This window comes from Ascaphus truei, chromosome 7 (assembly GCF_040206685.1).
Source record: "Ascaphus truei isolate aAscTru1 chromosome 7, aAscTru1.hap1, whole genome shotgun sequence".
Classification (NCBI taxonomy): domain Eukaryota; kingdom Metazoa; phylum Chordata; class Amphibia; order Anura; family Ascaphidae; genus Ascaphus; species Ascaphus truei.
In genome coordinates, this window is record NC_134489.1 from 19177315 (window position 1) to 19249403 (window position 72089).

At 43.7% G+C, this 72089-nt stretch overlaps 1 protein-coding gene across 2 annotated transcripts; it reads left to right on the plus strand.

Moving 5' to 3' along the window:
* Positions 1–2337: 2337 nt before the first annotated feature.
* Positions 2338–50874, plus strand: CPS1 (carbamoyl-phosphate synthase 1). Of its 2 annotated transcripts, none has more exons than XM_075607194.1 (38): positions 2338–2587; positions 4903–5012; positions 5827–5971; positions 6065–6154; positions 6914–6970; positions 7878–7970; positions 16118–16207; positions 18181–18309; positions 18780–18886; positions 19066–19207; positions 19329–19406; positions 19682–19780; positions 20088–20183; positions 20606–20795; positions 21279–21436; positions 22123–22251; positions 23857–24001; positions 24308–24518; positions 24709–24907; positions 25261–25437; positions 25919–26037; positions 29980–30121; positions 34337–34402; positions 34916–34979; positions 36974–37155; positions 37673–37867; positions 38020–38087; positions 39455–39530; positions 40494–40571; positions 40920–41027; positions 42576–42665; positions 44653–44823; positions 44907–44981; positions 47071–47169; positions 47953–48012; positions 48122–48231; positions 49011–49140; positions 49757–50874. In XM_075607194.1, exons 1-38 carry the CDS (start codon positions 2462–2464, stop codon positions 49853–49855), a joined length of 4503 nt encoding a protein of 1500 aa, XP_075463309.1. In that variant the 5' UTR covers positions 2338–2461; the 3' UTR covers positions 49856–50874. The 2 variants fall into 2 exon arrangements, with proteins under 2 accessions (XP_075463309.1, XP_075463310.1); XM_075607195.1 differs by having other exon boundaries at positions 4909–5012.
* The last annotated feature ends 21215 nt before the right edge of the window (positions 50875–72089 follow it).

Consider the following 72089-nt stretch of genomic DNA (forward strand, 5'->3'; position numbering starts at 1 on the left):
GACAGCGTTCCTAAAACAATCTACAGACGAATTTTATAAAACATGGGATCCTTGGCTGGGGCACTAAATGTAATACAAAATGTAATATAAAACAGTCAAACAGAAAATTGAAACGATCGTGGGGAGGAGGAGGCATCCTCGCCCCCCCCCTCCCGCCCTTCTCTCCCTCCACCACCTCCCCCCCACCCCCGTCCTTCTTGGTTGTCCTCTCTCCTCTTTCACTCGGTGTTCTTCCTCCTTGGTTTTATTACCCCGCACGTAGTATATAATTCACCCTGTTGGAACCGAGGCTACAACAGTAACTGGATTAAAGTGGTCTGAAGGCCTAATCACCTACAATCCAAGCATAACGAGCATATAAATTCATAGTTAAGAGTGTTTGTATGATTATCCTAGAGTATCTCATTGATATTATTCCTACTCAATGTATCAGAAAGTTCGCTTGGTTGTTTGTTGGAGCTCCGATGTCTGTGACTTGTACTATGCGGAAAACTAATAAAACTATTTGAAGTTTAAAAAAAAAATGCACCAAAAAACCCAGCTCAGGAGCAGCTAAAATGGCTGATCCAATGCTATCTGGTCTGGTAATGTTACCCAATATCAGGCATACTTACGATGTTTTTATTTTTTTTAAAACCTGCATAATTATGTCAATAGTTCCTGAAAATTGGGGTTTTAGTTACATATTTTTTGACCGCAGTATAGTATGATCAGCTTGCCTATCACACCAAAGTAGACCCAGTTCAGGCAAGTCCTACATTCTAATATAATGTGTTTCTTTTACCTTCTCCTGAAATCCTTCTGCTTCTCTAGCAGATCACCTAGAAGTACAGTTGATGAATATATTTATTTTATTTATAAAATGTTTTACCAGGAAGTAATACATTGAGAGTTACCTCTCGTTTTCAACTATGTCCCGGGCATAGAGTTAAGACAAATAATCCATGGTTACAAATACAGTTACATAAGTGAGCAGGGTTATACATTATATACAAGACATTGCATGCACAATTAGAGATAATATATGTTATAGGCGTATGTAACAGTTACAGACCAGATTAAAATGTGAGACGGCCTTAGTTTTGAAAGAACTTAGACTGGTGGTGGCTGTGAGAGTCTCCGGTAGGTTGTTCCAGTTTTGGGGTGCACGGTATGAGAAGGAGGAGCGGTCGGATACTTTGCTGAACCTTGGGACCATGAACAGTCTTTTGGAGTCAGATCTCAAATGATAAGTGCTGCGTGTGGTAGGGGTGAGGAGCTCGTTCAGATAGATGAGCAGCTGCCCCAGAAAGTATTTAAAGGCAAGACAGGAAAGGTGAACTTTGCGCCTAGACTCTAGTGATGACCAATCTAGTTCTTTGAGCATTTCGCAGTGATGTGTGTTATAGTTGCATTGGAGAACAAAGTGGCATATTGAATTGTAGAGGGTGTCAAGTTTGCGAAGGTGGGTTTGGGGTGCCGAGCCGTATACTATGTCTCCATAGTCGATAATTGGCATTAGCATCTGCTGTGCGATACGCTTCCTGACCAGCAGACTTAGGGAGGATTTTTTCCTGTAAATACACCTAGTTTGGCATAGGTTTTGGATGTCCGGGTATCAATGTGCATCCCGTATGTTAAGTGGGAGTCAAACCATAGGCCCAAGTATTTAAAACTAGTAACAGGAGTTAGGGTGGTGTTATCACTTCAAATTTATTCTCAATCAAACTGGTTTTAACTTGTGAACGTGCTCAAAGTTCTAGGGAGGACATAACAGAACATCGTCCTCCTCAACATGCTCCTAAGTCAGACACCAGTGCAAACGCTGTTTTTCTGTCTTCTCTTACTTGTTTCCTAGAATAACCTGGGCAAAGTACTCTATGGATGAAACAAACCCTCTATAAATGAATGAGTTCTTCCAAGGGCAACGTTCCGAATTAGATTGTGTAATTGTCAGTACTCTCCACTCAAAGGATCTCTCTGCCAGGGTCCTAGTAGATGGAGATATGTATGGTAGAGAGTAGGGCACAACAGCCATTGTTTAATAACGAGCTTTTATTCAGCCATATATTACCAATTTTTATCTGTAAGAACAGACTTTTTCAAGGACAAATGTGACTGAATAAAAGTGTTTAAAAAACCCAAAGTCTGTTGCCCTCCGCTCTTTACTGTACATAAAAGACGAACTCCACAGGTCTAATAAAATAATGTCTGTTTGAACATCTCTGCAGATAATGTTTAATCTGTGTTGCAACCAAGTCACACAGCAAACTACAAATCAGGCTATTACCTCATTACAAAAGGAGGAGGAGCTAAAGTGGAGGTGGAGTCAGACTACAAGATATTAAATGTCCCAATGAGGGCATTATACACTGCAGGTGAATCCGGCTGCAGCCTTCTTCTTGCATTGCAGCCTCACTGAGGGACACGCAGTTAACGCTGCTGAATTGGAAGAGCAGAACAGCTCAAGAAGGCCAAAAAGATGACCAGGATATTGTCAGTTTTTAAGGCTGTCAGGGCCTTGAAACAAGGGGCTGGTGTTTGCAATGCATCTGCCCATCACCAGTGGGGGTTTTCCAGTGCCGGGGTCCGGTTCATGAGTGTGAAGGTACTTTCCAATTGATCTTGCCTTGCTTTTTTATCCATCTATTCCTTCAATCCTTCTTTGTTCATCCTACATATGCCCCTTCTCTCTCTTTCTTTATCTCTTTCTTGCCCCATTGGTTTTTTCTTGCTTCATTGTACCCATATTTCGTGCATTGTCAGGATCCATCTATTCAGCCTAATAATTGAATTTGTTATATATTGCCGCCAGTTTATACAGTAGAGCATACTGTAGAACCACTGGTGGTCAATGCATCCCTTCCCCCATAACAGCTCGCTATATAAGTTTCAGCACCGTAGGTTCTGGTGCACAAGGGTAGTTTGCTCAAGTTGACACACTAATATAACAGGATGTCGAACAGGGGCACCCAAAAAGATTTTAGGTAAAGATTGATGATTGCCATACAATCCACTTGTCATCTTTGAATTGCCTATTGGGGTATGCAGAAGGAACCTTTATTTGGAGTAAGATGCATGATCAGCTGGACTATGTGTCTTAATTACACTGTAGTTGAAGCAAGTATGGTGGCAACATTGCTCTGGTTCTGATAAACAGCGGTGACTGCATGGGTGAAAAACATGTTTTACAAGGGGTTAATTTGTTATCAGATTATCGATGCCAAGATGTCCCCCTTTTTTTATTTGTTGGAAAGAATTTGGATGGACGTTGTGTATGGGTTGGAGCGAATGTCCTTACGGTTGTTATCTGTTGGCCGAGCTTCAGAACTTGCACAATGTGTTCTCCAAGCGATACACGGTTCTAGTAACCTCATAGGGGCTAAAGAAAAATGCATTGTTTCCAGAACGGAATATCTTCTTTTAGGTTCATGCCGAAAAGAGGACCTGCGTGGTCTCTAAAATTCACTTTTACACAGTACTGACCAATTTCACAGTAGTGCACAATATGATCACACAAGGAACATGGCAGAATACTTTTACAACACAGAGGTATAGTTCGCGCACAGCTGCATACAATTCATTTAACATTTTTTCGTGTAAATACTCGATGTATTAGGAGTTCCCATGTTATTGAAACTATTTGCTAGAAATTGATTTTATTTCCTTATTTCTTCATTACCCCTTATTAGTTTTGGTATTTTACGTTCACACAGTTTACAATCTTATTGGGCGATAAAACCTGCACTTCCATTAAGTGGCAACAAATCCAGACAAAGTTCCTTTTTTTTTTTGTATTTACTTTTTCCTGTTAATCCTGATCACATCCTACACTGTGGAATCTTCCATTACTTTTCTTCATAATAGAGCAGCTTTAAAAATAAAAATAAAAATTATGATGTTTTATTTGTTTAATACCAACGGTTATGGTGTCCTAATTGTCCCACACATTTTAACACAGCACAATATTCATCCATACAACATACAGATGTAGCAGACCTTATTGCGCCCATTATCCTGCAGTAAGGCACTACATTGCGTTGTTTGGCGCACAAATCACGCAATGTTGTAGCTCCATTTAATTGAATAGAGCCACGGCAAAGCACCTAATAAAACTCGCGGCAGCAGAAACACGTTATCATGCTATAATGGGTGCAATAACGTTTCCTACATTTGTACATTATCAAGTTGGACCCTAATTAAATAACAATCCAAGCAGTTCGGGTGGTACTGAATCTTACAAGGTATTTGTCTTATGCCCTTTGGAACTTAGCTTTGTTGCTAATCTAATTTATGAAACAACCTTTACAGTTAGTAGACAGGTTAATAAATAGGTCTTTCAATTAATTGCAGTTTAAACCTATGGGTTCCAACCTCATCAGTCGGATATGTCCATCAAGACAATGTTTGTTGTTATATTGTTGATGTACTGTAGAGCCCCAACTAACTAGCTGAAGCTGTCGGTGGAGATACTGCATATAGTAAAAGGCAAGAATCGGCTACTTTGACCTTTTATGTTAACCGTCTCGTATCAGAACCTTGTGAAAAGGGCCACAGGGTAACCCTACAGTAGTTGCTAAACAGAAGTGCACCTTTCAATCCAAGTTTTTCTAGTTGTTACAGCCACCATTTTTGAGCAGTTTCTTTTACAATTATCGTCAAAAATACTTTTGGTTGCTTGAAGAAATAAAAACCCACAAAGCATAAGAGGAAAAGAAAGCTTACGTGTGGCTTAGCTATGCTTAAAGCTTTGGATGACACTTACATTTTACAGTTTAGGTGAAAACTGTATAGGTTCTAAAAATATATATATGTTTAGTTTCTGTTTGTAAGATTGAATGCAAAAAAGTACAGCGACGGGCAGGTATGTAATAACTGACTCTGATAATGTCGTGACCATGTGACATTTTTTCTGTTATTCACGCGCAGACGGCAAATTTGGTGCTTGAGGATGGGACAAAGATCAAGGGATACTCGTTTGGACACCCAGCATCTGTGGCTGGAGAAGTTGTCTTTAACACTGGCCTGGCGGGGTGAGTCATTCATTTGCGGCGAATAAGAGAAAAAAAGCCATGCTTGCTTACATGACAATAGACTTTGAAAGCAGACAACCTCAAGATGCTACAAATAATCTGTACAGGGGCGTAGCCACATCCAGTATACAAGCGATGGGAATGAAATCCGAGACAACATAATTGATTCATTTTTGTTTTCATCAAAATGTGAAGTTATCTTTAATTTGTGATGTCATGTGTAGTCTAATTTGGAAACAGTAGACAGGTTAAAGTGCATTGATACAGTAGGTGTTACTAAGCTTTCTAGTTTCTCCTTCCTCGTGAAGAGCACACCCCATCACAAAATTTCTCCCCACCTAACACATTCCATTACTTCATACATTTTGGGTGTCTGACACAGGCATAGCAGCATTGAGTTGATACATTGACACATATAGTAACAAAGGAGGGAGAGGGAGTGATGGTATGATACCTTTTATTAGACCAGCAAGTAGTTGAGATGCTACAAACTTTCGAACCTCTCTGGGTCCTTCTCCGGGTGTACCATACCACCTATTCCCTCTCCCTCCTTTGATACTAGATGGAAGAAAGGACCAACACGGCTACTCACCCTTCTTTGCCTACATTGACACATACTCCAAGACAATATAACAAACAAATGACCAGGCTTGCAGCATGAGACAGGCCCCATGAAGAGCAAATCACACTGGAGTGTTAGTTGGCAAGACACAGACAGGTGTAAGACATTAGATAGACTGGTGGAGTGTTTTGGATGAGGAGAAGAGAAGCCTTACCTAAGAACTCACAACAACACTGACTGTTCTACCCTCAGGTACACGGAAGCTGTGACAGATCCAGGTTACCACGGGCAGATTCTCACACTCACTAACCCAATCATCGGAAATGGTGGGGCGCCAGATACTAAGGCGTTGGATGAATACGGGCTCATGAAGTTTCTGGAGTCTGAGCACATCCAGGTAACAGAAGAGTGATATTGTTGCAGTTTCAGTAACTATGAGATCTAGGAGATAGTTGAGCTCTGTGTTAACCCTCCTTTTGACTGTCTTTAGGTCTCTGGCTTGCTGGTTCTGGATTACACTAATGAGTACAGTCACTGGAGAGCTGAGAAGACTCTGTCCCAATGGCTGCATGACGAGAAGGTGAGACATTGTAACAATGGGTGTTTGCGTTGATGGCACCACTGGGGAGGTGATCAATTGAACATGTCCTGTCAACGAAAAAATGAAGAAACCCATTGAAACTCTCCAGCCACAAAAAAATGGCTTAAAATTATAATAATGGGGTTGCCTTGTATGGCACTGACAGTGTACACAGCATGGTACATGGAATTTTTGAAGGCGCAAGTCCCTGCCCTGTTGAGCTGACAGTCTATTTTTTTGTGCCTGAGGCACATGGAGATAAAGTGATTTGGCCAAGATCACAAGGAGCCAACACCGGGATTTGAACCAAGCTCCCCTGCTCAGTGCTATTGTTTGCAGTCAGTGTCTTTACTCACTGAGCCACACTTACGCACACATGCGCATGCGCACGCGCACATACACACGTGCGCATACACACACGCGCGCATACACACGCGCGCATACACACGCGCGCATACACACCTTGACTTTTTTTTTTTATAGAAAGTTCTACTAAAGACAAATATTTAAATCCTACCTGTGGTACACATAGACAGGCATCGCACGGGTTATCAGCGCTTACAGAGGAGATTTAAAAAAAAATCTATACAGTTTTAGAAAACTAGTACATAGATCATTCCTTCATGACATCATAAATTGGCCCTCACATAGGTGAAGTCTTGCATTGGTTCTTTTGGGGTCACTTCAGTGTGTAACACAGTAGCAGTCTCTTCAGTGATGCAAAGTGTTAGTTGCTGAGACATCTCTTCTATCTTTCAGGTTCCTGCACTTTGTGGAATTGACACCAGAATGTTGTCCAAAACAATCCGGGACAAGGTACGATCAGAGAGCCCTGTCACACTTTGTAACGGTGCTTCCCGTTCAAATTACTTTACAAGACCGATTCCTAACATTAATACACAAAGGTCAGAGTTGATACTAGTTACTCAGCTTCCACCACTACATTTAGGGCACGTACGCTATAACTATTGCATGGATCAGCTGTAGCTTGTATTGAAGTCACGTTTGCCACATTCTTATACATCACTAGATTACCAGATCTGAGTGGCCTAAGAAACGCATCAAATCAACCAAACGTTAACTAAGAGTGTTTTGGAGCTGATGTCAGGTACTATGGGACATAATAGTTTATCAATATCATCAGTGGTTGACAAATCACCAAAAAATCTACTCGCCACACAAAAAAATCTACTCGCCACCTAGTACCAAACGTGTGCTGCTTGGGCCAATATTTACTCGCCCGGGGGTTAAATCCACTCGCCCGGGGCGAGCAAATGTATAGGTTTGTCGAACAATGAATATCATACTGTCTGATAGAATATTTCTGAATTTTGTTGAGACAAAGGAGGCAGAGGGAGTAGGGGGTATGCTACCTTATATTTGGACCAACAAGTAGTTGATATGTTACAAGCTTTCGAACCTCTCAGGGTCCTTCATCAGGTAGGGCGCTGCCTGAGAGGTTCAAAGGCTTGTAACATATCAACTACTTATTGGTCCCAATAAAAGGTATCATACCCCCTACTCCCTCTGCCTCCTGTGTTACTACATGTAAGAAAGGACCAACACGGCGACCCAGCCTTCTTGGCTGAATTTTGTAGAGCACAACTTCTCTTTCTGGATGCTTCATTCCACCTTCTTTTCACAGTGGGGTCTATCATTTACCAATTATGCTGTATTGACTTTTCTTGCTGGCAAAATAGTCTGAACTGTTTTCTCCAACCAGGGCACTGTGTTGGGAAAGATTGAGTTTGAGGGGCTGCCTGTGGAGTTTTCAGATCCCAATAAGAGAAACCTGATTGCTGAAGTTTCAACCAAGGTAAGAAGAATTACTCAATAAACCCCAGATTATTTTAATGCCTGTCATCTACAGAATAGCCGTGTATTTTGTATATGGGAAGCCAGCTATTTTCCTCCAATTGTGGCTTACTGGAGGGCTAAATTAATATTACGTGTTTCGATAGGGATGGGGATATAAACTAAAATTGATATGCGTCTTTATATTTTAGTCCTTTGGCAGGAGGGATACCACTTTACTGAATTATTTATATCAGATCTCCTTAAACTTGTACATATCCCCACCAGGGTCTCTGTATTTGGACCGTGTTTTGGTCACTGTTATATTCCTTCCCCATGCAGCAGAAGCAGGGAGAATGTACTGTCCACACGTCTATCCTAGACACTGTACTTTATTCATGGAGTAGTGTACAAATGTGGCCAGACTTGCTGGACTGCACTGCAGCTGCATGCGACCGGCCCCCCGGAAAACCGTAAACTCTGTGTTTATCCTCCCGGGCCATCAGCCGGCAGAGGGACAGTCTGGAAGAGCTGCTCGAAGAGAGCAGAGAAGCGGTCTCTCTGTGTCTCCCCGAGAAGCTGTGAAGGAGTCTCCATCTCTGTCCTGCCCCTTGATGACGTAAATCAGGGGAGCGCAAATTTTTTCCCCTGCGCCCCCCTGCCGGCAGTTCCCCTCTCTCCGTGCCCCCCTCTTACCTCTGCTCCAGCGTCGGCGTCATGACGTCACGTTGCCATGGCAATGTGACTTCACATGACCTCGCTGCGTTATTTGATGCCGCGTTGCCATGGCGATGCGTCTAAGAAGCTGCCGTAGCCAAGGCAAGTGAGGTTTACAGAGACCTTTGCCGCTTCCCCGGCACTTAATTTAAGTGCCTTCGGGAAGCACGCGGGGCCTCTGTAAACCCCGCGCCCCCCGCAGACAAGGTGGCGCGCCCCCCAGTTTGTGCACAGCTGACGGTCATGATTGAATATGGTCCTCTAGTGTTCCCCTTCATGACGTAGAAACCCATATTCGAGCATCTACATCATCAAGGGGCAGTACAAACGGAGCTTCAGAGCTTCTCTCTGGGACATTCTGCACAGCTCTATCAGAATGGCTGACCCAGTAGGATTAACACTGCCGGGGTCCCGCTCTAGTCCTCCCGGGCTGCAAAACGTACTGTTTTCGAGAACAGTAAGTCCGGACACATCTGTAGTTTATATCAAACCTTTATCATCAACTATGATCTGCTGCACAATCTACAAAGGGCGGCTGACCACGAACTATGCAGGCGGTTCATTTCCTAAGGTCACGTTCATGCAAACCCCAATGCGACAGAATCTGGACCCCCAACACTGCTAATGAGAACATCCAAGCAGGAAAGGTGGACAATTCCTGGGGAAGTCCCATTGTTTGGGCTGTGTGCAGGAGAGAGGTTGGATGAACAACGTTTGGGGCTAATCTATTCGTTTAAAGATCCGTTATTGTAGTCTGTATTTCCCTTGTAGCTGCATCTTTGAAGATTGTAAATAGCTGGACATGCAGAAAACATCACGTTGTTTGATGCTCAGGAACAATGTAACCTCCAAAATAACATCATTTGAATAAAATAATATAGAATATTTTATGGATATAGTAGAAAAAGTCCCAGGTTTCACAAACGCTTACACAGTAGAAAACCAGACTGTGTGGTGCTCTTAAAACGTAGACTCAGCAACTTCAATTATAATATATAACATAGTGTTTGTCCTCGAAGTATCCCACATATAAATGGTGACCACCTATAGCATAAACACCTATTTCCACCAGGTATCAATAAACCGGAAGAGTATAACCCCAATTGGTAAATACTCACACTAGCTAGTGTCCAGCCAAATCATTGAATAGGAAAAACGGTGTATATAGAGTAAATAAACTCACTTAAAGCAGGTGGTCCTCCCGGGATTAACCTTCCTAGGTGCGTGCATCCGGTACTCCACAGCAAGGGCAGATATCCAGAAAGGAGAATTGGAGCACAGCTACATGAAAAATATGCTAGAGAGTGTTTCCCAAAATAAGAGGTTTATTATGGTCAGAGCATGGTAACAGAAAAAATAGTGTACACCTTGATAAAGAGCGCACGCTCGAAACATGTCGGTGGGGGCCTGAGGGCTCTATTTTTTCTGTTACCATGCTCTGACCATAATAAACCTCTTATTTTGGGAAACACTCTAGCATATTTTTCATGTAGCTGTGCTCCAATTCTCCTTCTGGATATCTGCACAAACGCGTACATATCACTTCTTGTCAGCTAGTTTTGCTGCTTTAGCCTAAGGACCCGCTGCGGTCGGCGGCGCGCGCGGCCACGGGCCACCAGCCCTTTCCCTTCAGTCTGGAGGTCCCCGCTGGCTCCTTCCGACGTGGCTGACTGCGTGCTGTGACGCGTCAGCCGGCCGATGCTGCAGGCTTCTGGTGATCAGAAGCGCTGACGCGTCACGTGGTGCGGCAGTCAGCCAATGAGGAGGGGAGGGAGGCGGCTATTGGTGGGAGGCGGCTACAGGAGGGAGGGAGGCGGCTACCTTCTCCCCGTGTTTGCTGAGGGGGTGACGGGGCACAGATCCGCTCACTGTCTCTCCCCGGCTATGGTTTGTGGGGAGCTGCAGAGACGGAGGAGGGGGGGTGGGGGATGTGACAAACACGGGACAGCACAGCCTGGAGAGGGACATTACCCCCTGTCATGGCCACGCCCCCCGACCCATCTTGGCCACGCCCCCCGCTCTGAAAAAAGTCAGCTGCAGATCGCGGTGCAGTGACTTGCACGCGCCTCCGGCAAGCAAGGCGGCCGTGCGGACGCGTGCAGCGGGGCCTCAGCCTTACAGTGTTATCAGATCCAGGAGACAAAACGGGGAATGTTTTATAACTTCTTCTTAAAGGCTTAAAAAGCCATCTAGTAAAATAAAGCTGACAATAATGAAATTCACCAATGGCAGTAATTAACAAGCGTAGTAATCTGTCTGCTCCACTGACAAACAGCCACTTAATATAAAACAGCGTGAGGTACCTCCAGTTACAGCGAGAGCCAAAAATTGATTTCTTAACATCTGCTTCTGTTTCCTTCATTCAAACCCTGTTCACACCAGTAAAATAGTCTGAAAATGTTTTAGCAGATGAGTTATGGAGAATTAGCTTGTTAGCGGCTTTCAATGCACGTTGTAGGTTTAGATGCTAAGGAGAAATGACTTCTGCCAAACCTTTGGGTCAGATACATATCTTTGTACAGTGAGAGAGTTAAGCATCTCTGAAAATGGTAACCACGACTCCATTTGTATCCCCATTTTGCAGCAAAGGGCTGCATACTGTGGTGTGTACATTTTAATGTTTAAATCACCCCGAGCAACAAACCCCTCTATTTTCAGTGAGCAATTGTACAGCCCAGCTGAAAGAGGATTTTATAATACTAACTTTTAATTCATATTGAGCTTTTCTCTCAATAGGACTCAAAGCCCGTCACAATGACAGTGTAGTGCGTAGTAATCAGCATTGTACATAGGAATGTTACAGACACAGTGCCTGCCCCGTCTATGGTTACAACCTATGTTTTTGGTGCCTGAGGCACAAGGAGATAAAGGGACTTGCACAAGGTCACAAGGAGCTGACAGCGGGATGTGAATCAGATTCCCCTCCTTCAAACTCCGTGTCGTAGTTATCTAAGTCAGTGCCTTTACTCACTGAGCGATTTCTACAGCCATTTATTATCCCTGTTACCATATTAATTAACTCTTTAACGTATCAGAGACCTATGCCTCAAAATGTATATAAATATTTACACTTCAACCACACATCAAGACAACAAGACAATATAAATCAAACTGTCCATGCAATATTTCTGTCATTTCATCTCAAACACATTTCCCCTGGGTCTTTCTCACGTACCTGCACTTTTTAACACTTTATTGGGCTATAAACCTCCTGACAGTTCACCTCTGTTTGCGTGGACACTACAATACTGTTGTAATACTCAGTCGCGCAACAGTAACCTCGCAAGTTTCAATATGTGTTTGCATTGAGCTACAGAACAGTTCAAGTCTTATACGCCATGTACATCTATCCATTCCACGTGAGAAATGGTTTAAAGGAAACCAGTTTGCCCAAAACAGTTCCCACAAAATACCAAGACTATGGCATTTCAGAAGCTCAGAAAGTATAACTTGTGCCCCGGTCCCAATTGCCATCACAGTTGCTGACGGCCAAGCAAGAAGAAAAGAAAAGATGAGGACTTATTTAACTAAAGAAGAACATTAGGCTCTGATTGTACTCATACCAGTGCTGTCATTCAACCATCTGACAAGGGTGGGCATGTTGTGCTTATTAAATGAAAAGTCTTATTTAAAATTAGAAAGTGACCCGACTTAAGACTATAAAGCCCTCTGATTATTTTAAATAAGCCAGAATTAGATTTTTTGGGAGTACATTGGCCAACTCCAGTCTTCAAGGGCCACCGACAGGCCAGGTATTAGGGATATCCCTGCTTCAGCACAGGTGTCTCAATCAGTGGCTCCGTCACTGATTGAGCTGCCTGTGCCACAGCAGGGATATCCTGAAAGCCTGACCTGTTGGTGGCCCTTGAGGACTGGCGATGACCACCCCTGCACTAGACCAACCTGTTATACTTTGCTAACAGTGCGCACAAATCTTAGCGGCCGCCCAGTGACCTGTCATAAAAAGGATTGGTTCTGCGTTTCAGAAATGATCGATGTATGTACAAAAGTCACCTACAACCCTGAAAGACACTGTGCATATTCTAAATTAGTTTAAAGAAATTACATGAGCGAAAAACGTTATTTGGGTGACGATGAACGTTGAAGCATTATATTCCTCCATAGAACACTTCCAAAGTATGGAGTCATCTGAATATTTTTTTAGATAAATGCACTGAACTACAAAAATGTACAGTAGAATAATTAAAATGAATGCGATCGCATAATTACTTTCTATTTGGTAACACATTTTTTAACCCAGCAGTGTGATGGGTAGTACTTTTGCACAGTGATATGCTAAATACCTTTTCTGTGTATGTGGGGGAGAAAGTCGTCTTCTCTTACAGTAACGCACTTCTTGAAATATTTTTGTGTAGAAACACTTTTTAGATGATATTATTTTGTTGATTTTAGTCTGGATCTTAAGAGGAGTTCACATACAAATGCAGTTTTAATTAGATTTAATTTTTTGGGTAATGAACCGTATATTGATAATGAAGGCCAAGTACTATCTACGTTGTTCAGAAAACCTACTGCTGACAACTCCATTTCACAAACAAGAAGTTATCATCCAAAACAAACAGCTGAGAGTTTTTAAGAGCAACACAAATTGGTTTGGATGAGGCTGAATTTATTAAACAATCCTCTCTGATAGAGAAGCTATAGTGATGCCTGTGCAGCTACAGCTAGACAGAGAACATACGGTATATGACGGCCCCAAATTAAACCTAAGGAGTCGAAAAATATGGAATGTATTTAGTTACTAGATACTATTGTTCTTGGCGTGAGGTGTTGCAAATCTTGAAGGAAAAAATAAATAAATAAATATATATATTTTTTAAATCTCACAATTTGTATTAACAGTTTACATTGTGATATAAACTTTTCCTTGGTGGGTTGGAGGAAGGGTACAAAAAAATAAAAAGGGGAGGAGGGGAGGAGGGGAGGAGGGGAGGAGGGGAGGAGGGGAGGAGGGGAGGAGGGGAGGAGGGGAGGAGGGGAGGAGGGGGTGCCAATACAACACACAGATTGAGTCGAAAGTTTTAAGCTACTCATTTATACAAATGACATTTGTTTATTGAATCTCACCTTCTAGAGCAGTGTTTTTTAACCAGGGTTCCTAGTAAGCCTTGGGTTCCCCGGGCATGAATAAAGGGCGCCCTGCAAGTGTCTGATCATTTTTGAAAATTGTATCAAATACAGAAGAATTTACAATACACCTGAGCTATTAGAGAGGGTTGGGGTTCCTTACAATGCATCTGATCTCAGACGAGCTATTAGAGAGGGTTGGAGTTCCTTACAATGCATCTGATCTCAGACGAGCTATTAGAGAGGGTTGGGGTTCCTTACAATGCATCTGATCTCGGACACACAATTACAGTGGGTTGGGGGTTCCTCATAATTTCAGTTAGGGTTTTATAACCAAAGAAAGGTTGGAAACCACTGTTCTAGAGACTTGTTTCTAGATACTAAGGTCTGTCTGGGTATGGTCTGAACCTGTCCCACTGTTCAAGCCATCAACGTTGGGGGAGTATGCCAGGTGGGGTAAAGTCTTACAGGAGTATTGACCCGGGGTTGTGACTTCCCAGTTGAGCTAGCCAAGGCTGCCAGACCTTTTGGAATTACAAACATGAGTCATTCACAAAACTGGTCACCTTCTCCATTTGGCAAATATGCCAAACTTTGTTCCTAATATGGGGACGGTTGGCAAAGCATTTTGCTTCCAGAGCCCAGCTATCGCACATCTTGTGGCTATTACTGTATGAGCAATCCTTTTATTCTCAGCTCGGGATGCATTTTGGAGTGGCCTATTAATTGATATATTTTTTTTTAATGGGTTGCAGTTTTGAATTATATTTGACCAAAAATGGGCATTTTATTTAATAGAAATAGAAGAATTAGAGATGATTGTGTATGATCATTTTAAAGTGCCTCCGTTTTCAGGCAGGGGGCAGTCTGTTTTTATTACAGGAACCAAAGGGCGGCCTGAAGTGTGGCTCTTGTCGGCAATGTAAATATGGCGTATTTTTTCTAATACTCTTGGGACACAGACTTTTCCCAGTTGTCGTTCCAAGTATGTAATATATAGCACAATGTACATAGTACATAGTTACATAGTAGGTGTGGTGGAAAAAAGACATTTGTCCATCAAGTTCAACCTATTCAACCTATGCTAAATTTAGACAACAGATACTTAAGCGAAATATAGAAATATCTATATGGGACGTACCATTTGAAGTTTTAGACATTTCCTTGGAACAGCACCGGGGAGATAAAATTATTTGACTTTCTTAGCTACTGAACATTTATTATTTGGTCGAAGGGAGGAAATAGATTTAATAAGTTATTACAAAGAGCATCCTTTTTGGATAGCGACTTTCGACACACTAAGATTCACTAAGCCGCAATGTGAGGTATCGTCTTGGCTTAGTGAACCCTGGCGCGTTCTGCGGGCTTGAATAAGAAAATTGACTATCAAGTTTTTTTTAAGATGGATTTTTGGGGGCGAGTGTAGGGGGGGAGGGGGGATTGCAATGATTAATATGCGTATTATTTTGCTTATCAGGTTATTGGTCATCATTATAATGGCATTTTATTTTTGTCAAACTTTTTCTAACGCGCTACACACCAAGAAAACTCAGGACATACATAGGAATGTGCGCTCTAGTCCTAAGTGAGCGTTTTTCAGTGAGTTCTGTTGGAGGAATCTAATCATGTGACCTTCTGTGCACTCCAGTGATGCAGTGGCTGGGGCATTTGAAGTGATATGCCCGTGAGAAAGCCCTAAGGCTGAGGCCCCGGTGTCGGCGCAGCATGCGCGCCTGCAATTCTGGCGGCGCGTGCAGCTGAGGTCCCCGGTCTGCGGTGAGCTGAAGGGGAAAGACGGGGTAGGCGTGAGAGGGCGTGGCCATGACATCACCCGGCAGGTTAACCCTCATTGGCTGAACCACCAGGGGGCATGGCCAGGACTCCGTCGCAAGTTGTGAACACAGTTTTCCTGTCGTCAGAGAAATCTGGTCACGAAACGCGGTGGGCAAGGTCGGTAGGGGCCCGGCCCCATTGAGGGGCGGCTCTTGTCCCTGCAGCGCACGCCATAGCGAGGCGCCGCAGCAGGCAGCGGGGACCTAGCCTAAAGGAGAAGTGCGTTGGGCTGTTCTCCACTCTCGCTTTTTTGTATCTCCCAGCAGTTTAATTGAAGTGTTTATTTTTATTTCTGTATTGTATATTATATCCAAATGTAAGTTTTCATTTTTAGACCAAGACCTCATCTTTTTTTTTGGAGAGGGGGTTGTGGGGGGGAGGAACAGCCCCTCTGCGCTCAATTTGTTACTGACGGCTCTGTAATAATTCTCTGAGCGATTCGTTAAATATCCAGTAGACAAGAAGAAAAAACTGTTGAGTGCAGCAGACCGGAGCTGATTTAATATGTTACAATCTCCTCTGTAATTGTAGGAAATTAAAGTGTTCGGCAAAGGGAATCCTGTCAAAATCGTGGCAGTGGACTGCGGTGTGAAACATAACGCAATTCGCCAGCTGGTAAAGGTAAGACAGTGAGCCGCTCCTGTTTAATCCATAATAACCACTGAGAGAGTTTAGAGACACGAACTCTGGGGAAGAGGGAAGGGTGGGGAAATGGGATAGGGAGACCCTTGCTACCGCTAATGTAAATGGAGGGGTGATTGGTGCTACAATCAGGGGTATTGGGCAACAAAGAAAAGGAACCCCAACCGGAGAGCACTCTGTCACTAAGGTGATCACAGATAGAGTCCACACTGTAGAGCAAGTGTAGTGTAGTGGGTGTCACCACTCTATGTGGACTCTCTCTGTGATCACCTTAGTGACAGAGTGCTCTCGGGTTGGGGTTCCTTTTCTGTGTGTTTACCTAGAGTTTAGAGACAATCAGAATTTCTGGAGTTTGACATGAAAAAAACACTTGTGTGATGCTCTGAAAAACACAATCTTGCTAAATTCGCATTGATGTAGACATAATGTTCAGTGGTGTACCCTTCCAGTAACTGGATGAAAAGCACTAGAGTCTTCAGCACTTAATGCACTAACTGGAACAATCCACTTTGCACTGCTGGGAACATTACACACTTCCTAGTGTCCAGGCAATTGTGTGCATTGCTGATGATTATTGAAATAAAATGATAGTTGTTCTTGCTTGAGGGTCAGCTCAGTGCCGTCTTAACGCATGGGCACGCTGGGCAGTTGCCGGGGGCCCCCACGAGCATAGGGGCCCCATGCTAATCTATGCACAGACCAGAATTTAACATGAATTTTCCGATCACCCGCCTCAACATTCAAATCTCCCGCTAACTCGGTAGGAGGAGAAAAATTACGACGTGTAGCGGAGAGATGGCAGGGCCCAGTGCGCTGATTTGCCCGGGGGCCTATAATGCTGTTAAGACGGCCCTGGGTCAGCTTCCACGTGGCCTGGGGTACCACCAAGCATCCACTTGAAATCAGCAGCAGGTAGAACAAAGAGAGGAAAGCAGAGCACTTGTCTCCATTGAAAAAAAGAAGTTGAGCAGAGAGAGTTGTCCCAGAGTATGAAAAATGTATTAATAAAAGAAAACAAACATGGACATATAGGCCTGTCAGCAGCACCTACGCGTTTCAGGCAAAAAAGCCCTTTATCAAGGTAACTGAAGGACACTTACCAGACTGTTTAAATACTTAAGCCGATATGTCCCCCTCCCTTCCTGGTTCGTCACATGACGCGGGTACTATGACGTCACCGCGCAAACGTCGGTATTCAAAATAGTGAAAACTTTATTTACAAACGATTTATGACAAATAAACAGACCAGCACTGCTCATCTCTGCGCCACATCTTTTTTTCATTGGAGACAAGTGCTCTGCTTTCCTCTCTTCGTTCTACCTGTTTCGGGAGTTTGAGGCTCAGGAGTTTAATACATTTCACAAGGTGCTGTAGGTGGCATTTATTCAAGGAAAAGGAAGCACTTCAATGCTTTGTAGCTGGTAGTTTAAGGGAATTTTGAGGACATGTGTTTTTAGCAAAAAAGAGTAATAGGTGCCTGGAGCAGCCTTTCAGCAGCAGTGGTGGTGACAAATACTGTCAGATAATTCAAAAATCTGCTCTAGGAAAGACCCAAGATGTGGTATTAGCTGGGATTTTGTTACAAGCACAGAAAATAAACAGACTAGGTAGGCCGAATAGCTCTTATCTGATGTCAATGTCGATGTTTCTATTATACAGTATGTTGTTATAATATTAAATGGATCAAATTGGAATATGTTGTTATACCTGAACTTTTGAGGCTCTGATTAGGACATTTTCGAATCCTTCCTTTTGTTGTATAACAGCACCTAGTCAGAACCTTCATTTGAATCCAGTGAAAGTTCTTCTTGTATTCTCTGCAAAACCAATATGGAGGCAAGGCCATGAAATTCCAATACAAGACTTCGTTAGCTGTTCCTTTAATGAAGGGCGTAACTACCCGTGGCAGTGAGTCATTGTTCCATTTCTCATCACTCTCTATCTCTCCGCAGAGAGGCGCAGAGGTGAACCTCGTCCCATGGAATCACGACTTTTCCAAAATGGAATACGATGGACTTTTCATCAGCAGCGGACCCGGGAATCCGGAGCTGGCGCAACCACTTGTGCAAAACCTGAGGAAGGTAAGGGTGGGGTTGTGGTTAGAAATCTGCGAAACTGGCGAAACCCGTTTTCTCCGAATTTCCCAAGCGTTCCATTCAAAATCTGTCCTGCGGTGTAAAATCCACCGGCGGATTGTTCCTGTTCCAATCCGTGCGGATTAATCAAAAACCGCCATTGGATACAATTCGTTGGTGGATTTTACCAATCCGCCGATTCTACCAATCCAATGGATTTTAAGACTGCGGAATCCGTGGATTGGATTGTCAATGATAAAAAAATATATCTGTAAAAAGGTGAATAGCCCTTTTGAGATTGATCCGCGGACCAAAGGAACCGGACGATCCCCGGCAAATCCAAATCTGCCCCAAAAATTCGCCCGTTCGCATATCCATCAAGCACAACTGGATGGTTTATGTGAGCAGTAAGAACCTAGAATAGGTATGGCAGGTAGCTGCAGTGGGATGTTTGTTGACCTCTTTACTCTCTTTAGGTCTTTAAGAGTGATCGTCCTGAGCCCGTGTTTGGTGTCTGCATGGGGAATGAAATTGCAGCTTTGGCTGCTGGTGCCAAAACCTATAGGTTGCCCATGGCTAACAGGTACAGTGTGATGCTGGTCAGGTCAGAGTAAGGCTTGGTGGTGGGTAAAAAAAAGGTTGACAAGCACAAACAAACCAAACATATTGAGTCCATGTAGGATATTTAATGCTTGAAATATATTGCAAATGGTTAAATGACAATTTTTTATAATACCTCCCATGTTGTGACTCTCATTGCAGAGGTCAGAACCAGCCCGTTATGAACACGATGAACGGACAGGCCTTCATCACTGCTCAGAACCACGCCTATGGGGTGGACAGCAATTCCCTGCCCGCGGGATGGAAACCACTGTTTGTGAACATCAATGATCAGAGCAATGAGGTGCGGAGGTCGTCTTGATTGATATGGGGATGCAGCTCTGCTTGGGTTAAAATGGGTCCAGTTAGATGCTTTGGAGACGCTCACAATGTGGCCTGCTCTGAAACTCTCCTTCCTCCCACAGGGTATAATGCACGAGACCAAACCAATCTTTACAGCACAGTTCCGCCCTGACGCGAGCCCTGGGCCAACTGACACAGAGGTAGCGTGCAGCAAATGTACAGGGAGCTGCTGGACCAAACAGGGACCTGATACTCCCAAAACATGGGGAAGAATCACTAATGTTATGGGATTTACTGTGACCAGAATGTCTGACCAGAGTGTCTAAAATATTAAACACAGCCAACTATACCAAGCTTAGAGACAATCCTATCATTTACCAGGGGGTGTTTTAGTTCAGTTTTACTGCACTGACTATCTCACTATACACCTACAGTATCCCGTGTGAACATACTGTATTTTTTTTTTAAATTCCAGTTCCTTTTTGACGTTTACATGTCCATGATAAAGAAGGGTAAAGGGACCACTCTGGCTTCAGTAATGCCCAAACCAGGATTGCAGTCTAAAAGGATTGAGGTAAGAACAAGATTTCTATTAAAAAAAATCTCAAATCTTCTGTCGGTGTCTAAATTGACTAAGTGAAAAAAACTACGGCTGGAAGATCCACCGGCCTTATCGTTATATTCATGACTTATCTTCAGTGTTTTTGGTATTCTTGTCTAAGTTTGATAAATATGAATTTAAAAAGGTTGAAGTAATATCACACTGCTCATCCTTCCGAGACAGAAGTCCTTGTTCTCAGCACCACTGTCTCACCACGAGGCTTGGAATGCATCTTCCACGTCCAGCTGTTCATTGCTCTTTAAATCCTTCCAATGCACAGGTGAATAAAGTCCTCATCCTGGGCTCTGGAGGTCTCTCCATTGGACAAGCAGGGGAATTTGATTACTCTGGTTCGCAGGCTGTGAAAGCTATGAAGGTGAGTCAGGAGGAAGAGCGTAGTCATTTCTCCCTCACTACGAGTTGCATCGTTGTCTACATATTTACCTGTTATTGAAACTTCACCTGTCTGATTTCGGTTGGATATTCCCTATACGGCATTTCTAAGTATGCCCCACACATCTCTACTACGCTCTCACATTTGGAATATTTCGCATGCACTGCTCCATATTCGTTAATCCCTTGTGATTATATATTTTTTGTAAGTCTAAACATGGTTGAATTCATTGACTTGGAATTGTATATGGATTATGCTTGCTTTGAATCTTTGGTATTTACAAGAAACATGGTGTTCTTGGCGTCTGTGATTTAGTGTGGACCTCTTGGAAATGTCACGACTTGGGTTATCAGTAGTTATGCAGTACTTGCCCCTGAATCTCTGACGTGAGCTCTTGTTCACAGGAGGAGAACGTGAAAACAGTTCTCATGAACCCCAACATTGCGTCAGTCCAAACCAATGAGGTGGGCCTCAAGCAGGCAGACACGGTGTACTTCCTACCAATTACCCCACAGTTTGTCACCGAGATCATCAAGGCAGAACGACCCGATGGCTTAATTCTGGGGATGGGAGGCCAGACTGCCCTAAACTGCGGTGAGTATTCTGGCATAAGATTTGCTCTATACTATACTCTCATTACAACTCCCACCCCATCACCTGCACAGTATTTTAATTTGATGCCTCTTACTGTAGACTCGTAATATTATGTTAAACAAAACATAACTTTCTATGTGGTACCATGTTTACCACACTGTCCCATTATAGTATCACAACATATTGCTGCATATATCATAGATACCTGAAAATGTGATGTGTAGTTTATCCTGGTTACATGTAAAGTGAGTTTGCCCAAGATCACACAAAGTTTTAGTGCCCAGATATGAACTGAAGCCACCAATGTGGGCACTCGGGACCAAGACTTTTACTACGGCACTACAGCGTACCCTATACAGTATCTCAATACCACTGAGCTTTCATAGGATTCATTGCAATACATATCGCAGTATAAGACTTATGTTAACCAGCGAGTGGTGGCCATGTGTTTACATGTTCTGAAATCTTTGGGTCACTGTGAAGGTGTTGAGCTGTTCAGAAGAGGGGTGCTGAAGGAGTACGGAGTGAGAGTTCTGGGGACATCCGTGGAATCCATCATGGCCACAGAAGACAGGCAACTCTTCTCCGACAAGCTGATGGAGATTAACGAACCGATTGCTCCCAGCTTCGCCGTGGAAACGGTAACAATGCCTCTCGTGTGGGGGAGGGGGGGAAGAAGGGTGAATCTCTAGGGGCAGTAAATATGGTTTACAATATTACATGTGCAGGAGCTAAGAGTTAAAATTACAGCACACCTCAGTCTGGCTGCGAGACCTGGAAGCCAGATAATGACCACTTTGTTATTCGGGGGCGCCTGCAACCCATAGTTGCAGACCCCTGTGGCAGGAGAGGGATTAACCTAAAAACATTATTAATTAAGGTGATCAAAATGATGTTTTGTAGCCATATAATTGGTCTACAAAATGTCTCTACTTGTATTCCCCTGTTCACATATGTTGTTGTGAAATCCTCCAGGAGTTTCATTTTTGGATTTAAATAATATTTATGTTAACTCCTTTTAAAAATGGCAGCCATTGGAATATTTGAAAGAAAAGCACTGCTACATAATTTAAGTTAACTTTGAGCTTCAGAGGAATCCATAATCAAAGCAGTGTGTAAAGTATTATTTCTTGCTGTTATCTTTGGCGTTCGGCACCCACAACCTAACATACGTCTGCAAAAACCTAATAAACATATCTTGAATTATGAAAAATGATTAAGAACATGTTATATTGACAAGATCTTTCATTTTATTGCAATTCCAATATATGTGGGTAGGTTGGACTGCGTGTTTAACATGTACTGTATGTTCTGTGTGTGTTTGCAGATGAATGATGCTTATGAGGCAGCAGATAAGATTGGATATCCCGTCATGATTCGATCTGCCTATGCCCTGGGGGGCTTGGGGTCAGGGCTGTGCCCGGACAAGGAGACACTCACAGACCTAGGGACCAAGGTAAACACGTGGGCTCCACTTGAAGGCTGGGAACATTATCTGCCCAATTCTCCGTTCTCTCAAAGCTACATCTCAAGCACTCAATGTGCTGACTTTAATGGACTAAATGCACAGGTGCTGGCTGCAAAAGCTAATAGGGCATGTAGGCCTTGAGCAGGGGGTGGGGGAGGGGGCGAGGGGGGAGGGGAAAGCACATCATACAACAACATGATACAATAGAGAAGAAAATATTAAAATACAGAAGGAACATAGAAAGAGGGAGTGAAATAAATAAAACGTTTTAGAATGGAGGGGTTGACTTGTGGAGGGGGCAGAGTGAGAGGGAGAGTATAGCTGATATGGTTAATGACGCAAACCCTCCCAATGTGCCAATGTGACCTATTTTGAAAGTGAATTCCATGAGATGCCCTTTATAGCAGATTAACCAACATTATTTTAATTGTTATTTTTTTAAAGAAGGCCCAGCGCCTGCAATAGAGTTTCCACACGGCAACCCCTGCTTTTTATTATCTTCTCCACTCCAGCAGGCAGCCCTACTGAAATGGGCCTTATCAGAAAGTGAGAAGCTGTATTAATATAGCGAGTATATACTAAACAAGAGAAGGATATATACAAGATTAAGGATATATACTAAACAAGAGAAAGAAACCCCAGTTGTGGGCACTCTGCTCCCCTACTGGATGATAAGTGAAATTAGCTTAATACATTTAATTAATCTAATTTCATTTATTATCCAGTAGGGTGGCAAAGTGGCCACAACTGGGTTTTTTTTCTCTTGTTTAGTATATATCCTTAATCTAACTCAGAGGACCACCACCACCACTGACATATGACTTGTAGCTGAAGCAGGGGGTCCCCTATCTAGTATACTTAATATAACTAGCCAGGTGAAAGCAGACACGGTATTGTACAGGAGGGTACAGAAATCGTCAATGAAAAATAAACACGCAGCCGGGGCTGCTCATTTACTGGGAGAGAGAGAACAAGTGGAAGAGAAGGCCGGTGTAAAGAGGAGAAGTGGAATAGGGGAAAAGAGAAGCATAGGGGAGGAATGGAGAGGAGAAGTAAGGGAACAGAGAAAAGGAGAAAAGGAAGAGAGAAAAATGTGTAAATACATAAAAATAGAGAGAAAACAAGATAAATTGTAAGAGAAAAAAAAATAGTCGGAAAACTGATAATCTTTAAAAAAAAAAATATATATATATATATAACTTTAATTTTTATTAAGGTTTTCAGGGAAGAAAAATAGCATACAATTACATAAAATACTGTACAATCCAATACCACACATTGAATACAAAGGTAATCTGGGAAAGATTGGGAGGAATGGCGGGGGAGGAGGGGGGGTTCGGATAATCTTTTAACCCCTTCCCTACTACGAGGTGACGATTTCCACAAAATGATTTATCTTCCTTCACAGTGTAAGGGGTTAACATGTGAGATGGCGTTATACACATGCACAAGCTTCTATTACTCTGTGTCCATTTTCCCGCTGTTGTTGGGGCAGGAGCGCCTCCCTCCCTGCAGCGGATCGCAATGCAATGTAGGAATGTATCGTGTCACCTCTCTTACATCCTCACTACCCTCCGCCCCTCTCTCCTCAAGGCATTAGCGATGACCAACCAGATTCTGGTGGAGCGCTCAGTGGTGGGTTGGAAGGAGATTGAGTATGAGGTGGTGAGGGACGCGGCAGATAACTGTGTCACCGTTTGCAACATGGAGAATGTGGATGCCATGGGAGTCCACACAGGTAAGGGCGACTCTGCCGGTGTAGGACATCTACGTCTTCTTCTGGCTCATTTCCAACCCTTGGGTTCTACATGTGCAGATACGTTTGCTGTTAAATTCACTAAAGGAGAGGCGTTTATATCCCTGTCTTTGTTACTTTGGTGGGCTTATTAGGACTAAGGAGCTATTAAAGAGGTTTTGGGTTGTATTTAATTCTGTGTCTCTGTCCATCACTGTATTTCAATGCATTACGGTCCTAAGTGGACCGCAGATATTCTTCTCACTGCTCATTTATATGGTGTGACCATACTTTGTTTGTAATGAACAGGGGACTCTATTGTGGTGGCTCCCAGCCAAACACTCTCCAACGAGGAGTTCCAGATGCTGAGGGCCTGTTCCATCAAGGTAGTGCGGCACCTGGGGATCGTTGGAGAATGCAACATCCAATTTGCCCTGCACCCCACCTCACTGGAGTACGTCATCATTGAAGTTAATGCCAGACTCTCCCGCAGCTCTGCTCTGGCTTCCAAGGCCACCGGGTAAGAAAGAGCTATTTCCTTGGCTCAATCTTTATTGTTTGCTTTAGTGAGATTTGAACGCTGACTCCTTTGTGTCATTGGTTGCACCAAAATATACCGAACAAGTCTATTATTTTTGCAATATACATGGAAATTGGGACCACTTTGAGCACCGTCTGTTAGGTATGTTATTGAATAATCTTTCTTATAGATACCCATTGGCCTTCATTGCTGCTAAAATCGCTCTGGGGATCCCTCTACCTGAGATCAGGAACGTTGTGTCTGGGAAGACCACAGCATGCTTTGAACCCAGCCTGGATTACATGGTGACCAAAATCCCCCGCTGGGATCTGGATCGTTTCCACGGAGCCTCAGGATTGATTGGCAGCTCCATGAAGAGTGTGGGAGAGGTGAGCTGAAGTCGCATCTCAGGATCCCAGCACAAAGCAATCCTACAATGCACAAATTAAAGAATGGTCCCCTTGCACACCCTGTTGCACGTACAGCACAATGTTGTTAACAATAAAGCTTTGAAATTCAATATTCTGAGCAATGCATGTCTGAGTCTTGCTCCATTAATTGATACAGTATCTGCATTACTTAAGGGTCTCTGTCCTTGAACATTACTTTGTTCATACTCTACACAATATTGTCATTGGCCAACTTATTCTAGCTTTGGGGCCAGTAATTCAATTATGTCATTGCTTAATGATCTACTCCACACAATTCATAGCTCATACTGAACCTACGTGCCCCTCTGCAGGTCATGGCCATTGGCCGTACATTTGAGGAGAGTTTCCAGAAGGCCCTGAGAATGTGCCACCCCTCGGTGGATGGTTTCAGCTCGAACCTTCCGATGAAAAAAGTATGGGCAGCAGATGTGAACCTGAGGAAGGAAATGGCTGAGCCTACCAGCACCCGTGTCTACAGCATGGCTAAGGTGAAGAATGATAGGCGCAGGGAGAGGGATCAAAAATACAGGTGGGGTGGTACAGCCAGTGGGCAAAAAGATGGGAGTACTTATGTACAAATTCTATAGACATTGACAGAGCTGGCGTTGGTATTATGAGGGATAAAGCAAGAGACCGTAACGGTGTATAAATGTGTGCCCAATAGAATGGGCCACTGTTTAATCAACAGGGTGGACTTCCAGAAAAAGCTATTACTTCACACGCAAATGACAACATGCAGTCACTTTTAGCTTCCTTCCTTTAAAATAATAACTTGAAGCTTTAGTCTCTGACTTAACTAATTTAAGATGTTAATCCTAAATCAAGGTCAGGAGACAGCAAACTGTTTTGTTCTTTTGACGTTTCACAAATTGTCCTCTACACTTTCATGCTTTGATCATTAGTAAGTCTCACAGGTATATCTACTGGAGATGTGTTAGTTGAGGTCCAAGCTCTTATGTTTTGTATCAGGGCCTGGAAACCGGAATCTCTATTGATGAGATCTACAACCTCACAGCCATTGATAAGTGGTTCCTGTACAAGATGCAAGGCATTCTAAACATGGAGAAAACCATCAGAGCAAGCAAGAGGTAAGAGCAGTCACCCTGTCATACAGTATCATGTTGAGGTTTCTACTCACCAATGGAAGGAGAATGAGGTCACATGGATAGAGACATTAACCCGTGACCTGCATGACAATACGCCCAACCCTCCATATAAGCCTGGGTGAAAGAAAAACTGTGTATAGTTATTGAATCATGTAGAGCTAAAGCATGTTAAAAATGAGGTAGACCCCCAAGAACCTAATACAGTTAAAAATAAGCGTTTCCTGCATTTGGTAATACTAAAAGTCCATTCCTTGGTAAGCAGATTTAGGAACAGGTGGTTGGGACTTTGAAATGTGGATAGTGGACACATTTCTCTTCACTGATTTACTGTGAGAGCACAAATAATTCACTTAGCCTCATCAGTTCTTGGCAGACAGAAAGATGAATATAGTCCAGGCAGATAGAAACGAGATAAGCAGACAGTACAGCATTCAAAATGCCTAAGTTATTGGACACGGAGAATTGTGGATATCGTTTTGATACGTTTCATTACATCGACGTGAAATTATTTCATAGGTATCCTTGTAGACACAAGTTTCTTGCCAAAGCTTAAGTAAAAACAGCATTTGTAATAACTCTCATGCCTGTGCCATAAAAGTCAATATTAATTCATATTTTAGGGTCAATTAACCGTTTAACTACATGATTTTCTACACTTTGCCGTGCATCTCTCCTCAAAGCAGTTTAAACATGTCGATCACTGTGAATATTCAACGAACTATTTTTCTCTTATAGCCCTGATCACTTTAATTTTGGATATAGTATCCATCCATGTATTGGTTAGACAAGAACCCATATGCTGTATGGGGGAGATTAGCTAATTTCTCGCTATACACCTTCCCGACTCTTGCGTTCTGCTCCAGGATGTCTTCTCTCTACCCCTTTTGTATCTAAAGCCCTCTCCCGCCTTAAACCCTTTTCAGTGACTGCCCCACACCTCTGGAATGCCCTTCCCCTCAGTACCCGACTAGCACCCTCTCTATCCACCTTTAAGACCCACCTTAAAACACACCTGCTTAAGGAAGCATACGAGTAGCTCCATGACTGATAATTTACACCTCATACATAAACCTTGGCCCCCTGCAGATGCACTTACCAGAACGCCCTCCTACTGTCTCTGTACAGTACGTTCTTCCTACCTACCAATTAGATTGTAAGCTCTTCAGAGCAGGGACTCCTTTTCCTAAATGTTACTTCTATGTCTGAAGCACTTCTTCCCTTTATGTAATTTGTATTATATGTTATTTATATGATTATCATATGTATTACTGCTTTGAAGCGCTATATACATTAATGGCGCTATATAAAGATATACATACATATATTTCCACTATGGAATATTGTACCATGAACCTGCGTTAACAGCCATTCAAGTCAATGGTAGTTAACGTGAGATCATTCTGCATTAACCTGGTCGGAGGTTAGTAACTCTCCTCTACGTGTTGTAATGTTTACTGTGATGTATTTGGTGCTGTTTTGTAAGTTAGACTTTGGGGCTTCCTTTGCAAGCTGTGAAATGTAACAGTGTGGCTAAGTTGCGGAGTGCTTCCACTTTACTCGGATACTAAACAGTACTACACCGGTACAATATAAATAAAGCCCTGAGATCAGACACACTACATATCTTTCCTTGCTTCTGCAATGTTCTTTCTCTCCAGCCCTCCAGCTCTGCATTTCCCCCCTCTCTACCTTCATTTAAAATGATGATAATTCCTTCATAAATCTCAGGGTGTCTTTTAGTGGCCATATAAAAAGCAGAGGGATAGATCGCAGTAAATGTGTGCCCCTAGCTGTACATCATAATCACTGGCTTGCTGACTCCCTTCGCCCCTTCCATGGTTTATGACACATGTACTGATCCTCCCTTGTTAAGCTATTGGCTGTTTCACGTGTTATTCTGGGTCCTGGCCTGAAGTGTGCCATTTTACTATGGCCAGAAGAGGGCGCTCCAGGCTCATGCAACAGACTAGAAACGCCAATAATAATTAAGAGAGAATGCCCTCTGGAAAGAGAGTCTGGTGAAAAATGCAGGTAATTCTCCACCATATTCTGCAGTTACTTGTAGCTTTAAGCTTTTTATTTGATACTATTTTAATGACATAGACTGTAGAAACATTTGTGATGTATATCCATAAGTGGACACAGTTAAAAACAAGAAGCAGGATTTGAATGCACCATGCAGAGAATGTTGCACTTTGCATTCACATATCGTAGTTGGAGTCAGTTGTGGATGTTTTACAGAACAAAAGGCCACGTAGGAGTCACTGAAAACCTGTATAAAAAGTTTTGTCCCAATCCATAGTGCTGCCAAGTATACGCTCGCCACCCCAATAATGCAATTCAGATTCTATCTTATTGAGCAGAAGTTTACAGGTTTATAAAACAAAGGGAATAACAAACCAATACAATACCCGTGCACGTACATCGTGAAAGATGTCCCCAGGCCTGCAATTCATTTCTATGAACTTATACTCCTTGCTTCACTCAATGGTGATATCCCTGCTCACAATACCTGCCATGCCTGTGTGAGCTCAGAACCCCCTGCATCTCTCTGTGTATTCTTCTTCTAATTGAGACCAACTCTCTATCTGGGTTTCTTATGAAGATTACTGTTTTCGCTGCCTGGCAGGTTGCCATGGATACCTTGGTCAGTATTTGGTTGGCTTCATTCTTGTTGCCAAACTGCAAGAACCATTTGATTGAAAGTAAAACACTATATTTCAAAGTGAAACGTCTCCAAGATTGTGCTGGTTGGGTAGTAGTCATTCCAAAGCCATTTTCAAGAAATCTATCCATCTTTCCTGGTAAAATATTGTATATTATGTAGATGAGACAGGGAAGGAGTGGACTTGCAGGATTAGAGGTGAGGCAGCTGTTGCTTAGCATTCTCCTGAAGCACACAAGCTAAATAAAATATCAATGAGAACATAGTGAGGACAGGTCCCTCAAGAGTTCTTATAATCAGATGGCTATTCTGGTTCTGATATAGTTTGCCACCCGCTTATAAATTATTGATGGTTGTTGTGGAAGCCACAAGTGCCCATGGATCCGGGATCAAACAATCAGCCGGGGTTGGACTTTTTACAGAAGGTTGACCACTTCTGGGGATTAGGAGGCAGGTGGTAACCCTTGACCTAAGCCTTTGGGTCAATGGCATAGTCATTCATAATAATTAGCCAGGGAATTGAGCATCACTTGCCCAACTCTTGGAGACCCTATCATCTACCCCCAGGCCTGTCCTGTCACAAAATGCTGCAGGGCACGTGTTTCTGGTCTCTGCATAACATGTATAATTGATGGCTAGAGGTTCACAGCAGTTAAGGTTGGACATAAAAAGGTCCTCAGTGATATGTGTGTTGAAAACTGATGACGGTTGGTTGGCGGTGGCTGGCTCTGTTTGGTGACCTGTGTATCCTGTAGGATGATTAGCTGGTGCTAGTGATAAAAGGACAGGCTGGCATTAGGGATGTTGTTTGAGCCCTGGTGATTGGGATGCCTCAGGCGTCCTCCGATCCCTGCCTATATCTTCTCAGCACCTCTTCTGACAGGTGGAAACTCATTAAGATGAATTTTATTCATCCTCCTTTATCATGTATTATTGAACACGGCATGCAAGAAGCGCAGAGGAACTTTCAAAGAGGTGCCTGGTGGAATCTTAAACAAACATCAAGCAGGCATGATATAAATGGCAGTAGGCGTTTGGAAAAGACTAACTTTATTAACATAGCAATAAAGATGATGGTGTATTTTACACAGTTAGAAGGCAGTTTGTTAAAAGAATACCAATAGGTACTGTAGTTGGATCGAGATGATCCCTTTTCCTGGCTAGCTGATGGATGTGTCTCTGTGACAGAAGAGATGACATGGAATGACAGACGTCCTGTAGATTGAGTTTTAATACCATTGTTGCGTGTTCCACCCTAGTGAATCTATCCCGGAGGAGACACTGAGGAGGGCCAAACAGATTGGTTTCTCGGACCGGTACATTGGGACATGCATGGGACTGAGTGAAGCCCAGACCAGAGAGCTGAGGCTGAACAAAAACATCAAGCCATGGGTGAAACAGGTGAGAAAGTCTTGCAGCTACAATGAAAATTCCAGTTATGACATTAACTAATCAAAATGGCTTCTTCTGAAAAGCTCAATGATGTTGTGACTTTGCTTATTGTGCCTAACATTCTTGACATATTGAAAATACCGTGAAAAGATCTTCCTGTGCTGGGGAACAGTTAAGCTCCGGTACGCGGCTTTACAGCTTATTGCATAGTTTTGTGGAGCACATCTTCTTAGGAGAGTGCAAAAAATAGTAACAAAGGGTTTATATCTACAGCCTTAATCAGACTTACTAAAGGAGCACACCCCTGGAAGGGCACACCCTCACATTGAATGGAGATGGTGGATATGTCCCTTTACTACCTTTAACTTCTATGTTTCTAGATGAAGTAAACCTACTGGCAAATCAGCACTTTAGACCGTTCCCCACTTTAGCATGTTCCATTCATTGTCAATTGATGGGGGAGAACAACAATGTCCAATTTCAAATATCTTTGGAGCAGGAAACCTTGTTTATAGTCATTTCATGGAGTCAGAGGCATTACCTGTGATGTTTAAAGAGGATATATTACGTACTTGATTCCTGGAAGTTGGCTGTGCTCCATTTCCCTCCATCTCAGCTGTGGCACAGCATATATAGATGTAGCAATACTTACTGCCCCAGCACCGCGGCCGAAAAAGCCAAAGTCTGCGGCACTGGGGCTAGTGTCTGGCGCGAAAGCGCTGCGGTGTCCGTGCTTCTGAATGGGACCTTCCACAGCGTAAGTCCTTATGGACCGTGAGCGTTCGCGGCTGTGCAAACGGTAAGGTTGGATACATCTGTAAGTACTACAGTAAGTTAGAGGTGCCTCTTTTATTTGATAAAAGGTTACTTCACACACTGGATTCCTGGAAGTGAGATCAGTGAAGCAAAACTGAGCCTATCTGTTACTGTATATAGGAATAAAGTTAGTGAGAACAGTGTTTTTCAACCGGGGTTCCCCAGGCATCCTTAAAGGTGTTTCCTGCAATTTTCAGGTCATTTGAAAATTGTAGCGAATACAGAACAATTTGCAATGCATCTGATCTCGGGCGCGCTATTAGAGAGGGTTGGGGTTCCTACAATGCGTCTGATCTCAGACATGCTATTAGAGAGGGATGGGGTTCCTTACAATGCATCTGATCTCAGACGCTATTAGAGAGGGTTGGGGTTCCTTACAATGCATCTGATCTCAGACACGCTATTAGAGAGGGTTGGGGTTCCTTACAAAGCATCTGATCTCAGATGCGCTATTAGAGAGGGTTGTGGTTCCTTACAATGTATCTGATCACAGACACGCTATTAGAGAGGGTTGGGGTTCCTTACAATGCATCTGATCTCAGACGAGCTATTAGAGAGGGTTGGGGTTCCTTACAATGCATCTGATCACAGACACGCTATTAGAGAGGGTTGGGGTTCCTTACAAAGCATCTGATCTCAGCTGCGCTATTAGAGGGGGTTGGGGTTCCTTACAATGCATCTGATCACAGACACGCTATTAGAGAGGGTTGGGGTTCCTTACAATGCATCTGATCTCAGACGAGCTATTAGAGAGGGTTGGGGTTCCTTACAATGCATCTGATCTCAGACACGCTATTAGAGAGGGTTGGGGGTTCCTTACAATGCATCTGATCACAGACACACTATTAGAGAGGGTTGGGGTTCCTTACAATGCATCTGATCTCAGACACGCTATTAGAGAGGGTTGGTGTTCCTTACAATGCATCTGATCTCAGGCGCGCTATTAGAGAGGGTTGGGGTTCTTACAATGCATCTGATCTCAGACGCGCTATTAGAGAGGGTTGGGGTTCTGCAGAATTTTACAATATACAGTAATGATAATGTTCCTTAACCAAAAAAAGTTGGAAACCACTGACGTAGAAGGAAGGAAGTTGGCCCTCCTGACTCCCTGAAATTCTGCTGTAGGGGTGAACTAATCAGGCTGCTGCATGGAAGCATAAATCAAGCATCCTGACTCGTTAATAAGATAATCATATCACAATCTTGATTTTCAACAGTCATCCCAAAGCTTAACCTGCCCTTTAATCAGGCAATTTCATTTTTCATTTCCATCATTCCTTATTCCACCTACAAAGCAATTTCTGCCATGCTCTTCTCGAGCTCCCATTGAAACTCTGGCGTTCCGCTGAAGTGGCAATTAAACAGTATATAAAAACCTGTAATCATGAAACATCAGGAGCTGACCTGGTTTAAACGTGCAGCATCTGGCTCTAAAAACCCAGCCTCGGAGCCATCTCCCGTGGTGCTAACATTGTTTTATGGGCTAATACTTTATTTTAAGTGCCCCATCATTACCAAAGTCATTTTGCATTCATGGGAAGCATCTCTCTTTTAACGAAGTTACTTGGTATGCGCCGTCGTAACACAGAGGCATTTGTAGGCTTCTCCCTGTCATTTGCCATGAGGTTTCTTGGTGAGCTAATTAATGCTAAACCCCCTTTATTGCCGGAGAGACCCCATTGTCAGCCAAGGGGCTAAGGGTGAAAGGTGGACGATGTGGATTGGAGGTTGAGACTGGGTCTGCGAAGTCCATAAATCAGATAGTAAAATAGATTGCAAGTAATTCTTTGTGTCTGTATAAACTTGTAACCGTGTTTCTGTTCCCTGCCATGCCTGGGAATCTCCAGCTAGTTCCCTTTTCTAGAGTTTGTAGGTATTCCCTGGCAATTCCGTCTGGCAATTCTGTTGTGAGTTCCTTTATCAATTTTTCCAATGTATACGATTTGTTACAGAATTGTATGGAGGGGGATGGGGGGGGGGGGGAGGAGGAGGAAGGTCTAAAAAGATACAGTCAAAGTACTAGTGCTAAAGTAGATTATTAAACAAGAAAATCATCTTTAATTGTTTTCTATGTATTCATGTGAAGTGTTTAATGTTAAATAGGCAATAGGACACATGGGGCTCTGTGAGGTGCTCTCAATTACCCTGCACCCCCTTACATCTCATCCTTCATCCCCTAAATATATCACCAAACGCTTACGTTCTGTCAATGTCACCCGCCTTTCCTGCTGCCTTATTACCTCCTTTCACTCCCGCCTACAAGACATCTCCCGTGCTGCCCCTTTTCTCTGGAATTCCTTACCACGCGCCACCAGACTGCCCCTCCACCTATCAGACTGCCCCTCCACCTATCAGACTGCCCCTCCACCTATCAGACTGCCCCTCCACCTATCAGACTGCCCCTCCACCTATCAGACTGCCCCTCCACCTATCAGACATTTAAACACTCCCTGAAAATTCACCTGTTCAAGGAAGCGTATGTGGTAAACCTCTAACACCCCCCTCCTCCCACTCCAACCCCATTGGGACCAGCTGCATGGCACAACCAATCTCCATTCTATCTAACACCCCCTAACATCCGCACCCCCAAACCTTGATGGGATCAGCAGTGCGGCTGGACCACACTCCATCCTGAGCCACACTCCGTCCCACAATGAGCAGCCACTTTACGCTTTGTTCCAACACTGCCCCTTATTCTCTCTAGCTTGTAAGCTCTGATGGGCGGGACCCTCATTACCGTCTGTGCCTGTCGGTCCGTATTTGGTGTGTAATCTGTTTACATAACCCTGTACCCCCGTCGTACCGCGGAATATGTTGGCACCTTACAATAGCATATTTGTTGCGGCCTGAAACACGACGTATATTATGAAGTATATTTCTACTGTTGTATAATTTGACGCACGCTGCGCTTAAAAAAAAAAAAACCCCAGACTTACGCCACCTTTAAGGTGATGGAGAAAACCATCAAGCAAAGTAACGCAAGCCACGTAGAACGTGCGCCAATATGCAAATGTAACGTCCTCGCACTTGCTCCATAATCCCCTCATCTGAACGCAGAAGGGGCAGACATACTACTGAAACAGCGCAACTTCGATTTAACACAGACGCTGCCTGGCGCAGGTATATTTCAGAGTTGCAACGAAATAGTGAATTTGCCCCTTGATACATAGAGCCCGCCAGGATCTTTGCTTTAGCTTAGTATTGCCAGTGCTGTGACAATACAAGGTATACGGACCCGGAGAGTTTGCAATCCTCTTTTATGGAAACATTGGGCAAATTGGAGATCAGCTCAGATCAGATTCAAATAAAAATGCTCTAATGCGCCAGGATTTAAAGGCTCACCCCGCTGGGGCCTGATGTATTTCCCCGCTGCTGTCTCACTTAGTTGCACTTCTATTCTCTGTGTAGATCGATACATTGGCCGCTGAATACCCTGCAATAACCAACTATCTCTACCTCACCTACAACGGACAGGTACTGTGTTCTCTATCGCCGCCCTCTTCAATGCTCCAAACCTCAGCCTTGTTTGTGGGGGGGAAAAGTATACTGTACTGTCTTTCTATTTCTACCAATTTCTACAATAATCATTATTGTTACAACATTATCAGGCCTGCAGGCTACATTTGTGATAAATGATGAAATGTCACAGGTGCTTCTATTCTTCTTATTAATAATAATAATAATAAATACTGAGTGAATAAAACATTTTACTTGACTCTAATGTAAGGCCCTGGTGATGTATTTCTTGTATTGGTGTTATTATTACACACATCTGTGATTTTTCTCACCCTTTTCACATACCTTGGTTTGGGATTATTACCACGGGGCTGTTGGAGGACTGTGACACTTCTGAGCCCAAAACCCACAAATGCAATAAAACCCTAAGGTTTGACAGCAGATTAGATGTATGAAGTCGCTTCCTGTGTTGTTTCTACGATTCGCTTCCCTTCAATACTGCTAATGACGTCTCTCTTCCTTCTCTTTCAGGAGCATGATATCAAGTTTGATGATCACGGAATGATGGTTCTGGGCTGTGGGCCATATCACATAGGTACGTTCTGCTTGTCTTCTCGACACCTCATCACACATCAATCCCCGGCTTTCTATCACATTTACTCCCTTCTTATACAATATACAGAGTTTATCATTTACTGTAAGACTTTTTAGGACAACCAAAGTAAAGATCAATAGTAGTTAACTATAGGGGTACCGGTATATTGTCGCTATAGCTTTCACAGTTTAGTACCACTATACTAGAACCTTACCCTAGCTGTCTAGGACATTTGGTCGCGACTAACCCACCCACCGCTGGCATTTAACCGCCACTCACCTCGCCGCAGGGACATCTCGTCACTGGCCACTTCACCGCCAAGGTAAGCCCCTAACAGCCTAAAAAACACTTACCCTACAAACCTTTCTCCGGTCCCCTTACCCTAAAAAACGTTTAACTAAAAACCTTACCCCGGTCCTCTTACCATAAAAACTTCACCCCGGTCCCCTTACCCTGATATCCCTGCAAGCCTAAAAACCTTACCCCCGGTCCCCTTACCCGAGGGATCGCGAGGCCTCTGCAACTTTCCTTACCTTGTCTTTGGCAACGTGACGTCATGTGACCCCGCGGCATTATTTGACGCAGGAGACAAGGCAAGGCAGTGGGGGCGCGAGCAGGGAGGGCAGCAGAAAGGGGGAGAAGTGGGGAAAGATTGCCACCCCTGCCTTAACCTATTAAACCCCCAGCCTAAAAACCCGACCTCGCTCCCCTTACCCATAAAACCCCTTAGCATACAAATCTTACCCCGCTCCCCTTACCCATAAAACCCCTTAGCATACAAATCTTACCCCGCTCCCCTTACCCATAAAACCCCTTAGCATACAAATCTTACCCCGCTCCCTTAACCCATAAAACCCCTTAGCATACAAATCTTACCCCTCTCCCTTAACCCATAAAACCCCTTAGCATACAAAGCTTACCCCGCTCCCCTTACCCATAAAACCCCTTAGCATACAAAGCTTACCCCGCTCCCCTTACCCATAAAACCCCTTACCCTAATGCTAATGACCTAACTTGGGGCTGAAACGGCTGCACTGAAAAGGCGGCGGCGAAATGTCCATCGGCGGCTGCCAAAAGTCTGTGGCGAAACGACCGCGTCCACTCGTCCCATTCTATCCCGTAGTGCAGGGGTGTGCAAACATTTGGTGCTGCGCCCCCCTGCCTGCTCTCCCCTAGTGCTTGCGCCCCCCTTATCTTTGTGCCGACGTCAAATGTTCATGTGACATCACGTGACCCGCGGCGGTTGCCATGGCGGCGCATCACAAGAAGCCGGCTGAATCAAGGTAAGTGAGTTACAAAGGCCTTGCGCGGTCCCCCCGCCATTGAATTTAAAAGCCTTAAGGAAGAGCGCAGGGCCTCTGCAACCACCGCAACCCCCCCCTAAAACATCTTGCGCCCCCGTTTCCGCACCCCTACTCTAGTGTACTATATAAAGTGGAGCAAAGGAGACCAAAGTGTGAGAAGGCACAGAATGGAAGGGTCATAGGTGGAACTCAAAGAGTAGACATGAAGCCCTTGGCCCAAATAGTGTCTTTTTTTAGCATGGTGACATCCAAGAATAGATGGGACAACATGCATTCGGCAAAGAATCTCAAGGTCACAAAGCAGAGGACGGCAGCTCTCAACATGCTCAAAATGTATTCTGTTCTCCTATTATGGTGTCATCCTGCAATGGATTTCATCACAGACTGAGTGGATGAAACTGTAAATCTCTTGAAAGGGAGCATAGATTCCTAGGCCATTATGTCCCAAAGTGACCCAAGTGCAAAATCAACACCGATTTATTAAAGAAAATGATGTGGCAATGTTCTGAATCAGTTTTACACCAGATAAACGTTGATAAATGAGTCCAAATGAATTCCTTTACTGTTCATTACACAGCAGTGAAACTGTAACTGTTAGGATAGCACATCACATGGTGGAAGACCTCAATTAATACAAGAACTATTTCTCCCCACTCACCGTTGTCTTCCCCCCCCCCCCCCCGGTAACAGGCAGCAGTGTTGAGTTTGACTGGTGTGCGGTATCCAGCATTCGCACGCTGCGCCAGCTTGGCAAGAAGACCGTGGTGGTGAACTGCAACCCGGAGACAGTCAGCACGGACTTTGATGAGTGTGACAAACTTTACTTCGAGGAGCTGTCACTGGAGAGAATCCTGGATGTCTTCCAACTAGAGGTAAGTGGCCAAAGTTCTGGGAGGAGAGATGGAATTTTGATGGAATTTGCAGAGCTTTCCTTTATCTGTTAAAACATTAACTACCATGTAATGACCACACTGTGGCTGAACCCTCAATGCTATAGTGTACTGCATTACATTGATAGTTTCCTAAGCACTGACAACATTAAATATGTTTTGTTTTTTAACCAAAATTACCTCTGTGCTGCACTGCAACGGATACCACCTTCATTCTGACAACTCACCTATAGCGCATTGTTCTTTTCCCTTTATTTGAATTGGGCATTTACTATATAATATTAAAACCGGCCCCATACTGTACAGTCACCTCACACTATGACTATCAGGAAGTTCTGTTGTTACAACTGAGAGAGGTATTTTGAAATTACTTCCCACTTGGGAGGTTGATGGTTGGCAGATATGAGTTGTAAAGTCTCTGCTTTTGGTTCAGTGGCTGGTAAATGTCTTGAGTTGCTGACCATGGCAAACTGTTTGCATGAACTTCTTCTCTTCCAAGCAATGTGACGGCTGCATCATCTCCGTGGGAGGACAGATCCCTAACAACCTGGCTGTGCCACTTTCCAAGAACGGAGTGAAGATCATGGGCACAAGTCCATTGCAGATCGATAGGGCTGAGGACCGCTCTGTGTTCTCTGCTATCTTGGATGAGCTTCATATTCCCCAAGCACCTTGGAAGGCAGTGAACTCTTTGGTAAGACAGATGGATAGCTTCCATGGCAATCTATTGTACATTGGTAGGACAAGTTCTATCCTACTGCATCTCAGATACTTTCACTTAATCATCAAGATGCCAAAATCATGCTTTGCCATTACAATAATTGTACTTCAATCTCCTTTTCATAGGATGATGCTCTGCAGTTTACAAAGACGGTTGGCTACCCCTGCTTGCTCCGACCTTCCTATGTGTTGAGGTAAGTCTAGTGATTCATACACATTCATGGTGAGATCATCTTTAGATGTTTGAGAGCAAAACCTGAAGATTACCTAAGGTCGCGTCCATATTCCGCGCAAACAAAATGCAGCTGATCTATGGGGCCGGCCATAGTGCGCACGCGAGGAAGCGCGACGGAGCGGCAGATTCTTCAGCCGGCAACATTTTTTTTATTTGGTTGCGCAACGGGGGATCACGTGCGCGGTTCAGCCAATGAGGGCGAACCGCTCACGTGACGTCACGGCCCGCCTCCCCATCACGCACGTCATAAAAATCCTACAGGCCACGGATCGTTCCAGCTACAGGCGCGCGCGATGCCATGTGCTCCGTCGCACGCTTCTACTACATCTGAGGCCTAAAAGAATGGTTACTCTGCCTATGCCATATTCATTCATGGTCAAGATAAATCAGACACCAGAGATAAATATGTAAGTTTTGCACCAACATATAAAAGTGTTTGTCCATTCCACTTTACAACAGCATTTGGACCGGTATAAGGTCCAGTATGAAGCTATCATAGCTGAACAGATAAATGGATTCAATTTTTTGGTGTCAAAGAAATCAGTAAAGCAACAAGCAGAGTCTCAATTAAAACGATTTGAAGTCTCACAAAACTACAATTCTTTACCATTAGTCCATCTCTTTGGCTGCAGTAACTAATGAAGTATAATCTATATATTTATATATAAAAGATTGAAAGTTTGGTTGTGTGTGGGTTTGTGCACACGCTGTGATTGGCCTGCAGGGTGGGGTGATGTCAGCAACACTGCTACGCACGCCCTCACCCTCACAGCCTCCTCACATCGCGTGAGAGCCACACGCCGTGCACCCATACTGTCCTGACCTGCCTCAGCCAAAGCCGCCTCACCTGCAGCCGCACTGCCGCCTCACCTCCACTCACCACCCCCTCACCCAAACTACCCCCGGCGCACCTCAGCCAAAGCCGGCGCTTCTCACCTCTCCGCAACCTCCTCAGCCGCCGCATCAGAAAAACAACCCCCCCGCACGCCTCACCCAAACCGGGCTCTTCTCACCTCCACATGCGCTGCCAGCACCCGGCCGCCGGCGACTCCGCTACGCAACCTCCCCAGCCGCCCCATCAGCAAAACTACCCCCCCCGCCTCACCCACCCACCGGCTCCCACCCACCCACTGACACCCACCCTCCCACTCACCCACCCTCAATCCCACTCACCCTCCCTCCCACTCACCCACCCACAATCTCACAAGTTACTGCGAGATAGTCACAGATTTTGGCAAATGGTCTAAAACCGGCACCTGCATCTGCAGTACAAAAAGTCGACATCCCCATAGTCAGAAAGGAAATGGACCCCTACCTTTCTTTCAGTGGCTCAGCAATGAATGTAGTGTACGGAGAAGAAGAGTTGAAGACCTTCCTAGCTGAAGCCACACGAGTCTCACAGGTAATGTACCTTTTTGATCCTGTCTTTCTGACCCAGGCTACATACTGAGCACGAGACAATATTACTCTTTGTATGTGCAGAATTCTGTGCAGCAAAACAATACATAAACTGACCACATATACAATACATATATAGACTTGAGCTCCTGTGCTGCCAAAGCTTCCTGCAATATTTATATATTTACAATATTATCTATCAATCCATTTTTATGATACCTGAACATAAATTACTGCATGGCACTCTGGCAGTGACAGGCATTAAACCTATGTCAACTTTTGGGTTGCATGCCTTGCTTTTCACATTGCTCCCTCCTTTTGGTACGAGCGGGGTGTTATGCATTTAAAGTGCATTTAGTTGGGCATCGATGAAAGCTTCTGGCGTTCCCGTTTAAATGCCCTCAGGGCAGTAAGGAGGAAGGATGCGTATTTACATGGAAGCGGGTTTGATCTGTGAGAGAGAGTAATACTGTTGCACTCACAGCTGCAGGAGTCTGAGAGCAACTATTGTGAGGATCAGCTGAAATCTTGGAGAGCAGCTTCCCCATATGGTGCTGTACGGCTCCCGGAGGAGTCTATTCTGAGGACCTCTGCGTCCCTCCTTCCCCAAATCACTGTTTAGAGGCAGATGCCTTATTAAGAATAAAATCCTTTCTTTAGGATCCGGACAGAGAAAGTAGAATAATGTTTGAAAGAAAGAAAACAAAAATATTTGATTTGTACGGTATTAGTAAAAAAAAAAACACAACATTTTTAAAACTCTCAAATGTCCCTCTTACTCTATACCAATTAATAGGCACAGATAATTGCCTGCCCCAAACAACTTACAATCCTCTGTGAAATACCTGAGCCAAATGAGAATACAGTACCATAAAACAGAGCATCAAAGAGGTTGAGCACCCTGACTCTAGTAGCGAGGGTGTCCAGGAAAACGTGGCTTTAGTGTCTCCCATTCTTGTTGTGACAGGAACACCCAGTGGTGATCACCAAGTTCATTGAAGGAGCACGCGAGGTGGAGATGGATGCTGTTGCCAAGGAAGGACGTGTAAGTTTGTATCTATTTTTCAGCCAACCTGGTAAGCAGTACACAACACAAACATGCTGTGGCTATATGGAATGGTGAGGTGCTCTCTCTATGCATGTGCTGTAGTCACAGATCTAGCATACTCACTGTGGTCAACTATGTTTTTAATATCAATGCTACAGTTTAACTTCCCCTGTACTGTCTGCTCTGTAAGGTAATCTGTACACATTTGGCGCTGTGTTAATAAAAAATATCAATGCATTATTTATTTCTTCCCGTTGTTTATCCATCATAGTGTATGGAGTAAACGTGGATATTTATTCTGCATGTTTATTCACTGTGCATTCCCGTGTCCGCCCTTCCCTGCAGGTCATATCTCATGCTATTTCTGAGCACGTGGAAGATGCTGGAGTTCATTCTGGGGACGCCACTCTGATGATCCCCACACAGAATATCAGCCAGGGGGCGCTGGAGAAGGTGACACTTTGAGCCACATCGAAACTTTGAATATGCCGTCAAACCCTCCTAACCGTTCTAGAGATTATTTTAGTTCCATTCAATTTGAATGGAGCTGAAATCTTCTCCAGCACAAGGAAGATGGCTTATTGAATGGGCGCCCAAAACGTATTTGTAGCTTCCAGATTTGATGGCAATATGTTGATGCCATTTAAACTCAGAAGCCTCCATTGATAACTTCCTGGAGTATCTTCGATCCATTATATAAACCATATAAAACCATTATCTCTACCAATGTCGAACATCCCGTTGGAACCAACGTCAGAGTCAGAAACGTTGGGTGGAAATAATGATTCCCGAATGTATTTGCTTTGATAATGCCCTTTGATTTGAATACATGGTGCAGTGTATTTTTTTGACTATGCTATTATTACACGGGGGCGGGGGGGTTCTTCTACTTACACCTCGCTTCTTACACTGTGATATATCCGAGTTCAGGGTGTATCAGTTCAGCTCGCACGATCGGAACAATAACATGGTTTCCAATGAACCATGTTAGGTTGCCATTTCTTGTGGCGGCAAAGTACAGCGTTGTCGCTGCTAAATGTTGCCGCTACATCCGAAATTGTTTTTGTGGGGCGGCAGTCGCGTCACGTGAGCTGGTTCAGCTTACCAGCTCCGTGACATGTTGGCCTCGCCCCCAAACACCGCAACCCGGCTCCTGCAGCCTGAACACAGATCGCTGGGCTGCAGGAGCGTGCGGTGGAGGCGCGCACAGGAGCACGCAGGCGCAGCACGCACCGTGAACTCGACCTTGTTACCCAAGCTGCTTACGAGCTGCTTTTCCCTTCAGGCTTTGAGCTTCTGTTTAAAGTAAAAGCCTTGACCATGTCACACAGCTCAACCATTTGTGTATTAGGTAATAACAATGATAATGTATTTGCACAGCTTCAGATAGACAAAATAATAACAGGAATAATGATCAGCAAATTATATATTGTGAGACCAGGCAACTGAATACTAATTTGAACCGCTGCTCTGGACTGTACTCACCATAGCTCTGCTCTGCGTTGGTTTGCAGCCTCCGGGATTCACTCTTGTTCCATTGTTTCACAGAGAGACTGGTTAACAAGCTGCTTTTAGTTTCCCATCAAATATTTTATTATGAAATCTGGAGTTTTACGCGTTGGACACATATTGATGTATTTGGGGTGGCCTTGTAAAAATGACCAACTTTGTTATTTAAATAAAAAAACAACTACATAACTCGCCCCTAATTTCTCCAAGTTTGGAATCACTGTGGGATTAGTTCATCAATTAGGTAGAAGCTCATAATCAGCACCTAAAGACAGCAGCATGAATTGTATTCTCCACCGTATTGGCTGATGTGCTTCCTGAGGTTAGACTTTTGGTTCTCAATTGGCAAAGCCATTTAACAGCTTAATTATTAGGACATCATTTGTTTGGAGAGGGTATTATCTGCACGAGGGTCATCACGTCTCCATTAAATACTGCCTACATATAGATAAGTGGAGCCACAGCGTTGACGTCCTTTTCCCTCTGGTGCAGGTGAAAATTGCTACCAAGAAGATTGCGAACGCGTTTGCTATTTCTGGACCCTTCAACGTGCAGTTCCTGGTCAGAGGAAACGATGTGCTGGTAAGATCCTGGCTGTGACGTGCAGGATACCAAGCTCGGGTCTTCGACTGAGTTCCATTCTGAACAAAAGAACACACCCTGCTTTGTAATACTGCCAAGTGTGGGGCCAGTTAGAGTGATGCCACCCCACACAGGTGGCACCTTCCTTCTCACTTGTCCTAAACATATACATGTCTGTGTCTTTACAGTGGTTCTTCTTAGTGAAAATGTGTTGAGATTGCTGTTATAAAACCAGGACTGACTTAACATACCCCTTGTGTTTGAGCTGCATTTGAATGTAATAGCGATGAGTCACTATGTATGAGTGGTTGGCTCTACTTGGGTAACTCTTTATTGCAGGGTTTCACTACTCCAGTCCTCCAGACCCCCCCCCCCCCACCTCACAGATCAGCTTTATCAGCTTATCAGGATATCCCTGCTTCAGCACAGGTGGCTCAATCAGTAGCTCAGTCAAAGACTAAGCCACTGATTTTAGCCGCCTGTGCTCAAACAGGGACTTATTGAGCCACCTGTGCTGAAGCATGGATATCCTCAAAACCTGACCGGTTAGGGGGTGTTGAGTATTGGAGTTGAGAACCCCTGCTCTATTGGGTTTGTCCTCCAGAACTTTGTTAAGAATCCTCAGGATGAAGGAGTTCAAGTAAATAAAATACAGAATTAGTGACAGTAAAGCAAAACTCACCCTCAAAAACTCTGTCATTAAGTTTATCCCTTGTCTTCCTTGCAACCAAATAGGACCAGCTGGTGGAGAATGGCTGAAGCCACCTCTGCCACCATTTCATTTTTAGGGTTTAGCCATTGGCCTGCTGATCAATGAAATAGGCTCATCTGGGCCAGATCTTAGAATTTGGGATGATTGTCTCAAGACACCTATGAACCCACTACCTAAATTTAAGGGGGAACTTCTGAAAGTTGAGTCTTTCATAGCAGTCATTCCAATTTTCAAAGCTTGCCCGGACATTTCCAGTAATCAGGAATTAGGTTGCAGTCCCTGTTCATACTGTATTTAACCATATTGTTGTTTTTTTGTTTTTTAAACGTACCCTTCTTACCCTTTCCAATGCTTTGTTATTTATTTATTTTTATTCTAATGCTCCGTTCTGGAGATATAAGCATTTGAAATATTAATTGTCTGCGAGGTTAACATGGAGCTCTCCCCAGGGCCCAGCGCAGCTTAACGGTGAACATGGTGACATTGTCATTTGCTGTATGCTATACGGCAGAGGTTTTTTGTCACTTTTTTTACCCTTATTTAAGGTGTGGTTGAAACCCATCCCAGCTTCAAATTGCCACGCCAGTATAACCAGCCTCACACGTATGAGACCCAAAAGGTCAAAACATCTGTCTGGGAGTGTGTATACTGGCCATGCACGTTAACCCAGGCTGTGCTGAAAAGCTGTGTAATGCGCCAGGCATACATTTAGAGGGGTCCACGTCAAAATGGATTTGAAGCAAAAGGTTACCCTGTGTGCTCATTTGCATATCATTTCCCAGAATCCCTTGCTGCAGTGGCAGCCTTTTGGGATAATTCTTAGGATCCCAGTCCAATTTCTTCCGGGACCCCTTCCACATTTCTTCCTCCTCGTGTTTCTGCTGCAGCACACAGCTGTATGTGGGCTGCCTGCATAACACCATCCTCTCTGTTCTCCGTCACTGCGCTATTGATATGTCAGTCACTGTTCTACGAGCAGCTTGACAAGGCATTGATAAGAAAAGAGCCCCTATCAGCCTGTATAATACAGTAATACCAGGGTGCTGTCACCGAGAGAACGTATCACCTGTCAGGATGTGCGTTGGTGTTACACACAGATCAGGATGTATGGCACGGTTATAAGGGGACTTGCTTGATATAGTATGGGGGGTGTTAATTAAAGGTCCAGCCTCTCTCTCTCTCAATTTTGAAAGAAGTTGCCCTTTCCATTTCTACATTGATCAAATATTGCATTGGAGATGCACATGGTAACTTTGGCTTGTGTTTTTCCCTCAGGTGATTGAATGTAACCTACGTGCCTCCCGATCCTTCCCCTTCGTGTCCAAGACCCTGGGAGTTGATTTTATCGACGTGGCCACCAAAGTAATGATCAAGGAGAAAGTGGACGAGGCTCTTCTCCCGACCCTGGAGAGCCCCATCATCCCTGCAGACTATGTTGGAATCAAGGTACCTTTCCTCCAACGCAACCAGGACGGGAGGGGAAAATAAGGGAAACTGGGTTCACTGATCAGTGTTGCATTGTTCATTAGGCTCCCATGTTCTCCTGGCCCCGCCTCCGAGGAGCTGACCCAGTCCTGCGCTGTGAGATGGCATCCACTGGCGAGGTAACGTTATCTTCTTACGACTGCTGTGAGTTTCTGAATTACCTTGACTTAGGTCTTAAAAGGTGATGATAAAAAAAAAAGAACGCTATCTTCAAACCCACCTCCTTAACAAAGCATATGGGCAGATCCGAGGCTGATACTATACACTTCATACAGTACATTGACCTTTGCCCCTTGCAGACGCACTTACCAGAACGCCCTGCTACTGTCCCTGTACGTTCTTCCTACTTACCACTTAAATTGTGAGCTCTTCGGGGCAGGGACTCCTTTTCCTCATGTTACTTTTATGCCTGAAGCACTTATTCCCATTATGTGTTATTTGTATTATTTGTTATTATATATTATTATGTCGCGTGTATTACTGCTGTGAAGCGCCATGTACATTAATGGCACTATATAAAGATATACATCCATACACACACTTACTTTCTAAATACAGTACGTCGCCAGCATCTTCCACAATTCAGTACAATGGGCTAAAAAAATTAGTAGTATTACTGTATATACAACACTTACCCTGTATACACAGGCATATACTTACAAAAGGTAAAGAGGTTTCTAATCCAATGAGCCTAAAGTCTACACCAGGAGTGGCCAACTCCAGTCCTCAAGGGAAAGGGGTTTTCAGGGTATCCCTGCTTCAGCACAGGTGGCTCAGTCATTACGATTAAGCCACTGATTGAGCCATCTGTGCTGAAGCTGGTATATCCTGAAAACCTGACCTGTTAGTGGACCTTGAGGACTAGAGTTGGCCACTCCTGGTCTACATGTTTATCAGGATTATTTCTATTTCATTTAGAAATAGTTTAGTCTGTTTTGTTTCATTCTGGTCACTTTACCACAAGACAATTAAAATGAGTCTGCTGGAGGGACATTGCAGTAAGGCTGAGGCCATAGAGGGGGAAGCCGCGCTCCTCCGCGCTGACGCTGAGGCTCGCCTGCATGGTCAGGAGCGATTCCATGGACTGGCAGGCGAGCCAGCGTGCGCGATCGGGAAGCGGGGCAGTGATGTCGCTGGGCCAATAGCCCACGAAGCGTCAACGTCACGTCATAACGCTGCTTCGCGCTGATTGGGTGTTTTCAGCCGACAGCGCACTGAGAAACAGGTTCTGCTGTCGGCTGAAAATCCCAGCGCCTCAGCACGCCTGCGGACGGTCGCGGGAGCCCCCTCTCAAGACATCCTCATTGAGGATGACGGGGCTCATCGCGGAGCTCATCGCGGCTCCCCCCTTGTACCAACATTTCAACCCATACAGTTCTTCTTCAGAGCAATTAAACGTATTAGTGTGTAACACACGTGGATACAGTATCAGAAGTATGATTATCTTCTGGGCCTGCAGGCTGATAGAAGATATCTTAAAGAAAACTCACCGTTCCATCCTGGGTGATTTCGAGAAGAATTAGTTCAACTCAGTGCTGCTGTCAGGGACACATTACAATCCCTTCCAGCATTGAAATGGGTAATCAAAAGAAATAAGTCACGGAGGGCTTTGTTGCCACTGGAGCTGCCCATAGACTGACCAAAGGACAGTGAGGCCATTCAGACTAAAATAGAACCTCAGGCTTTGAGGACACAGAGTTACCAACGTTGCTGTACAATGCAGAGCATTGTGGTCTTGTTTTGCACACAGTGCAGATACAGAGGGACCATGATGTTTAAATAGGCTTTAAATTATAGGGATTACAAGATGTGTGTTAACACAGAGTTCAAGTTATTTTTTTAGGAGCAACTCCACTTTACATACATATATTTGTATTATTTTTTTTTAGGCTAAGAAAATGTACCGCAAAGACTAAATATTTTCTTTCCACTTCTCTCAGTCACAATTATATCTGATTTAAGGGCCGCGGCCCGTTTGCCATTTCTTGTAGCATTTTATTAAGGTAATTCCGCATCATTCTGACACAAAAAGTGATAGATAAATAGCTGCAATAGAAATATTTCCAATGTATGTCTACAGCTGTTCAGTAAATGAAACCCTAAATAGCAATTAATATATCTTTCAGATTGTGACACTTTGCCTAAACCAAACTGATATGTTTACAACGCATGCGTACTGTATCTCTGCCTTTTTAATATCCTACTAAGGTGGCCTGCTTTGGAGAGAACATCTACACCGCGTTCCTGAAGGCTATGATCTCCACTGGCTTCAAACTACCCCAGAAGGGAATTCTGATTGGAATCCAGGTTAGGGATAAAGTGTCCTCCTCTATTCATTGTTTACCGGTGTATCGACTGAGGAGATAAGAGGGGGTACAACCTCTATACTATACTACAATACTCTAAAGACGCTTGCTCTGTCGCAATGCTCCCTTAATGGGTCTGCATGTGGGTACAGATGCACGGTGGTTATGGTGATGATAAGCACTACAAATGCCTCATTCAACTACATGATTTGTCCGCCCTCCAAATAACCCAAGTCCACATTAAATTGTGTGTTTGTGTCCAAAGCTGCCAATGTCTCCTCTCCAGCCCTCCTGCAAAAGGGCGGGCGCAGTGTTGGAGTGATAACACATAGCACATTATATTTCATAACTGTGGGTGGAGTTTGTAGTAAAGGATATACCAGTTCAGGGGTCTCCAAACTCCGTCCTCAAGAGCCGCCACCAGGCCAGCTTTTATGGATATCCGTGTTTCAGCACAGTTGGCTCAATCAGTGGCTCAGTTGAAAGAGATTAGCAATGCGTTCTGTATTTGCTTATTATCATGTAAGGGGCGGTAATTATAAGATCCCGTCTCATTTAGTCTTCCAATATAGGTTTCATCTATGGCCCTTTCTCCAAAAACAAACGTTTATATTATTAATTCTTTAGTGGCTCTGCGGTCTCTATCGGTCTGGGTACCCAGGACAAACTGCATTTGTTTAATCTATCACCTGCAGCTCTAATTGTCCTTCCAAAGACACCGTACTAGTTGTTATCTGTGCAGTGTACACTGCGTGTTTGTAACACTTTACCTCTTCTTTTGCAGCATTCATTCCGGCCCCACTTCCTCAGCACAGCCCATCAGCTTAAGGAGGAAGGATTCAAGGTACATCCTCAGCAGCCGATCAATCATAAATAGTCTTTGCATAATTGGTACTATCTGTGTAAAATCCCATATACCATAAATACCTTGGATTCCATTTTGTTTTCCCCAGCTCTATGCTACAGAGGCCACTGCAGACTGGCTCAACGCTAATGATGTTCAAGCCACACCTGTTGCTTGGCCGTCCCAGGGACAGAACAGCAGCAATCCCTCCATCAACAAGTAAGCCACAAGGGAACCGCAAGGGAGACAAAACGAATCACTTTCCAAAAGCAAACCGCGTGGAATCTGACTGCAGTCCTTAAAGGGTTAAAGCCCTGAACATGTAGCAATCTGTAGTGGTTGAAAGCTCCCTAAATGGAAAGATCTGCATCAAATCAACATTGCAGGTTTGGGAGGAAAAACATCTTCCATCACACCCCAACCCCTCATAAGTGCACCTGTTGTGCTGTTTAAAGATACGTAGCGACCTACCTGTGAATGTTATCTTGCACATTGCCCAACCTGCAGCCCTCTAACCCAGGGGTGCGCAAACTTTCCCCCCCCCTGTGCCCCTCTGCCTGCTCTCCCCCCACGATCCTGCCCCCCTCCTGACCTTGTCTTCCGCATCAAATGACGCAGCGGGGTCACGTAACCCCACAACATCATTTGACGCATGGCAACGAGTCGCCGAAAACAAGGTAAGGGAAGTTGCAGAGGCCTCGTGAGATCCCCAGGCATTTAATTTAAATGCCTTCGGGAAGAGCGCGGGACCTCTGCAACTGCTGCGCCCCCACTGGAAAATCTACAGCTCCCCCTCTAACCAACAGTAATAACCAACAGGAGAGTCCATCTATTACTTGGATTATGTGGGCAACAATTAGTAATTTGCTCATAACTTCTATCAGCATGCACAATGTAATAACAAATGATACTTTGTGGCTCAGGCCGTCTTGTGTCATGCCGCACTCACTCGGTACATGTCACCTACATCATGCTCATAAACTCTGTTCCTCGCACAGGTTGATCAAAGATGGCAATATTGACATGGTGATCAACCTCCCGAACAGCAACACCAAGTATGTGCGCGATAACTTTGTGATCCGGAGGACTGCGGTGGACAGTGGCATCGCCCTGCTTACCAACTTTCAGGTAGGATCTCCCTTCCCCACACCGACACCCACAGAGGTGAAAGAGTTTCTCATATGTTTGAGATACAGAAGGCATCTATCTGTTCCTTCTACACATTTATCAATGACTTCACCGACTTGAGGGGTACATATCTCTCACCGCCTCCTAATACACAGGCATCAATGACACGTTCCTATCATCCCCTCCTAATAAGCAGACATGGGGACACGTCACTCTCACTTCCCACAGAGATATAGGCTACACACTGTAAGCCTTTCACCCCTCACAGTATGGGTACATAAGGCCTATATGCTCCCTCTAAATGGTTTCTTTCTTTTGCATGCTTGGGTATTTTGTTATTAAATTGAAAACAGTTGATCAATATTATTCCAAAATGCAGGTAAAGGAAGAGCACTGAAAAAAATAAATGGTAATAATTGGGTTATCCCTCAAGCTCCAGTAATTGAGAAATGAAATCAATAAAACGCACGGTGCCATTAACATCTCAACTTTATAAAGGTTTGCAAGTCAACCAAACAGCCCAAAATTCACATTTCCAGCAGGAAGTTTGCGAAAGTGTAAATCATTATATTTCCTGTAATTGGTCAACATCGTCTACCTTACCTGTATCTTCTAGGTGGTAAAACTCTTTGCCGAGGCCATTAAATACTCCGGAGACCTGGACACCAAGAGCCTTTTCCATTACAGACAGTTCGGGGCTGGCAAATCGGTATAGAAAACCAGAGCTCTCGCCGAGCAGCGTTCCCCGGGGACCAGACCAGTTTACCATATGAAGCCCTTTGCGTTGCCTTCTGTTCACTGTAATCTTTGCGCCTAAGTTTGTCAGGAGAATGTAATTGTTCGTTTCATTAGGTTTGTGCAGCTAAACTGTTAAATCCAACTCGTTTTAATTTGTTTTCGTAACGGAAATCTGTCAAGTAATTCATATACAGGTATTTACATATATAAATATATATACTTAGTTAAGTTATGGCGGGTAAAAAAAAAAGTGACAAAAACCCTCCACTGTAAAGCGTATAGCAAATGGAAATATTACTGTGTGCTCATTTAGACAGGTCTGCAACCCTGCCTTTCACCATTATCACCCTCCACTGCAGCAAGGGATTCTGGGAAATAACATGCAAATGAGCACACAGTGCCACCTTTTGCTTCAAAACCATTTAACATGGTCCCCTCTAAGCTTAAGCTTGCTGCATTTCACAGCTTTAAGCACAGCCAGGGTTAAGATGCATAGCCAGTAAACCCACTCACAGACAGCCGTTTCGACCTTAGTGGGTCTCCTCAGTGTGGGGTTGGTTATACTGGCTTTGCAAAATGAAGCAGGGATAGGTTTCACCACAATTAGTAAAGTTATGGTGGGTAAAAAAAGTGACAAAACCCCTCCACAGTAAAGCATATAGCAAATGGAAATATTACTGTGTGCTCATTTGCATGTCTTAGGCAGGTCTGCAACCCCCGCCTTTCACTATATATGTGTAAATACCTGTACATTAATTACGTGACACATATATATATATATAGCTTTAATTAAATACTATTTTATATGGTATATATTCATTGCTAGTTTCGTAATTGCATCTCAGATTTCAATGACATTTTACAGTCTAAATTGGCCTCATTTCTCTTTATAGATTTTTTACCTCTTGACTTTGACTACAAAGATCCCAATAAATGATTCCATATAAATGACCTCCCTGCAAGGTCACTGTAATTAAAGATATTTGGATACATGGATTCCCGGTCTTTATTTTATGCTTTCACTAAAATAGATTTTACTCCGTGGGTAAGGAGAATAGAGTGAGGAGCTTCGTATCTACAAGGCGAAAGTGAAAAATAAAACCATTGGGGCTTTTAAAATGGGAGCGCTCAAATGTACAAATGGTTTAATTATAAATAAAAGACCTAGTTTCTTAAAAAATATATCAGATGCAATTCAACATGTCTACTAGTTTGTAATAAGATTTTTACCCGCACATTAAGTTACGTTGGGTATAAAAGTGACAGAAACCCTTCACCGTATAGTGCATAGCAAATACAAATATCACATACAGTATGAACACATTCACAACTCAGAAATGTGTGACATTGTGTGCTTATTTGCATGTCATTTCCCAGAATCCCTTGCTGCAGTGGAAGCATTGTATGCTGAGATAATGGTGAAAAGCAGGGGTGCATACCTGACCGAGACATGTTGATGTGCTCACAGTGATATTAATAAGATTATAGATTTTATGTATACATATCTCTTAGGCAGTGAGAGGGTTTCTCACTTAGAGGATAACTGGAGATCAGAAGGACAGCCCCTCACTTCCATGGATGTGCTTGTGTATAAAGCATTCTTGAAAGCATAAGCAACAGAAAACTTGTGAGCTTATGGAAATATTTGGGACCCTTTCTCCATGGGTCTCTGCAGAACAGAACATCTCAGTATTAGGGATGTGTGGCCATTGTACCTAACACAAATATGTCAGAGACAGAGTAGCTGTACAACAATATTATACAGTTTTCTTACACCGCACGAAAGGCGCTTGTTGAAGTTACAGACGCAAGAAATGCCACTTAATGGGATGAGCAAGGAGATAAAAAGCCATTGACTAAGATGTGTTAAGCCATAAGACCCAAATACGGCCTAGTGACATCAGCCTGTGCCTCATTGCATCCCTAACCAAATGGTTGCAGTTACTGTATGATGCTGTTTCTAGTACAATGCATCACACGGGTCTCAGAGGTTTGACAATTCATAGGTCCAACAGGTACCGGGCTCCAATCCGCTCAGTATGGATAATAATGTCTGGATTGTGACTATTACAACATAAAATCATTTTGTAAAGCAGTATTCGGAATGTGTCCATTTTTTTTTAATGTTTACATTATTGTCAGCATCATATTGCAGACTTTCAGCCGTGCTAGGGTTAAAAAGGGGGCAGTCATTTCTGAACTTTATAACACAGAGTTACCTATTATCAGAAATGTTTGTTTTAATCTTCTCGTGTTTGGTAAACGGTGCACTTGAATTACTCTTCATTTTAAAGGCGTTTTCATTTACTCTGTTTCCACAATAAATAAATAAAAAAGTAATATCAGAAGTGCTATCACCAAACAATTGCCTTTAAAAATCACATCCCGCAGCCAAGGTGTTAATTACATATTTTTTAACGATTGCTAGAAGTATTAAAAAAATTTTTTTTTTACTAATGATTTTTTTTTTTTACCTTTCATCTTTATTTTAGACTTCTTTAACCCTTTCTATGCTGTGCAATACGCTGCTCCGCCTTCTGGCAGTTAATGGGATAATGCAATTCTCGAAACGGTTAAAAAAAAACAAAAAACAAGTATTCAATTATCCTATCACACAACCATGATGGCACCCATGTCTCCCCACCCCCAAAACCTTAAAACACGCAAGCATACTGTATATTTCTGGAGTGCAACTTCATTTTTTAATTTTTTTTTTAAAGACCGGGGAGTTACCGTTCAAGGCCTAAAAAAAATGATTTAAACCCCCCCCCACTCCAAAAAAGAAATGATTAGTCTCCAGCCAAACTCTCTCCCATCCCCGACCCCATTACAGACGATAAGAGGCTTGTTCGTGCTCCGAGCAGCTGCAAGCCCTTGAACTGCGTGACAGTCGCCTGACAATGGAAGTTGATATTATACCAAGGACAATCCAGCTCTGAATAAAGCTAATGTTCTGTAATTACACGCCAAAGTGCTACCGCTCGGCGGGCTCTGCCAGATACCCACAGCTGCAGGTGCCAGGCTCCAGCACAATGAGCCAGATAAAGTTCCCTAATTACACCCCACACTGCAGCTTTGCTAATGGGATGCTATTGAGGCTTGTTCTGTGCTGCGCTGCTTTTGTTTCCTGGTGTACGCCACTTGCCTGTGGCAGGGAGTGCTGCCAGCTCATAGGCACCACTTTTACACACAACTATTTCTGGCTGCATACCGTACACGGGGTGGATCCAGGTCACCCCAGAAATGTCCCAGCCAGTCAAGGATGTTTAAACTGTGATGGGGGGTTCAAAATCCCCATGTAGATGTCCCCTGTAAAGATGTCTGTAGCCATCTTTAAGGGACATCCAATGTATTAGCCCCTGCGTGGCACAGAGGAAGCTTCAACCAGCTCAAGGTTTGAGATTAGCCATGTAAAGGGCAGAAGTGGAAGGAGCAACGGGTACAATCTGGGGAGAACCTTCCTAATTACCAAGAAAATACATCTGAATATATGAATATGGCGTGTTCATTTGGGGTAACAGGGTGTGGGGAGCAGAGAAGGGATGCGGCAGCTCTGCTTTACAAAACTACCCTTTCATTTCTTTATTTCCTGAAAAGGTCCTTACCTTTGTGTAATTAGAGCATCTTAGAACATCTGTTTGTTTTTTGTAGTTTTGAAGTCCAAATACCAATGACTTAAACAGGTTTAAGGATCTTTTAAAAAACCAGACACATTATCCCTGCTTTATCAATACTAATACAAGCACTGTGTGTAACTCATGAATATCGCCTGGCTGTTCTTTGAACATGTTCCGGCTGAAGGCTCAAAGGGAGGGGAAAATAGCAAGTACAGGCACAACGAAAAAGCCAGACCTCCCTAAACATACACATTACCATCCTGCACATCACAGCAAAGTACTAGTATACTCAACAGAAAGTTATTATTACTGGATGCCAACTGCGTGAGGGTGTTTCTTCCTACCTGCCACACACCCGCTATTAAAACTAGTTACATAAATTATCTGGGCACAAGTTTGCAAAACAAATTAGAGCATGATGTCAGTGCCCCTTAGGAACACCATCCTCCTGACATTTTTACCCTTCTTCAATGAACACCCAATACTAAGAGAAACTAAGTACAGTAGAAGTCGGGCTCATAAAAGGGCCCTTTATCTAATTCTCCCGGCTGTAGAGCTGGGGCAAAAAACTGCCCTAGATTTATCAAGGCAAAACATCTCCATTGAAACCAATGGGATTTACCACTTTGATCAATATGGTTCACTATTTTTGTACCGGTTTTGCCCCTTTGCAGATGGGAGACTTCGATAAATGACCCTAAAGGAAGGAACCTTAACCAGCCTCTTTCACTAAACTAAATTAAACCACACTGTCTCCCCCCTCTTTGGGGGTTATCCTTTAACTTTATCTGCGCCCTTTCACATATCGCCTTTTCTCTTTTAAGACTACACACTCTTCTGCTCCTCCATACAGCTCAGCCCTAATTTCTCGCTATGCACCTGCATGACTCTTGTTTTCTGCTCATGGATGTCTTCTGTCTACCCCTTTTGAATCTAAAGACCTCTCCCGGCCCGTAACCTTGGAATGCCCTTCCCCTCAACAACCCCTTGCAGACGCACTTACCATGACGCCCCCTCCCCCTACTGGCCTTGTAAGTTTTTCTTTCTTACCACTTAGATTGTAAGCTCTTTGGGGCAGGGACTTCTTTTCCTAATGTTACTTTTATGTATGAAGTGCTTATTCCTATTAAATCACATATGTTGGTGTGTTACTGCTGTAAAGCGCTATGTAGCATGGATGGCGCTATATAAATAAAGACATACATACCTAGTATGTCACCAGCCCTGGCAGTCCAGAGCCCCTATTGACGTACCAGGTACATCATGGGGAACTGCTAGATTTCCCGGGGCTGACTCAATTGGAGCCTCTCTACTTCCATATCCATCAGCTGGGAAGTGGCGACAGTCATGTGATTGCTGCCAAAGCAATCACATGACTAGCACTGAAAGGGTTAAACTGCAATAGTGCTAATTGGGGCACGATCACACAGAATCTCCAATTGACTTTGATGAATAAACCCTTTTACCTTTTGTTTTTGCCCATATTTTGCAGCCAGGGGACATTGATAATTGACCCCCAAGATGTCTTTCTCTCTCTGCCAACTTGATACTGATTTTGTTGCACTTTAACAAATAGGCTCCTCTGCATCAATTTAATATCAAAAACACTGTTTTTGATGTTGATAAAAAAAAAGCTCCCAACGTGTTCACACTGCCCCATTCTCTTTAGAGTGTAAGCTCCTATAATCAAGGGCCACCTTTTGCTATCAGAAAAGATGATTTTCCTAATCTGTTAATTTGACTGTTTTGATGTCACTGTGTCTCATCCACTGTAAGAAAGACACTTGCAGTTCATTGATACATGATATAAACATTGGTCTCCAACCAACATGCTGCCCCATACTGGCCTTCACGACCCTGATGAAGACCAGTATGGGACCAGACTTGGTTGGAGACCCAATTTGATCTAATGTAATCAATAATCATCCGCCAGTAACTATTCTAGGGTGCCTGGGCATGTATCTCCTTTATCTAGGAGAGAAGTAGTGGCTCAGTGAGTAAAGACACTGACTGGCACTGAGACTTTGAAGCAGGGGAGCCTGGTTCAATTCCCGGTGTCGGGTCCTTGTGACCTTGGGCAAGTCACTTTATCTCCCTGTGCATCAGGCACCAAAACATAGATTGTAAGCTCCACGGGGCAGGGACCTCAGCCTGCAAAATGTCTCTGTAAAGCGCTACGTACAACTAGTAGCGCTATACAAGAACATGCTGTTATTATTATTATTATTTATCTGCCGTGGACGATGGCTGCATGTTCTTTTTTCCATGAGCACCCGGGAACCTCTCCCCAGTTTAATACCACTAGACATTTAATATCAATACTCTCTAAAGATTTCACTCACGGTAAATTCAGCATAAATACCAGCAAGTCAGAGTTAGTCCCTTTCACTCCTTCGCAGCAACTGTGCGCATTGCAGAGCAACTCCATAAAGAAAGTGTCGCCGAGCGAGACACAGAAGACTGACTCTATTTATCCTTATCTGCACGGACGAAGCTGGGAGAGTGTTGCTCTATCTACGATCACGAGACAGAGAAAAAAAATCCTATTAACATTAATTGGAGGGTTTTAACTCCTCAAAGAAGCGGTAATTGAATTGCATTGTCTTCTAAGTGATTAGGATTAATTGCTTCCGCCGTATCACTTTTCTGTTCATTATCTGCTGTAAGTGGGACAATTTTCTTGTTTCGCCGAGTTCATCCATCTAATGTTGGCCATGTGCCACCTGCCAAGGCAACAGCGACTGCGTCTGCCCATGACCGGCGAGCGCGTCCACAAGCTACAGTCTAGCGCTGCTTTCTATTTACTAACCCGGATCTCGTGGAAAATGGACTTTTAACAGTGTTGTATTGTATTGTATGTCTTTATTTATATAGCGCCATTAATGTACATAGCGCTTCACAGTAGTAATACATGGGGTAATCAAATAAATAACAGATAATATAAATAACAGATCATGGGAATAAGCGCTTTAGACATAAAAGTAACATTAAGGAAGAGGAGTCCCTGCCCCGAGGAGCTTACAGTCTAATTGTCTTTCTTATGAGGAACATTGTTCAAGCTGACATTTGAGCAGTGTTCTTTTAACAGGCGTTCAATCCCTGTATGCATCTCTTTTGTAATGCACTTCTGGGCTACGTGAAAGCTATGTTACGTGGGGGCAGCGAGGGGTTAAGAAAAAAGGAGCTTTTTTTGATCCGAACAGTGTTACAACACAGAACTTGTATAGTTTGTTAACAGACACAAACAGGCACATAGTGTACAAATATACACTTCTGATAAAGAAATGTGTATTACAGCTGTTGCCTGTATACATGTCAGTATCTGTTTTAATGATATCAGTGAATTCACAATTGCTCCAAAGAGCTGATGTTTCTGAGCTCCAAACTTTAGTAGCAAGTGAGCACTGAACATCCTACTGACAGTCAGCTGATACAAACAGGCGTAACCACCATGTACGCAGAAACAAATACAAAATAAATCCCAGCAGGTAAAATTGAATAAATGATGGACGGTCATTGTATAAACAATTAAATCTTCCCTTGTTCCAGTGACCTCTGGTAAACCAATCTTGGCTCAGCTTTGCTCTGCCACTGGTGATTTATACGAGGTCAGTGCGGACTTGTGATTGTGGAAATAAATTCTTCATTCTGACACTCTCAGTGTATATATTGTGTTGTATGTACAGCAGCTAAACCCAAGAGCTCACAGCACATTCAGATATGCTGAGATTATCTTAAGAACCCATGGTGCCTACACTGAGGCTTTAATGGAAATTCCCATTCCGCTGTCCACTGCCTGTAAAGTCCTTCCTGATACATGGATTTCACCTCTTGCTGGTCAGCCTGCAGTCAGGGTTACAATGTTACACAATGGTTACAATGTAAACACAATGTTTGCTGTGTTAACACAATATTACAGTGTTGAACATAATGGTTACCATGTTAACATGATAATAGGAAGTGCTCTGTCTTCTTCTAGAACTTTACTATTTCATGCAAGCCACACAATACACAGCACACGAGCGGGAGAAGGGGAGCCTTTTCACCCATGGGTGAAATAACATTGATTGGTTCCACACTCTACTACTTCCTCTGCACTCTTTGCCTTTGTCTTTGTACTCTATGTATCTGCTGCATTCTCTCTCTCTTTCTCATCCCTCTCTCTGCCTCCTTCTCTTTCTACTCTCATAACCTCGCTTTGTACTTATCCGCCACAACTAACTAATTTGAAATGTTCTCTCTCACTTTACACCACGGAGGTGTGCCCACGAGTGACGTCACCCGCAGGAGAGTTTTGTGAACAAGGTAGGCGCGCCGTGGGGCGGGGGGCGTGTCTGTGACGTCACGGAGCTGGTTCGCCCACATTGGGTGAACCACTCACTTGACTTGCCCGTCTCGCTGAGGAATAGGTTTGAACTGATTCCTCGCGCACCATGCGCCCCTCATGCTGTCACATGCGCGGTCTATGGGCGTGATCAATGCCTAAGGTGTGGTCTTCAGCAGCATGGACGCCGCCTTATATATGTCCAAACTACTTATCCCTCTCTCTCTTTCTCTCTCTCTTAACTCCTCACCCCTCCCATCCCCCATCCCCCCTCCCCTCTCTCCTCCCATCCCCCCCTCCCCTCCCTCCTCTGTGTGTGTGTGTGCCTGCCTCTGTGTGTGTGTGTGCCTCTGGGTACCTCTGTCTCCCAAGCGTCGCCAATGCGCATGTGCGCCAGATTCCGGCCGCCACTGTGCATGTGCGACAGACTCTGGCCGCCACTGCTCATGTACGGAGAGTCCAGCCGCCACTGCGCATGTGCGCCAGAGTCCGGCTGCCACTGCGCATGTGCGCCAGAGTCCGGCTGCCACTGCGCATGTGCGCCAGAGTCCGGCTGCCACTGCGCATGTGCGCCAGAGTCCGGCTGCCACTGCGCATGTGCGCCAGAGTCCGGCTGCCACTGCGCATGTGCGCCAGAGTCCGGCTGCCACTGCGCATGTGCGCCAGAGTCCGGCAGCCATTGCGCATGTGCGCCAGAGTCCAGCTGCCACTGCGCATGTGCGCCAGAGTCCGGCTGCAACTGCGCATGTGCGCCAGAGTCCGGCTGCCACTGCGCATGTGCGCCAGAGTCCGGCTGCCACTGCGCATGTGCGCCAGAGTCCGGCTGCCACTGCGCATGTGCGCCAGAGTCCGGCTGCCACTGCGCATGTGCGCCAGAGTCCGGCTGCCACTGCGCATGTGCGCCAGAGTCCGGCTGCCACTGCGCATGTGCGCCAGAGTCCAGATGCCACTGCGCATGTGCGCCAGAGTCCGGCTGCAACTGCGCATGTGCGCCAGAGTCCGGCTGCCACTGCGCATGTGCGCCAGAGTCCGGCTGCCACTGCGCATGTGCGCCAGAGTCCGGCTGCAACTGCGCATGTGCGCCAGAGTCCGGCTGCCACTGCGCATGTGCGCCAGAGTCCGGCTGCCACTGCGCATGTGCGCCAGAGTCCGGCTGCCACTGCGCATGTGCGCCAGAGTCCGGCTGCCACTGCGCATGTGCGCCAGAGTCCGGCTGCCACTGCGCATGTGCGCCAGAGTCCGGCTGCCACTGCGCATGTGCGCCAGAGTCCGGCTGCCACTGCGCATGTGCGCCAGAGTCCGGCTGCCACTGCGCATGTGCGCCAGAGTCCGGCTGCCACTGCGCATGTGCGCCAGAGTCCGGCTGCCACTGCGCATGTGTGGCGAGACCCGACAGTATTTTTAACCTCCCTCTGGCGCACATGGCGCAGCCGGACTCTGGCGCACATGCGCAGTGGCAGCCGGACTCTGGCGCACATGCGCAGTGGCGATGTGGAGGGGGAGGGAGAAAAAGATGACTGTTAGGAGATAATGGGAACACTCGTGAGGAAAAAACAATTATAAGAAATCCAGGAAACTCTCTCATTGACACTAGTGGCACAAATGAATCTATACCAAGGTACTGGTGTCAATACACTCATTGAAACCAGCCGGGGCCAGCATACCCATCATATAAATCCAATAGGACTCCCTTTTGCACAGGGTCTTGAACCTATCTCCTCCCAAGATAGAGGGAGGGACTTGCTCAATTCCCATAACTGTCAGGAGCCCAGGATCTTTATTATGACGGAGAGTGAAATGTCTTGATACGCTGTGTGTGGTTATGCCCCTCGCCACATTTCTCCTGCGTTCTAGATACCTTACATTGAGAGAGCGAATAGTTCTCCCAATGTACTGCATCCAACAGGGACAACCAAGCATATATACAACATACAGGGTTTGACATTCTATATGTCCTTTAACCCCATAGTTGCTCCCATTAGAATGTGACGAAAATTTATGGTCTAAATACATCTGTCTACACATAATGCATCTTGACCTCATGCACCTGAAGTTTCCATTATTTCTTGCAATTTTATTAGTCAATTTAGTTTTTAATTTATTTGGCGCTATTAGATTTTTGACATTAGTAGCCTTTCTGAAAACTACGGGTGCTCTATTGGACAAAGATTCTCTCACATGCGGATCACACTGTGGAATTTTCCAGTGTGTATTTAAAATCTTGATAATATTGTTTGCAGATGTGTTAAATTTAGTAACAAATTTAGAAGGGCCACTTTTGACCCGGATTGCAACCACTCCGGACCTAACGTTTTCTTACTTCTCTAGATATCTTTTACGAGATTCACTCATTAGAACCTCTCTCTCTCTTGTGTTTTAGCTCTATAATAAGACTCTTCAATGATAGATGATTGATAACCTTTAACATGAAATCTCTTCTTCAAGACCTCTGATTGGTATTCGAAATCTTGTTCTAAAGAGCAATTTCTTCTAAGGCCACTGAACTGGCTAAACGGAATGTTATTTAGCCACTTTTTGTGACCGGCTCCCTGGGGTCTTCTGTCCGGACGGGGTGTGAGATGCAAACAGGGCCAAGGTCCTGGGCATAGGCCTCCACTCACAGTTACTTTGTAAGTACCGGCCCACAGCTGGGCACCCCATAACGGGGCCTGTATCTCATGAAGTAGGGGGTCCTGGGGTCTTCTGTCCGGGCGGGGTGTGAGATGCAAACAGGGCCAAGGTCCTGGGCATAGGCCTCCACTCACAGTTACTTTGTAAGTACCGGCCCACAGCTGGGCACCCCATAACGGGGCCTGTATCTCATGAAATAGGGGGTCCTCGAGGTTGAAACCAATGTGGTTCAGCTCAGGAGACCCCCTGCACATGCACACTATTATTAAAATGTATATTTATACTGTACGATCGCCTGTAAGAGCCGTGCATGGAGACGCAGCGTCTCCATGCAGCTCTGACAGGCTGCATTTTTTTTCTAGCAGCTATGGCGCTATTGAATTGATAGCACGGACACAAAAAGCAGGTCGCACGATAGGGCACGTTTTTGATCGCACGTACAGTACCAAAATGGGCTTCACTTCTTAGTGACTCCCGCGTTTGGCTTCATTTTGTAACGGGCGAGTCAACATTTCATTCTCGCACGCAGAAGCTCACTGCTTAGTGCACAGCCCCCACAGTGCGTAGAATAGTATTGTAAAGTAGCTGTAAATACAAAGTGCCACAAAGAATCTGTTCTTTCTGAAGTCAAAGTAATTGCTTCACATTGTGACGGTCTTCAGAGCCCTGTTGCCTCCTAATAGATTATTAACTGCTCATATGAAGAGATTCTGACAGAAGTGATTAGGCAATTGTCTTTAGTCCACATTAATATACTGTGGGAGCATTTTCCCATCTGTACCTAGTTATAATATCACCTTTTTCATTTACATGTAGATCAGAATAAATGGCTGTCCTAGTGAGGAGGAGGAGGAGGGGTGGGGACATTTAACCCCTTCCCAGCCAGAAGGGGGGTGGGGAGGGAGAGCGGTGTACAACAAGGGGTTTGCCTATTGTAGTGATGATAGACGAGCCACACGTTGTTGGCAAAGCAAGAGGTCAAAGTGCAGGTGTTTGGGAACAGGAGGAGAAGCAGATTGGAGTTCAGAACTTTAACCGAGGGATAGCAGGGGTCTTAATGCAGAGGTTCCCAACCCCTGTCCTCAACCCCTGTCCCAGCCCCTGTCCAGGTCTGGACTGCTGATTGAGCCACCTGTGCTGAAGTAGGGATATTCTTGAAACCTGACCTGTTGGAGGTTCTTGAGGTCCAGAGTTGGGAACCACTGCTCTATAGCATAGCTCAGTGCTCTGACTACAACTGGAAGACAACGGTGCGTCTTACTTACGGCACATCTCTCCTTTCTAGTCCTCAACAGTGGTTTTTGTGATGTAGGCAGCTTGCTGCTGGTGAACCAATCAGTAGTGACATCATCAATGTCATCCTCCCTTACGCACTCCTTACTTGTCCAACGAGGCACTCCATCCCTATTAAAGGGCTGATGCTTGTGGCTCTAACCCTTTCAGTGCTGAATAGGGGACTGCAAGGCATTGCTTCTTCCACACAGAAACTGTTAATAAGATTGTTCCAGTTCTGACCAACCTTAAAGGCGATTGATACATTTGCCCCAGAAGTAGGGATGTGAAAAACTGCCATGTCTACATTTTGTATGGGCTGAGGGAGTTGTTCAGTGATTTAAGGTAACGATTCTCAGGCCCAACAGCAGCATTTACGGGGCCCCGAACAGTACTGACCAGGGCCCCGAGTTGTTGAGCGGAGGTTGGTGTGGGAGGGGGGTTGCTGAAGGGTAGTTCAGTGGGTAGGAGGGGCTTAGTATCTGGATATACACTGGCAGTTCCGAGCTCGGGCCCTGTAGAGCGGCTGAAGAGAGTCCAAAGAAGAAGACAGGCCCACCCACGCAATGGAGGGGAAGTTTGGCCTGACTTCCGCTGTAGCCAAACTTCCTGTCTATGCTGGCTGGGCCCCCCAGAGCCACGTTGCTAGAGATAGGCAAATTATTTGGGGGTGGATTTGTTGGTTCCTTTGGCCCGCAAATTTCTGCGGATCAATCTGAAAAAGGTCGATGCGTTTCGCAGATTTGTATTATTATTACCAAGGCACTTCGCGGATTCCGCAACCCATGGATGGATTTGTAGAATCCAATCTGCGGATTGTTACGAGTCCGCCAACGTATTGCTGAATCCGCAGATTCGAGTCTGCAAATCTGCCCACGGATTGAATCCAATGGTGGGTTTTGATGAATCCGCGCGGGTTGAAACCGCCCCAAATCTGTTCGCGGATTTGACATCGCAAAATGGATTTTGGTGGATTTGCCCATCCCTACCGTGACCCTTGTCCCAGCTTCCCCCTCCCCCGCTGACTCTTAAAACAATTACACTGACTTTGATACATTTGATCCTGGTTAAATTCCCAAATGTCAGTTCTTTGTGACCTTGGCATGTCCCTGTACCTCCAAAATTCTACGTACAGCGCTGTGTACTCTGCCAGTGCTATATAAGAAAACAACATTATTATTGCAATGAATATTATATAATGCAGTGTTAATACATTGCTCCCGAAGGGTAAAAATCGATGATACATTGTCGCAGATGGAATACAATCCATGTGTAATTCATTGTTTCCAAAGGGACTTCCACCGCTAGTTAAGACGTTGCTCCCAGAGGAATACAATCCATGGCGGATACATTGTCCCAATTGGGATTTTCTGCTCATTAATACCTCTCCGTCCAAGCTAGTCCATTATATATTACCATTTGCCAAGTAGACATGTGCTGAATTTTAAGCTTCTCCATCAGATGATGAATTCCCGGTGCCCCTCTCGCACACCCTTTCCCTATTTTTTCCTTACACCACCTATATTTAGGGTTCATTTACATATTACCCGCTTGTGTGACATCTCTCCAAGTATATTATTGTTTTGTGCTTACACTAAATTTCTCTTTTTCTGGCATATACCCTGGTTTACGGTTTTCTTATAGTCAGTGAGTGCTGGAACATTAGTTGTTGTTTGGTTATTGATTTGGGGGGAGTTTGGGTCCTCCTTGTTCCTGTTACACCCTGTGCAGAGTCATTAGATTTCTTTTTTTTAGTACTTTCTATCGCTTTTTGTTTTACATGTACTCTTATATTGTTTCATTTTCAATACAATTTAGTGTTGAAATATTATTCCCTATATGTATTGAGTGCTGGGAACACCTGCCTTTTCCTATATTAGTACTGGGAAGGTTCATGTTCCCCCCTTTGTTCCCCTGCACTTTACATACTTTATTTTCCATTCTCTCTTTATATCTGGAGTGCTGTCTATAACGCCATACTTTTTCTATGCCGTTTAACCCTTTGCTAGGTCAGAAACACATGACAAAGGCATTTCAAGTCTGTTAAAGCAGCAAAACGTGAAGCATCCTATATATTTTTTAAATAAATCAGTTCTGAAATATTAGATAATACTGTCTGCATTTTGTTTTTAACTCCTAATGCCATTTTTAATTGTTTTCTTTAAATCTGCTGATCATCCCATTTAAAAAAAGTCACATCCACTTCCTCTTTTGAAACAGGCTATGACACACACCTTTTTGCGCTCTGCACTTTGGCAACAAAGTATCACAAATAGATCTGTTGCTGTGTTACAAACAGCAGACGGTCTATTACTCTGAAAGCTGTAACAATAGCAGTAATATAATGTTACATATCAGCTGCAGCATTTCACAAACTGCAGCACAAAGTTAGAAGGCGGCCATTTCATTAGGCACACAATCAGGATTTTTACAGCTATATAACAGGAGCACCAAACGATTGTCAGCTTAGGTAAGAATGCAGAATTATACACTGCCACATGCTTTACATATACAAATAATAATAAAAAAACAATGGGGGGAATTTAATACTGTTGCTTTAACCTGCCTCAGATGAAGAGATGATAGCAATTGCCTGCATCCACTTCAAAAACATTTGTAATCCTTTTGCTGCCATTTCCTTGCAATGCCATGCTGATAGTGAAGATGTTAATTTAATTTCCAATATATATACAGATGTATCCACACTTAATATTCTGTGCAATGTCTCAAAATAACATGCTAAACAGCCACTGAACTCTGGAGGCTTGTTGCATTATACAGTAACAGAACACTTTTAAACTTACAGCCAAAGCTGCCGGCACCAAAAATCTTTCAAGAAAGTCCATACAAGCTGTTGAGTGGCAGCACCAACCCCCATTTATATTGTTAGCGTCAGGATATCGGGTTCCATATCCACGGGTTAATAAGGGACCTGGGTCACCTGCCAATGGCAACCATACAGCAATCACAACACTTCTGTGAGTGATTTTACTTTTATGTTTTATTAAATTGTTACTTATATTGTAACTTCTATGTCTGCGCCCCATGTTTTTTTTCTTTTGCATTTGGAGGTTGTTTCCTGAGGATTGGTGATCCTGGAATTGGGGCAGCACTCATAGATCAACATACCATCTGGAAAGGGGGACAGTGCGGTTTGGTCTAGTACCCGTTAAGTATCCCCCTTTCTTTTCCTACATGGACTTGTGTCTAGTTTTTCTATTGACTACACCATCTTAAATGAACGTGCATGCTGCTGCAATACATCATCATTTAAGGGGTTTCCTATCAGTGGTTTTCATGATATCTTAGGATATCTCTTTTATTCATCATCATCTTTTATTATGTGTATTGGGTTTAATACATGCTTACAAGTATAAGTCAGAAAGACTTATCCGATGTAGGATCTTTTAATTACCCTCATATATATATACCCCAGCTCAGAATTAGCGCACCTTAGTACACTCAGGTGTTATTTTTTTCTTCCATATCTACATAGTTTATTACACTTATTATTATATTTTATTTTAAGCATGCCGAGTTTTGCTAAATCTGACGATGCTTTTTTCGTACCGACTTTTTAGTGGAAGTTTAAAAGTGTTTTCGCCTAACGTGACGTGTTTTGCGAAGTTGTAGCCGCATTAGAACTTCCCACAGTGCACAATGAAAGTGGCATTTCAGATTTAGGCCCAAAAAGCTAACTCCAAAACACAAACCATCAAATGTCATGCAATATACATTGACACTGTGCAGTGGCTGGGTCTCGTACAATGAGAATGTCGAGATCGCCGGTGTTTCTTGGAAATGTGGATACATTTAACATGCCTCACGACAATTTGCAAAATTTGGCTGTAAAGGGGTTATGTTGTTGCTCCTCAGCCTGCTACTGCAGAGCATTGTGTTATTGAGGGGTTATTTGTGCATTTATAGCTGCTGTATCGTAATGCCAGCACCTAATGATCTTTAACTACTGCACAAATTAACTAACACACAGTGCATAAACATATTGATGCCCACACTAATACACACAATGCGCAAACATGCATACACACTGATATACACAGTAACATACTGATGCACATACACACACTGATACACAAAGTAACATCCTATAACACACACTGATATACACAGTGACATTGTGATGCACATAACCATGCACTGATACAATAGCACACTGATGCAAATACAGACACATTGATATAGACAGTGACATACAGTACTGATGCACATACTGTACAAACACTGATATACACAATAACGTACTGATGCATGCAGACACTGATACACACAGTAACATACAGACACTGATACACAGTAACATACTGATGCACATACAGACACTGATACACAGTAACATACTGATGCACATACAGACACTGATACAGAGTAACATACTGATACACATACAGACACTGATACACAGTAACATACTGATGCACATACAGACACTGATACACAGTAACATACTGATGCACATACAGACACTGATACACAGTAACATACTGATGCACATACAGACACTGATACACAGTAACATACTGATGCACATACAGACACTGATACACAGTAACATACTGATGCACATACAGACACTGATACACAGTAACATAATGATGCACATACAGACACTGATACACAGTAACATACTGATGCACATACAGACACTGATACACAGTAACATACTGATGCACATACAGACACTGATACACAGTAACATACTGATGCACATACAGACACTGATACACAGTAACATACTGATGCACATACAGACACTGATACACAGTAACATACTGATGCACATACAGACACTGATACACAGTAACATACTGATGCACATACAGACACTGATACACAGTAACATACTGATGCACATACAGACACTGATACACAGTAACATTCTGATGCACATACAGACACTGATACACAGTAACATTCTGATGCACATACAGACACTGATACACAGTAACATACTGATGCACATACAGACACTGATACACAGTAACATACTGATGCACATACAGACACTGATACACAGTAACATACTGATGCACATACAGACACTGATACACAGTAACATACTGATGCACATACAGACACTGATACACAGTAACATACTGATGCACATACAGACACTGATACACAGTAACATTCTGATGCACATACAGACACTGATACACAGTAACATACTGATGCACATACAGACACTGATACACAGTAACATACTGATGCACATACAGACACTGATACACAGTAACATTCTGATGCACATACAGACACTGATACACAGTAACATACTGATGCACATACAGACACTGATACACAGTAACATTCTGATGCACATACAGACACTGATACACAGTAACATACTGATGCACATACAGACACTGATACACAGTAACATTCTGTTGCACATACAGACACTGATACACAGTAACATACTGATGCACATACTGTACAGACACTGATACACAGTAACATACTGATGCACATACAGACACTGATACACAGTAACATTCTGATGCACATACAGACACTGATACACAGTAACATTCTGATGCACATACAGACACTGATACACAGTAACATACTGATGCACATACAGACACTGATACACAGTAACATACTGATGCACATACAGACACTGATACACAGTAACATTCTGATGCACATACAGACACTGATACACAGTAACATTCTGATGCACATACAGACACTGATACACAGTAACATTCTGATGCACATACAGACACTGATACACAGTAACATACTGATGCACATACAGACACTGATACACAGTAACATACTGATGCACATACAGACACTGATACACAGTAACATACTGATGCACATACAGACACTGATACACAGTAACATTCTGATGCACATACAGACACTGATACACAGTAACATTCTGATGCACATACAGACACTGATACACAGTAACATACTGATGCACATACAGACACTGATACACAGTAACATACTGATGCACATACAGACACTGATACACAGTAACATACTGATGCACATACAGACACTGATACACAGTAACATACTGATGCACATACAGACACTGATACACAGTAACATACTGATGCACATACAGACACTGATACACAGTAACATACTGATGCACATACAGACACTGATACACAGTAACATACTGATGCACATACAGACACTGATACACAGTAACATACTGATGCACATACAGACACTGATACACAGTAACATACTGATGCACATACAGACACTGATACACAGTAACATACTGATGCACATACAGACACTGATACACAGTAACATACTGATGCACATACAGACACTGATACACAGTAACATACTGATGCACATACAGACACTGATACACAGTAACATACTGATGCACATACAGACACTGATACACAGTAACATACTGATGCACATACAGACACTGATACACAGTAACATACTGATACACATACACACACTGATACACAGTAACATACTGATGCACATACAGACACTGATACACAGTAACATACTGATGCACATACAGACACTGATACACAGTAACATACTGATGCACATACAGACACTGATACACAGTAACATACTGATGCACATACAGACACTGATACACAGTAACATACTGATGCACATACAGACACTGATACACAGTAACATACTGATGCACATACAGACACTGATACACAGTAACATACTGATGCACATACACACACTGATACACAGTAACATACTGATGCACATACAGACACTGATACACAGTAACATACTGATGCACATACAGACACTGATACACAGTAACATACTGATGCACATACAGACACTGATACACAGTAACATTCTGATGCACATACAGACACTGATACACAGTAACATACTGATGCACATACAGGCACTGATACACAGTAACATACTGATGCACATACAGGCACTGATACACAGTAACATACTGATGCACATACAGACACTGATACACAGTAACATACTGATGCACATACAGACACTGATACACAGTAACATTCTGATGCACATACAGACACTGATACACAGTAACATACTGATGCACATACAGACACTGATACACAGTAACATTCTGATGCACATACAGACACTGATACACAGTAACATACTGATGCACATACAGACACTGATACACAGTAACATACTGATGCACATACAGACACTGATACACAGTAACATACTGATGCACATACAGACACTGATACACAGTAACATTCTGATGCACATACAGACACTGATACACAGTAACATACTGATGCACATACAGACACTGATACACAGTAACATTCTGATGCACATACAGACACTGATACACAGTAACATACTGATGCACATACAGACACTGGTACACAGTAACATACTGATGCACATACAGACACTGATACACAGTAACATACTGATGCACATACAGACCCTGATACACAGTAACATACTGATGCACATACAGACCCTGATACACAGTAACATACTGAAACACATACTGCTGCGGCCAAGTTTATTCGAGCATTTGCCCGTTCTTGGCCGCAGCAGTAACCTGGCAAGCGCCCGAGAGTGACGGGCGCGCGCCGAAGCAGCGGAAGAGCGCCCTCCGATCGGGGCGCTCTCCCTACCGCTGCCGGGTCCGCCGGGTCCCCCGGAACCCCCTGCCGCCGTCCCGCGATCGCGGGACACCAGGGCTCCCTCGGGGAGCCCCTGGACGCGCGTGCAGGGGGCGCACGCTCCCGAAGACGCGTGACCGCGCGTCTATGACGCGCGGCACGCCGAGGGGCGGCCACTAGCAAGCCGGGAAATCTCCCGGCTTGCGGATTTGGCCGCAGTGTGATTAAGTGTGTCGGTAGTGTACAGACACTGATACACAGTAACATACTGATACACATACAGACACTGATACACAGTAACATACTGATACACATACAGACACTGATACACAGTAACATACTGATACACATACAGACACTGATACACAGTAACATACTGATACACATACAGACACTGATACACAGTAACATACTGATGCACATACAGACACTGATACACAGTAACATACTGATGCACATACAGACACTGATACACAGTAACATTCTGATGCACATACAGACACTGATACACAGTAACATACTGATGCACATACAGACACTGATACACAGTAACATACTGATGCACATACAGACACTGATACACAGTAACATTCTGATGCACATACAGACACTGATACACAGTAACATTCTGATGCACATACAGACACTGATACACAGTAACATACTGATACACATACACACACTGATACACAGTAACATACTGATGCACATACAGACACTGATACACAGTAACATTCTGATGCACATACAGACACTGATACACAGTAACATTCTGATACACATACAGACACTGATACACAGTAACATTCTGATGCACATACAGACACTGATACACAGTAACATACTGATGCACATACAGACCCTGATACACAGTAACATTCTGATGCACATACAGACACTGATACACAGTAACATACTGATGCACATACAGACACTGATACACAGTAACATACTGATGCACATACAGACACTGATACACAGTAACATTCTGATGCACATACAGACACTGATACACAGTAACATACTGATGCACATACAGACACTGATACACAGTAACATACTGATACACATACAGACACTGATACACAGTAACATACTGATGCACATACAGACACTGATACACAGTAACATACTGATGCACATACAGACACTGATACACAGTAACATACTGATGCACATACAGACACTGATACACAGTAACATACTGATACACATACAGACACTGATACACAGTAACATACTGATGCACATACAGACACTGATACACAGTAACATACTGATGCACATACAGACACTGATACACAGTAACATACTGATGCACATACAGACACTGATACACAGTAACATACTGATGCACATACAGACACTGATACACAGTAACATACTGATGCACATACAGACACTGATACACAGTAACATTCTGATGCACATACAAACACTGATACACAGTAACATTCTGATGCACATACAGACACTGATACACAGTAACATACTGATGCACATACAGACACTGATACACAGTAACATACTGATGCACATACAGACACTGATACACAGTAACATACTGATGCACATACAGACACTGATACACAGTAACATACTGATGCACATACAGACACTGATACACAGTAACATACTGATGCACATACAGACACTGATACACAGTAACATTCTGATGCACATACAGACACTGATACACAGTAACATTCTGATGCACATACAGACACTGATACACAGTAACATACTGATGCACATACAGACACTGATACACAGTAACATACTGATGCACATACAGACACTGATACACAGTAACATACTGATGCACATACAGACACTGATACACAGTAACATACTGATGCACATACAGACACTGATACACAGTAACATTCTGATGCACATACAGACACTGATACACAGTAACATTCTGATGCACATACAGACACTGATACACAGTAACATACTGATGCACATACAGACACTGATACAGAGTAACATTCTGATGCACATACAGACACTGATACAGAGTAACATACTGATGCACATACAGGCACTGATACACAGTAACATACTGATGCACATACAGACACTGATACACAGTAACATACTGATACACATACAGACACTGATACACAGTAACATTCTGATGCACATACAGACACTGATACACAGTAACATACTGATGCACATACAGACACTGATACACAGTAACATACTGATGCACATACAGACACTGATACACAGTAACATTCTGATGCACATACAGACACTGATACACAGTAACATACTGATGCACATACAGACACTGATACACAGTAACATTCTGATGCACATACAGACACTGATACACAGTAACATTCTGATGCACATACAGACACTGATACACAGTAACATTCTGATGCACATACAGACACTGATACACAGTAACATTCTGATACACATACAGACACTGATACACAGTAACATTCTGATGCACATACAGACACTGATACACAGTAACATACTGATGCACATACAGACACTGATACACAGTAACATTCTGATGCACATACAGACACTGATACACAGTAACATACTGATGCACATACAGACACTGATACACAGTAACATTCTGATACACATACAGACACTGATACACAGTAACATTCTGATGCACATACAGACACTGATACACAGTAACATTCTGATACACATACAGACACTGATACACAGTAACATTCTGATACACATACAGACACTGATACA

Coding starts and splice junctions, on each gene's coding strand:
- CPS1 (XM_075607194.1), top strand. CDS start 2,462: ATGACCAGGATATTGTCAGTTTTTAAGGCTGTCAGGGCCTTGAAACAA. Junction 6,971..7,877: donor CCAAAACAATCCGGGACAAG/GTACGATCAGAG, acceptor TTCTCCAACCAG/GGCACTGTGTTGGGAAAGAT. Junction 25,438..25,918: donor GTGTCTACAGCATGGCTAAG/GTGAAGAATGAT, acceptor GTTTTGTATCAG/GGCCTGGAAACCGGAATCTC.